Here is a 72,089-nt window from a genome sequence, read left to right as displayed (position 1 = left end):
AAAGAGAGAAAGAAGATGATTCTGATGAGCAGTTGAAAGTCAGTGTCTCCTTAAAGGAGAATATCTAGTCAAATCAGTTATATAAAAGGTCACCATAAAAACAGCATAACACCCAAGAAATGTATGAAGGTGTAACAGCTGGTACATTAAAAAATAGATAGATCAATCATATGAGCTCTTTTAGAAATGAGAATAAAAAGACTGTTATGTCGATAAGCCAGTTTGTATGAGAGATATATAGAAAGATTTAAGTTCACAAATATATAGAGAGATGCGGTGCAACCTAGAAAGTGATTAGAAAAGCAAGACCATAATCTACAACTAACCAACAATGCAATCTTTGCCTGACTGAGAAACATATCGTAAGTTTCAACAACTATGTTGACACCGTTAACCTCAGAAATGAGCTGATCAGTGCTTGCAGACACAATAAAAAAACATTTATTGTGTAATGAAACAAAATTTTTCGAAACATTTGGATTAACTTTTAGTCGCTGATATGTACAACTGGCAACAGTTGCATTGTTGCCATATGCATAAAACTTTAAAAACTTATATTATAAACTTTAAAAGTTATACAAAGTTTATAAATGCATTAATAAAATGTAAATCTATTTATATATGTATACATACATGTATATACATTTATATTTCTTAAAGTATGTAAATATAGAGAGTGAGGAATAACTGATACTTTTAATCTTACACGATAAGTTTTACAGTAAATCTTGCTTATAATCTTACAGGTAATCTTTCAGTAATCTTACAAATGTTTATTGTAAAATGTGAAATTAATTACAAATTACTAATTGGTCTGGTTTAGAAGGAAAGATGTGAAAGCTAATACACAAAACGAACACTAATAGAGACATTTGTGAAAAGCGTGTCTAACGAACTTCATCTCATTCGTCTGTAGAGGAAAGGAAATTGTGCTTGTTAATACACTATATCGCTGTTAAAATAAACGTTAAATAAAGCATTGAAAAATATTTATTCAAACAAAAATTTTTTTAATTTGAACTAAAAGAACTAACATAAAAATAATTTTTAAACAGAAAAATTTTTGTTGTTTCTTAATGATTGTGGAACACAAGGTACCAAATCAGAATCCAAAAAACATAATGTACCTAGAAAAAATAATTCTGGGTAGCTGGAATAAATTATTAGCGAACTAAATGTAAATGTAAAATAAATAGCAAGTAGGTAAACTACGAAGTGTCTATGCATTGTACATGTTTTGGTAACGTATATAATCAGTACAAAAATTGCCAAATTTTATGTTTGTAATAAATTATTAGCTTTAACGAAAAAGACCAAAGATCGTGTTGCATATACTTAGGTCTCCAAAAATTTCTGAACAGGGGCATTAAAACTCGAAGAAGCTAGGCAAAAATAATTTTGACAAATAATTTTAATTATTTTAGCACACGCGTGGTGTATTCGGTATATTAATACCTATCGTATTGTTATGTTGTTCTAGCTCAGTGGTAGAGCGTCCGGATGAGAAACTTGTCGATGCAAATTTGTCCAATTTGTCTTGAGTTCAAATTCACCAGAATTTTAATATCAAGATATTAATAGCTATGGCCAAAATGCAGACAGACGACATAGTTTGAGATCTATATATATACTAGCTGTGCTACCCGGCGTTACTCGGGTAATAAAAAGGTCTGGACAGAAAAATGATTTGTATTTAACATATCAATAACATTTACCATTCTAACTTTCAAACTACATATCATGAAAAAAGTGTTTTGTGTAGTTGAAATAAATTGAGAGAAAAATGAAAACTACTGTAAAGGTTTAAAAAGTTTGTCAAACAACTGTAACTTTCAAGCTATTAGCCTGGCACATTGCCAATGGAAACTGATAGGCTTCTAATGACGGTACTCTAAATACTTCTTCGTCGGTACATCTAAATGACTGCATTGTTGTTCAGCTGCAGTTATTCTAATAATAGCTATAGCCGGAATGCAGACAGACATGCGACATAAAAACATACTTTGAAAAATATATGTATAGATAGACCACGCATGTGCTAATTATTTTAGCCTTGCATCCACGAGTTACGATTCTTCTGGTCAAAAATATTTTGAGATTTAAGTATATGCAACACGATGCTTATTTGTCTTTTTCCATTTGGGCTAATTTATTCAGCCCTATGATATCGACAATGACGACAACGTCTATGATATATACAACAACTTATCTCTAAATTAAAATTTGGCAATTGGTGTAACTATTGTATATAGTGGAACTTCGATTTTTGAATGCTTTAGTTCTTGACCAATTCGGTTTTTGGCCAAAGATTTTGAGATTTGATTGTTTCGAAGGTCGAACATAACTTTGGTTCTTGACAAACCTGATCATGTGTATTACAATTAGAACAGCTCCGAAAACAGCATTGAAACATTCATTTCTTTGCTGACAAACACGGAAGCATTTTACAATTTATTTATCATAAATCATTTACAATATTTATCATAAGCATTTACAATCATAAATTATTTACAAAAAGGGAGGAACCAATTCAGAGGACATATCTTCTACCGAAAAAATTTGCTAGGAAGAAAACCCCTCCAGTCCAGTTACCCTAAACTGTTTTGGACGAGGATTCTCCTTTAAAGATGTAAAATAAATGTGCCATTGCTTTTTATATTTTATTTTTTCATGTAACTGATCTGTGACATTTGTTGCTGTTTCATTATAATTTTTTGCAATTTTTAGTATTGTATGTTAACATTAAACGTTTTTTGATGTTTTAGGAGCCGAACATGCAAAATGTTTACTTTTGTTTGCTTTTTTTCATTGTCATAAATATAAAACCTTTTATTACTAGAAATTTCCCTGTCATACAGCCCACAACCAAAGTGATAATGAAAAAAAGAATGGGTACTGCTGGTTTATCCTCCCACTGAGCTGTAATAATTGAGAGACACGCGGATGGCCACTGCGACGACGTAGTGTTCTGGGTGGTTGTATGTCCATGGTAGTTGTCAAGTTGTTTTGAAATGAAATTCAAAAAGTCAACTATGCAAGACAAAAGTTTGTATAAAAATCAGACCTAATCTACTATTATCTCAAACCTATATTTTACAACAATAAAATAAATATTAGTTAAAACTGTAGGCTTAACCTACAGCTGTACTGTATGTAATTTAAGTAACAACAGCAATAATGAAATATGTTTATTATGTCTCTGAAATGCAATATTAGAAGTAAAATGGCAAACCGTTGTGTAATATACACAGTTTGAAAGTTAGTTGTGTTGAATGTAGAATGGTTTTGATAGCGTCAATGGTTTTGACATATCTGTAACAGAAAGCAAGCATTAGCATTCGCGTGTCCAGAAGTTTTCTGCAAACTGGAGCAAAATAACGAAATGTTCTTGTCATAAAGGGGCATCGTAGTTTGGCCCTAGCTTGTAGATAGGGTGTAAAGAAGTTTGGCTAATGTTCTAAATAATTTAATGAAACCTTTGAACAAAAAAACACAGGCTGATAAACTGTGTACCACATTGTCGTATTTGTAAATCGGTCTACGTCTCAAACGATTGACGTTGAAAACAGAAATCAATGCAGAAACCTTCGGCAATTGGACAATGCCACAGACTGGTGAAATGTACACGTGGTTCTTGTGAAATGTGCACGGTTTTATGGTTCTACTATCTGTCATACGGCTTTATGGGGGTTTTGTTGGCGAGTCTTAATTTTGATTAAAAAGGCTTGTCAGGTTAAAATGGCGATTTTAGGCCAAATTAATGTTTCTAGTTATGTATAATCCAATCAGATGGGTAAGTTTTAGGATATTGTCTACATTTATCAAAGACTTGGTACCATATTTAAACTGGTGTATATGCGTTTGTATCATTATTATACTTAAACGACTCCACAGAAAAATGGTTAATTTTTTTATGAGACTTCAGTACAAGGGTTTTGGTATGGCCGTTGGTCGATACTTTTCGGAAGTTGTGTGCACATATGCATTTATCATAAAGGTCCAAAACACTCGCTTCACTCATGTTTGGTCAGGAGAAAATTGAACACGATCTATATCTACCCATTTTTATTTATAGTATGCAGTATACAGTACAGTTTATGATGCAAAATGTTGAACAAATGCTTTACCGAAGATGTTTTCTCGCCTTAGAACAAATTAAAATTTACATACATTATTCTAATGGGAAAATAGTTTCGGATCTTGAACAACTCAGTTTTTGAACAACCTTCTGGAATGGATTATGTTTGAGAACCGACATTCCACTGCATGCTATTAAATAATATATGTCCCTGAAAGATATGAAGACATAAATTCACAGTGGTTTGGCACAAAAGCTTTTCTTCATGATATAAATTTTAAAAGTTGCAGTTGTTTGAAAAAGTTTGAAAACCTTTACAGTTGTTTTTATTTACTCTTTTAATTTATTTTAACTAAACAAAACACTTTTCTCATGATATGTATGTTTAAAAGTTAGAATGGCAAATTTTGTTATATGTTAAATACAAATAAATTTTCTGACCAAAGACGGTTTTATTAATATATTATATTATATATTGTTTAAATATATAATATATTACATTTATTAATATATATACAGTGTATATATACATGCATATATATATAACTATATGTATGTATATATATTTATCTATATATATCCCTATATATACATATATGTACATGCACATTTATATGTATTCTATATATATATATATATTATTAATATATGTACTATATATAACTATACTAATATATACTATATATATTTTATATTAATACTAGCTTCACTACCCAGGTACAGCTAGTATCCTGGTAATAAAAGAGCTTTTGGACAGAAAAGTGACTTGTAGTTGACATTTGACAATATTTGCCATTCTAACTTTCAAAGTACATATCATAAGAAAACTGTTTTGTGTAGTTGAAGTAAATTAAGAGAGAATATAAAAAATGTAAAGGTTTCCAAACTTTGTCCAACAACTGTAATTGTCAACTTCATATCCAAGTTTTTTGTGCAAGTCAAATAAATTAAAAAAAATAAAACAACTATAAAAGGGTTTAAATGTAAATGTGAAATAATTAGCAAGTAGGCCTAATAGCTAAATTAAGTCTGTTTTGCTATGATTACAATAAAAGATAATTCTGTAATGATACAATGACTAACGGTTCAAAATCAGAATAAAAATATTTGGTATGCTGAATAAATAATAACAATTTTTGCATTGAAGTGTGCGGGCGTGTGTGTGTGAGTGTAAACAAGATTACTGTTTTAACAGAGGCTAGTTATCAAAACTTTGAAAATGACAATACCGGTACCTTTCGATATTGGTACAAATTTCAAATTAAAATATTGTACCATAATTGTCTGACCGAAAGAAGAGAGAATGGTTAGGCTTTTCATACGGTGATGATACAATCGGCCACATGGAAAGAGCTGGCCTTGACCGCAACATAGCAATTGAACCCTATGAAAAACCAACAATGGATAGTCAAGGAAACATGAAAAAGCATATTCACGAAGCTAATAGAATTCATAGAGTTTCATAAAATACTTCATTTAGCGTGTGGATACGATATTACAATGTCTTTAATCAGTGTGCTTTGTATAGCTCACTGGTAGAGCACGTCAATTTAAAACTTGTGGTGGCAATCTCCATGAGATCAAATAAATCCTAATGTGAAACTTTAAATTGTTGAGTGCGCCATTCTAAAATTGAGTTGTCTGCCAATTCCAGTAGTAATCAAGAGAAGACAATAAACATTTACATTTTTATTTCATAACTCAGATCTGTGTTCTGTGCATAACATAGACATGTGATACTTGCTGTTCTTTTGATTACACATTATAGTCTATGTTTTTTGTAACCGGATATTCTCTATATATTCTATATCTTTTTGTTACTAATAATAGAACCATGAGCAATGTTATCTGTTAATTTACATAATTAATCCAATAATTGACGATCGATTGAACAACAACATTTTTTATTTGTACACAAATGGCAAAGGATTACAAAAAGCCATTTTGCCAAAGGTGGATGAAATAGATGATGATGAAGATTTTGATGAGAAAAATACACATGCGAATGCTGAGTTAGTGCGGATACGGAATAAAAGATCATTACAGTTGATTATGAATGATGCATCAAATGACGGAAGAAATGCACTTGGGTTACTCAGAGATCACTCCATTTAAACTGAGAAACTATGTATGCTAACATTATATGAACATCTTACTACTATTAATCTCATGGACAATGAAGACATTGTTGATCATGTGATTATAGCTGAATAGGCCAGCACTGACTTCAGAGCTGCAGCAGAAAAAATCAACGATAACCTAGTCATAGCTATGCTGCTGAAAGGCCTGCCGGAATCCTACAAATCATTTGCTGTTGTTTACACTCAGCTTGGTAGATGCATGACATAGGCAGAACTCAAAGCAGCCCTTGTGAACTAGCAAACACAGAGGCTGTATGATTTGCACAATTAGCTGGTGCTATGGCTGCACAGGCCAAGACACAACCTAACTACAACAACCAACGGCAGTATAATAGTAACAATATACAACAACATCAAAAATGTACAGCCTGTGGAAAAGGGAATCATGCATCTCGTCAATGCTGTGGTAGGCATGAATATAGGTGTACATATTGTAACAACCAGGGACATATCAAATTGGTTCGCTTTAAGAAAATGAGGAATAACGCACAACACTTCATAAACCAAACTATCACTGCAAATGCCGCTAGAGTTAAAATACCAGAAGGCTAATCATATGTGTTCTTGCTAACTACAGAAGAACACAACATTCATGAAGAAAGTCTGATGGTTGATTGCGGAGCGACAAGTTACATAGTGAATGATAAGACACTCTTCATCAGTTTTGATTAATCAATCAGTTTTGACAAACATTACATTCAATTAGCGGATAGGGAAAAATACAGCAATATGATACAAGGTCGAGGAAGAGCATTTTATTCACTAAAAAAGACAGATGAGTCAGTAGAAGAAATAATCTTGAGTGATGCATTGTTTGCCCAAAAACTTTTTTTCTATTAGTTGGTTTTCAATGCGAGCTGCAGTCGACAAAGGAGCTACTGTTACATTTGAACAACAGACATCAAAGCTTGTAACCACTGACGGTACACAGTTCATACTACAGAAAGAAGTTCAGCTGTGCTATCTGCCTGCACTTTCCACTGATAATAAAATTCAGGCTAATGTAACACGTACCCTAACTGGCTGTCATATAACCCTAGGGCATATGAACCAGGAAGATGTATTACAGTTACGGTCAGTAACAAAAGTAATGACAATATCACAAACAAGCACCGGAGACTGCACAACCGGCAAATAGAACAAAATGACTAGATTACCAAAGAGCAACAATGATCAACCCATTAAAGCTACAAAGCCACTTTGAATCACGACGTATCAATCCTACATCACAAGATGGACACAGGCATGTGATTAAATTTATCGTTGAGAACTCAAGCATGATGTTCACCTATTGCCTACAATCTAAAAGTGATGCCATGGAAGGTTTAAAACTTTTTCTCGCAGATATAGCACCTATAGAAACAATAGGCGAGCTACACAGTGATGGTGGTGGGGAATACATTTCTAGCGCGTTTCAATCTATAATTCTAGACCATGGGTGCCCAAATGGAGGTCCACAGGCCTGATAAAGCCCTCTAGCTGTTATTATCAGGCCCCAGCTGTTGTAGTTTTTTTTAATGTTTTGCAAATTTTAAAGAGTTCATTTGGCAATGCATTATTGTTATTGTATCAGTAGTAATTATTAGTTACCTAGAATGACCTGACCAGCATTACTGACAATACTGAAGTTTAGTTTTGCATTAGTGGGTAGGATTTTTCAGCATAAAGTGTTTGATTAGGCAATATCCAACAGTCCCCTATTTGAGAATGAGGCGATTTTAGTTTTTTACCTATAGCGAATTTCCCAGCCTGCCTTTTTAAGACTTCTACTACGACTAATGACTTGAAAAAATAATTCATAATGAATCATGGCTCAAAAATTAGTAAACGGAAAAAAACCGAAGTTTTAATCCAGACTGGACTACACAGTTCTTTTTTCATGAACTAAAATGGAGACCCATATGTTTGATATGCAATAATTCAGTTGATGTAAACAAGGTAGCAACTCTGAAAAGGCATTACACTAAAAACCATCCTGACTATGACTAAAGATTTCCTTCAGTAAAGCTAGGAGGCAGGGTCAGCTTGATAGACTAACAAGCCAGGCTAATGGACAAATGGCTATGATGAAGGGAACTACAAGCTTGCAACAAAGAGCAGCTACTGCTAGGAATGAGGTTTGTTATAATATTACCAAAGCAATGGCTTCGTTCAGCCACAGTGAACTGTTCAAAGGATGCATGGTTTCAACCAGTCAAGTGTGCTACCCTGAAAAGCAAGATATTCAGCAAGCTGTTGAGTCTGTACCGCTATCTAGGAATGCATGTACACAACAGATGGAAGCTATTGCCAATCATTTGACTGAAGGGGTCATATATAAATTTAACAGGTGGGAATAATTTTAGTAGCAGTATATGAAAGTACTGACATAAAACATGTTGCTCAGCTGAGTGTGTTTGTTTGGTATTATCTCAACAACAAGTTTAGTGAGAACCTTGCATCAGTTATTCCACTGACAGAACGTATGACTGGAGAAGATATATATCAGGCATTCAAGGCTTAAATCGACTCCCATAAAGTGTTAATGCATAAGACAATATCTGCAGGAACCGATGGTACCCCAGCTATGGTGGGTGTAAATTTTGGTTTTGTTAATCGCCTGAAAGATAACAATCTTCAGATGATTGCATTTCATTGTATCATACATGAAAACATTCTCTGTGCACAACTGAAAGATGAATATAGAAGTCTTATGCTGAGCATAATGAAACTAATCAACTTTCTCAGATCAAAATCATCTCTACGACACTGCCAGCTTAGAAATTTTCTACAGGGGTCTGATACTCAGTATGATGAATTGTTAGTACACAACAACGTCAGGTTAGTACCATGTTGCTATCTTCAAATTATATTTGACATACTTATTTTCATTACATTAGAATGAGGTAAAAAAGCAATACAAAGTTGTGAACATTGTCGGTTTTTTTAATATACAATGTACAATAATGTACTTGTGCAGATGGTTGAGTAATGGTAAAGCTTTGCAAGCAGTATGGGCTGTAACACAGCATTTTGAGCAGTTTTTAGTGTAGATTGAAGGATATGCAGCAGAACGATTTTTAGAAATTTTCAGATTCGAGCATTCACTGAGAGACATGACTTTTTGAACAGACATTTTGGCTCATCTGAATGACCTAAATTTGAAGCTGCAGAGCAAAGATCGTGATGTGGTAGAACTTTGGCAGGCAGGAACATATTTTCAAGACAAACTCTACTGCTTTTATGAGGACAAAAACAGTGACATTAACCAATTTTCAATCATCAGGAAATTTGTGAATGGTCGTGATGATGTTGTGGACCTTACAGCAGCATGCGTTTTTCTCATTGATGTTTCTTCAGAAATAGAGCATCTCTTTGCTTCCTTTGATAGTATCATTGGCATTATTGACTTGGTTGTGTGTCCATTTCAGAGACATCAGCTCTGGAAAGCTCAAGTTAATCATTTTCCTCATGTTCAGACAGGGGTGGCAGAATTAGAGCGGTATGGTCTAAAGGCAGATATACTGGCTAGAGCTCAATTTGCTGGGCAAACTATTGTAGGGTTCTGAATGCAACCGGCTGTACAGGAGAAGTATCCTATGCTACGCAATATGGTAGTGCACATAGGCCTACTTTCTTTCTTTGATGCAACCTACTTGTGTGAATCAATGTTTTCAAAGTGGACATTTAGAAAAATTAGGTATCAGAGTGTACTGACAGAGGAACACACTCAACAACACTTAGCCATAGCAGTAACCAAAATAAACCAGATATTGCAGCGATAGCTGCAATATCTTTGTTAATCATTGCAGCGATAGCTGCAAAGCAAACTCACTTTCATGTGTCTCGATAACATTACAGATACTTTTTCTGCACAGTAGATTTTGTTGGGCCAAACAGGTAACCAGGCTCCTGATAAAGCCTGGTTACCTGTTTGGCCCTCCACCATACATGTAAGTATTTTGACACCCCTGTTCTAGCCCATAGCATCAAACATACCACAACCACTCATACTCTAGCTATCAAAATGGACAGGTTGAGAGAGAGTGGAGAAGCTTGCTAGATATAGCTAGATGTCTAATTTTAGAAACTAACCTGCCAAATAACCTATAGGCATTTGCAGTTAAACATTCTAATTACCTCAAGAATCAGAGTTACCAAAGTTAGTCTGACTCTACTGCATTTGAACTATTTACAGGTCATCAACCAGATATGAGACATCTGTATTATTTTGGTTCACTATGTACATATTTTGTAGAAAACAAGCAAACTAAGCTTAGCGAGCTTGGATGCAGCGGCACACACCTAGGTATTAACCCAGTAAGTAAAGGTTACTTGGTGTTGAACACCAAACATAACAGAGTAATCACAAGCAAGAATGTAACCGTGGGCCCACCAGATATACATGTAGATGATTATTCCATAATGCCAAAAAAACCAACGTCAGAAGCAAATTACAAATCACACACAGTTAGATTTTTAAATTGCAGATCTACATTAAGTCGAGTCTAATGAAACTCTACAACCTACCATAACAGGACCAAAGCGAGTATTTAACATTTCACCATATATTGAGAAAAACTATGACATCATAATTATACAACGACTAGACATTTTGTATATTCTGCCTCTACACACATACTGACTACATACAAAGAAGCAGGGAATTCACTTGAACCTGCAATGTGGAGAGTAGCAATGGACGCGAAATTATCTTCTTTCAATAAAAACAGAACATGGGAAATAGTACAACTCCCTTCTAGCCATTCTCAAACAAAGGGCAAGTGGGTTTACACCCTAAAACAAAAAGATGTAAACGATGTCAAATACAAGGCACGCTACGTTGCTTGCGGCTACTCACAAAAGCAAGGACTCGATTATCATGAAACATTCTCACCCACAACGAGATTCACAACAATTCAGGGTTTATTACAAAAAGCAGCGAATGAGCACATATATATTCACCAAATGGATGCTAAAGGTGCATATCTCAATGCCCCTATAGACAAGGATATATATGTTGAGCAACATCCAGGATATGAGGTGCCCAGCAACAATGACAATCTTTTCTCATGTTTATTAAAGAAGTCACTCTATGGGCTAAAACAAAGTGGATGCAGTTGGAACAACACTTTAATAGAATATCTTCTTACTGAAGGGTTTATTTTAAGTGTAATAGATCCATGTTCATACATTAAAACATTTGGAGATGATGACTACATTATACTACTATTCTGGATACATAATATACTCATTACAGGTAGAAAGCTCAAAAACATAGAGAATGTTAAACAGACACTAACTAAAACCTTCAGAATGGATGATTGTAGTGAACTCAGATGGTTCCTAGACATTGACTTAATGAGAGCCATTGACGGATTTGTAATGAGCTAGAAACGCTATGTAAAAAGTAGTATGTTTTTGACGCTATGTCAAAAACATACTTAGTAAGTTCAACATGCCAGATTGCAATCCAGTCAGCACACCCTCCGCTGTACCAGGGCTATCATTACTTAAACCTAATGAAGACAAAAATGCACCGTACCCATATAGGGAAGCAGTAGGAAGTCTTATATATCTGATGACAAGACTAGACCAGATATCAGCTGGAGCACTTCAAAGCTTTCACAATTATTCAGAAACTAGTCAAATGTGTTATTAGATATTTGAAATGAACACAATCATATAGCCTAAAATTTGTGAAAAGCGAATGCAGCGAGCCGATAGGATATGCCGATGTGGATTGGGCAAACGATTTTGATGACAGACGTTCTACTACTGGATACCTATTTAATGTCGGTAGTGGAGCAAGCCCAATAAGCTGAAACACTAAGAAGCGACCAACTGTAACTCTGTCCACCTGCTAAGCTGAGTACATGACTTTACCGGATGCAACAAAATAAATGCTTTACCTAAAGCAGTTTGTGATGTCTGTAGGAGTACCTCAGCACATACCTAACAATATATATATATTGACAATCAAGCCGCACTTACATAGCAGGCGAAAGCTCAACATAAACATTCAAAGCATACAGACATTAGATACCATTTTGTCAAGGAGCAGACCAAAGTAGGATACACATTTGTATGCTCTAATGAAAACCTAGCAGATATTTTGGCAAAGCCATCGAGTGCACAAAAACATTGTGAAAGTATACACCGACTTAGGATAGAGAGGGGGTGTTAAGCGTGCCATCCTAAATTCGAGTTGTCCGCCCTTCCCAGTAGTAATAAAGAGAAGACAACATATACTTGTATGTTTATTTTATAATTTAGATTTATGTTTTGTGCGTAGCATAGACATTTGATACTCACTGTTTTTTTATTACACATTATAGTCTATGTTTTTTTATAACCGGATATTCTGTATATATGCTCTTACTCAATCTCTTTGTTACGAATAATAGAACAATGAGCAATGGTATCTGTTAATTCACATTATTAATCCGATAATTGACAATCAATCGAACAACAAAATGGCATCATTGAATAATTACTCAACATAAATTCTCAGCTTATAATAGCCATAACTGGACAAACACACACTCAACCAAGTTTGAGAAATATATATGTAAAATATATATATTATATATAATGGATCTGGTTATATCATTGTTGTTAGCTTGTTTGATCAAGCTTGCAATGCTTTGAACATGGTAATAATTGGCAGATTAGGTGAGATTTTATTGAACTTCAATCTAACTGACAAAACTTTTAAATATTAATAAAGAACAAAAAAACAGTTTGTTATCTTCCAAAATCAGCTTGAAAGATTTGCAAAATTTGAAATGCACGCATCTACAAACAACACCCCAATGTGCTTTAAACAGCTAATCAATAAAATGAATACTCCTGGTAAAATTCTGTAAAAAGAAATCTTGGCAAACATAAGCATACTAGAAACTTTTCACAGTGTATATTGTGTGAGTAGTACAAGTTTAGTTCAGTTTAAAATGAGTCCAGGTTTGCTGCACTTGGATAGATGGATGGATGGATGGATCACTTCTGCCCATTGTAGCCAGGAAAGAGGTAAAGTCTTTTTTTTGGTGTTGGCCAAGATACTATTGTAGGAGTCTGCATCGGTACTCCAGGCCTTTGGCAGTTCTCCTTTATTTTTTTGTAAACCTTGAAATTAAAATTCAAAGTGACAGCACAACAGGTCTGATTAATAAAATACAAGTTTTAAATATCTAAATCCAGAAATCGACATTGACACTTAAGAAAGACTTTGCTTGCTAGTAGAACCATTTATCATCCTCACATGTTTCTGATTCTTGAGTCAGAGTGCCATCATTTCTTATTAGCATCTTTATATACAGATGAAGTACCATTACAAGGATTCCTATTTAAAAATTATGAAACAGTTGACTCGCTCAAATGGAATGGTTTTGAAGATACACGGTAGAAGCTATTTTATTAGTTGCTTTAAATTTTATTTAGATTTATTTCTTAAATAATTGTCTATGTAGTTTGGTTAAATATTTGGTTTTATCTTACCTATCTATGTTTAAAAATCAAGCTTTGTAATGAATTAAAAAATTCAGTCACAACAATTATAGAACGTAGTGCAAGCCATACTGGCTAGCCACATTAACATCAGCGGAACACACAGCTTGTGCAACCGAGTTGATAAACTGTGCAGGATGACCAGAGCAAGTAAATGTCACAATAGGATATGCAGTCGTCCAACTTGTGCTAGCGGTTAAAAGTTTGCTGAATGGATCAAACAGCTACAGGACTAAAGCAGTGCCTAGCAAAAGGAACAGAAAAGAGTTAGTAAGGATAATAGTAGTTTTCTGTTGTGGCTGTGAAAGCAATGGGCAGATGCAACGAAATTGTTTCCATCAGAAAAAGTTTGATTCAGGAAGCGTCAAAAGAACATCTGTAGATCCGTTGAATTTTTTGCATCAAGCCCTCAGCATGATCCAACCAGGAATGCCAAACCAAGACACCAATGGACTAAGTGGCTAAATAGAGTTGGAGCAACCCTTAAAAACTGAAAAGCCAAGGTCTCGAAGACAAGAGTCATATTTGGCCTACCAGAGACCATTACCAACTGTTACAAAAACTGAGATTTGACCTAACCCAAAAAGACGGATCGGTCGAATACGTTCGAACAGGGGAGCAGATGTCATGCAGGTAACAGGATGGCCCCGCGCTAAGGGGACAGAGCCCACTGCACAAGAAGCAATGTACAAGGCGATCAACTGTAAGAAAAATGCAGTTTAGCCAGTCTTGCAACATATGTTGTTTGCTTTTTTTGTAAAATATACTTAGGGTACAAATATATAATCAGACAATAATCACTTGCTTTTCCTGAAGCCTCAAAAGAGTTGGTGTCACTGATGAACCATTTGCATTCTAGCAGAATTGAATTGCTAGACTAGTCAAAATCTCGATTTCCTTTCCAACAAGCACAATATTTGTGATTGTTGTTTTCAGTTCTGGGTATCAAAAGCCCGTTTTACATATATACTACTTGATTTAATTTGCTACTAATAAAGCATAGAACTTAGTAGCTAGTGACTTCACATGTATTTTGATTTTTCATATTATAGTCATAATTGATCACAATCAAGTACAGTGCACTCTAAGAATACGATGTTGATCTATTTTAGAGCTGGCATCTTATAATGGCGGAAAATCTGTATGTAGTGGTATAGAGAACATAGTAATTATACATTGCATAAATTAATTACTTGGAAAAATCGGCAAAATGTTATAAAAATGTGTGCATATTAAAAATTAGTAACAAAATAGTATGTTAACTTTAGTAACTATAGTTGCCTACAGTAACTTTATTGTATTTATTGTATTTTAATGGGTATAATCTTCAATAAAATGCAACATTACAATGTGTACCAAATGCAGTACGTACGATAAGAAGTTCGTACCTTCAAGATATACATATGACATAAACTTGAAATCTCTTCAAAAAAGTTTAGCTTACTAAACTCCCACAAGCTTTAGTATACATACTAAAGCATACATACTTAAAATACCTGTATTTCAACAATTTTAATAAATTTCAAGTTTTTATCTCAAAAGTTTTATTTTTTATCAGCTTCTGTCTTCACTTTCACATTTAGCGCGTTTGGCTAAAACTTTTTTCAACGTAATTCAACAAGAAAGGTCGATTGATGTAGTTATCAAAATTGGCCTCTCGCACACTTGACCATTAAATGGCCATCAAAAAGAAAGATAAATTTCATTTTATATATAAAGGACGTACATACCTTTGGAGTAATGTGACTTGAGCTGGTACATGTAGCGAGTAGAGAAGAGAGGCAAAACGTACCGATGCTAATTATGCTACTGAACACTTGAAAATAAATTTAATACGTAATGAAATACATTGGTCTTGCAGGCTAAAAGAAGTTGTCTAATCCTTTCCACTTTTTTCGACTTTTTAGGAGAAAAAGTTTACCACATTTTAGTTTTGAAAAACAGAAAGGGCCAGTAAGACACAACTTTCCTGCTGGCGCAGAGAGTACTATAAGAAACAAGCTAACTTGGTGCAACGTAAAAGATAGCCAGTTTGATCACTTATTGATGATGATAATTGCTGGTGAGCTGTAAATGCTGGTGCAATGCAAAAATGGCTTTCTTTCCATTTATTGATGACCTCCAATTGTGTTGTCACGGAAATCATTTTGCCTTTGTCTTTTACCCCTTCTATCGGTCTCAGATTATACATGTATAGCTAGCAATTTAAGTATAGATACTTGTAGTTATAACGTATGCGGAATAAAAGTTTATAAAAATTTATGACGCTAAAAATAAACATCTGCTTTCGCTTGTCTACTTTTTACCAAATTTTCCAAGTAGAATGCTGATTTAAGAGATGTCAGTCATTGTGGCTTTTCCAACCTTTATGAAAGTGTTTTCAGCAAACTGCATTTCGGCGTCTTTGTTATTTCTTCGTACGTAATAAGCACACCGACTGCAGAATTTAAACTCAAGCAAAAGTTTTCTTGAATTTGTATGGTGAAATAAAATTTGCATGATGAGTTGAAAATCTTACCATGTTCAACTTTGTAAGGTGAAAAAATCATATATCATATAATCGTATCCTGAGGATGCACTGTAAGTTAAGACTGTTTAGAGTGTTTAAAACTCATACTTATGCCAGAAATAATTAAGTACCTGATCTTTAAATAGCGTTTCCACATCACGATGGCAGCTGTGTTTGTAAAACGTCTCTACAATTGCCCTTATAAAAGGTGATCCATAATTTTCATATCTGGAGGCACTGAAATCTGCAACATAATTTGTGAACTAATCATCACAGATTTAACATATTGGTATCAATAAATTATTTTTTGTTTCAAGGTGAGGGTCACAAGTATTCAAAGGCATCTCGCAAATATTAGGATATCAATTAGTACACTTTTCTTTCCTCAGAACAAACAATTTAAAAAATTTAGCCAATGAAGGAGTCATAGTTTGTACTTCCATATTTCTCACATAATATGCTAAAATATTTCTTACATCATTAGTTTTTCCAATTGCAGAAAAGCACAGACTTACCATCAGGGCTGGGCGTTAAAATGAAGAAATCATCTCGTAGACCGTACTTGCGCCCATCAGAAAGTGCATCAACTGCAGCCGGGTATGACGGCACATCGAGAAATGTTTTTTCTAAAGGTTCATCATGGCTTGGAAGTGAATCGGTAGCACCTGTAGCCAATACACTGTGACCTCATTTGATAATACTTAAATATAAAAAATACATAAGATAGTCAGTTATTCACTATGCTACCATTTAGTTCGACAAGAGGTTTATAAGGTTTGGTGCCATACACATTTTTTGACAAATAAAGTATGTAATGTTTTGAGTTTTATTCGTTAATGTTTATTGTTTATTGTTGTTAGGTTAAAAGTTTAAGAACGCCTCTTTTAGTGTTTTTGATGCTTCTATGTTACTAACGCTACTACAAAAATTATGTAGGCCTACTTTCTAAAGAAATGCCGGCTATTTTTGAAAATCTGTGCTTCCCTGATTTTTCAAATAGTGTCTCATTTTTTAAGGATTGAAAACTTTAAAAAACGTCTTTAAAAAATTTGTAAGTAGCATGAATTATAATTATTTCATTCACTAAATGTGATGGTTTGTTAGTGCTTGATTTTAATAAGAAAATGTTGAGAGATTTTAGAAGTATCCAAATACAAACTAAAAAAGCTCTGAAAGTATTAAAATAAAGTGGGAGACTATAAAGATGAACATTACTTCCAGCACAAGTTTGAAATATCACAAGTTTTGGTTTCCCTTTCATCTGAGGAAACTCTTTTGCCGACAGAAGATTCAACAATTCCGCTCTTTTTATTCTTTTGCCATCACTTCCTTGCAACTGTGTTTGGTTTCCGTGTGTCATAACAACAAGCGTGAACATGCCATACTGCTCATGTTCTTTTTTCTCCGTTTCTTCTTTTGTACGTTTCATCATGCTCTGGAAACAACAAAAATGTGCTTTGCCCTCAGATAGCCATATAATTTGCATAATACACCAGCACATCTTTGAAACAGCTAATATAACTTATTTTGCTGCAGGGTGAAGCAGTCATCTCTTTAGGTACCAGTATTTTTTAACCATTCTACATTGCTTCTGAGAATGTGGAGAATATAGAACATTTTACTTTCATTATTACATTCATCCTGTTTTAGGTGGTTCTATTTTGTGATAGATAGTTACAGATGTGATAGATAGATATATATAGATAGATATATAGACAGATAGATAAATAGTTTGATAGATGGATAGATAGATAGATATATATATAGGTATATAGACAGAGAGATATATAGATTGATAGATAGATAGGTAGATAGATGGAGATGTGGCAGATAGATTAGTTGAGCTCTGATTGTTAAAATTGCTTTATCTTTAAATGGCGGCAAAGAACATGACATTGAGAAGTTAGACAGTCTTTACTCGAGTAGTTTAATCTCTAAGCATTCTTTAGATCACTACATGTACATGTGACTAATGACTTTGTTGACAAGATTTTTTGCAAAAAATATGGATTTATTACATAGTTTTATCAATCAATCACTTTTAGCTTTTGCATTAAAAGTGTCATTCTTTCCACTGCCATTGAGCATTTTTGCAAAATGAGTCATTACCTGTTTTTACAGGTCAGGCATTCTAGAATGCTAAGTCATTAAACCAAAATACATTGCTAATAATTGTGAAGTAATGTTTATTATGAGCAGATTGACACCGTTTACAGGTTAACATATAATCAGCGGTTTGACAGAATCAACTAATTAGTAAGGTACTCGCTGACATTTTCTGTCTCTCCCCTCAACTTGACAAAAGAAATGCTGTACTTTACTTGGTATAACTATTAATTTAACTGTTTCCTTGCTATTAAAGTTAGTTGTTATGTACTTATAGAGGTTAAAGGAACTGTTTAACAATTTTCAGTTTAAACCCAATTATGAAAAAAATTACTCATATATAACAGAACGTGAAAAATATAAATCATACCTCTGCAGAAAGATCTTGATGGCAAATCACTTTAAAATGGAGATCTGTGAAGAGGCGTTGCATGTTCTCAGTATCGTGCTCTGAACCATGTCTGGTGTTGGATTCTTTACAGTCATGAATGTTTATAATCAGGCAATGCCCTCTTCTGGAAGGGGTCATTTTATAGACCTGTAACACAATATCTAAACCTCTGTATGCAAATTTGACTAAAATTGATTTTTGAAAGCAAGTTGCCGCATGTGCTAAGTACTGTATAAAAATATATATTGGCAAATGTTTTAACTCATGTAACATAAAATGTTATTAATAGAAATTGCCAATGAGGAGATGAAGTGATTTCTATGCAATGGTGTTCATGTGAAGGCTGTATGGCAGAAAAATCATGTCACTATCGGATTGCATGACAGCGTGATCATCTGTAACAAAAGAGAAAAAAAAGATTCAAGGTCAGAAGACCCTGTAAAAAGTACTAAACAACCAGATGATGCCAAAAAAGTCCAAATAAAAGCCAAAATCAGCAAAAGAACCATGCAATTTTTTTTCTTCAAAGTTTCAATTTTGGTTTTGGCCTATTTTATATATGTTTCTGGTTCATTTAAGTTATATTTGAATATATATTTATAAAGCATGATAGATTTTTATTATATCACTTATATTTTTGCCGATTTATAGCATGACATCTTTATTGTTATCCAAACTCGGCTTTTGATGGATCAAGCTCCTGGCTCGTTTTTTATCGCGTATAAAAAACTCCTTTAGCTGCAAATGTCAGCAAACATATCGATGAGAGCAATGAGCTATTTATTATACAGCATTGTTCAATGTATTTGTAGAATAAAAACATGCCTTAAAAGTTAGAAAAATAAAATTTGAAAATTGTTAACAAATTGTATCACAGGTTATAAAACATTTGTCGACTAATTGCAAACAATAGATATCAACTTGTAAAGAAATTTCCCATCATCACTTATATTCGTTTAGGAATGTAAAACAAAGTTCAGCAAAGTTAATGCCGTTTTCTTGCATTTATGATGAATTTTCACAACTACCTGGCTTAGTGCACTAAACGAATTGTTGCAGTGTAAGAGTTGAGATAGAAATAGCTAGCTGCTGACTTGCAATAGTGCTGGCAGAGTCTTTAAACAAATTTAATTGATCGCTACCATAATTATTTTAAGGCTTGCTACTTCTAAGGCGTGGCTTCGTTTCTGGTAACTTAGCTAATGTAAAACATAGCTTTGTGTAAATACCAGAGATGCAACACAGCCCGGGAACTGTAGCTTCTTCTTGCAGTACGGTGCAAACAGGATGTGTCGAGTCGGCATTGTATAGAAAATGTTAACCATCTTTTTTAAAATCTTCAGTTTCTTCACACTATAACTCATTTAGGCGCTACCTTTTCATTTTGTCCTTTGTTTGTTGGTTGTGTTTTAACATTCTCTAGCAGCTGTCTGCAGTTGTCTATCATTTTAGGTCCTGAATGATTCATTAATGCGCATAATGACTTTTTGGCTATGGCGTATATAGGTACGTGCGGCATACTCCAAGCTAGAGACATGAATGCCTTTATTCCAATATGTTGCGTTTCGGTTGTTGAATAGAATGCACGCTAGTATGATCTTATCAGCTGTTTGAGGATCCAGCTCCACTTATTCTGAGCAATAGGAAAATAACACTGCTATCTGAAAATTTCCTTTTTTTCCAAAATTATATTGGCCTACGGATAATGGGGTTGGTGTCCAACATACTCATTCTCCTCAGCTGAAAGAGCTTGGGAGGCAGTTGGCTCTAAAAATGTGCCCTTAATTCGATGTGGTTCGGCTCAGGTAGTCCAGGTAGCAGAACAGCATTTCATCGCCTTCAGGATAATAAGCGCGTCTTTCTATCTGGTAAAATGATTGGATGACTCTAACATCCAAATTTTACTAAACAATGTAGCAAGAAACTGGCCATTGTCTATGACTCCTTTTTCCTGAGGTTGAATGGCAGACAGATTTTGCTTACTGCCAGCTGTCTTAGTTCTACCATGCTTAGCAACTAGGCACACCTCATGACTCTTCATTAGCCTCTCAACAGTTGACATCAAGACAGCCCAGTACAATGAGTGGTGGAAGCAGCTTATTGTCCTTCCCACCACCGTTTGAGTCAGGGCATTTGTTTGCCACACGGCTAACTCTTTCACGGAAGGTAGGCCCACCTCGCACAAGCTCGGTTGACTCTAAGGATGAGCTTGGTTTACAAGACGCTGTCCAATTTAATTTTCAGTGAGTTCTTGCATCTTGTACAGAGTCCAGAGATCTTGGCTGCCCAGCTTCAGCTGCTCTGTGAGCATCTCCGTGTTGCTGCTGACTGCTTTGTGTATAACAGCCATGGTTCCTTGGCTGGCTACTTGCAGGGGTGCCTCGGGAACTTTCGCACCAATACAAAGAGCTCTTTATTTTTGCACCTCAATTGTCACTCAAGCAATGTAAAGGGACCCAAAAGGGCTTGGGCTGGCATTGTGCCAACCTTTCATCTGCAGTATGTAAAGCACAGGTTGAATCCAAATGGGTGGCTGCATGACATAAAATAGTAATGACTTTTTACAGGCCCTTTGTGTACTGCCTTAGTGTTTCTACTCCGTTCTGATTTTCTTAAATTTAAGCCTATTAGTATGTTTCTACATATTTGTAATGTCAGCAGTATCTTTTGCAACCTGTCGCAAACGTATCAATTGACGCAATGAGCTCATGCAACATCGGTAAACATATTTGTAAAAATAATAATGGGCTTCCAAACGTAGAATGGTAAAAAAATTGAAAGCTCCAAAAATTGCCTCATAAAACATTACAACTTGGTAGGTTAATTCTAAACAATAAATATTGACTTATAGAAAACAAATTTATGTTTCCTGTGCTATTAATTTAGAAATTTAAAAGGATTAAAGGTAAGGAATAGCATATGTTTGTTTCAATGTCGAAAGAGCAATTAATGCAACTTGCACGCTCGGTATGCTGCATAAATCTGAGCCTGATGAGCTCAATAGCAAATAGATTCAGTATTCTCAATGATGTAGCTCAATGTAACACATCTTTCATCCCAAGTTATTTTAATCGGCGAGGCTTCCAAATTACTTCATTAAAGAGCCATCAAACTTTGTCAACCAGCATTCCATGATGGTCATTTTATTTTAGTTGAACTTCCATTGTCTTGGGCATCTATCTAAAACCTGTTTGCTTAGCAGGTTATTAGTATACCCTGTGTTTGGCAGAAACTGGCTAGCACAGAGAATGACCCTCCAGCTTTATGAGAGGAACTTGTGGGGTAAAACTTGCTCAGAATCAGGCTCAACATTTTTCCTGATCGGACCTTCTTTCTCATGCTCTTGTGAGCCAGGCAGTTGAGCTGGCTTAGCTTTTACTTGTTTGTGTCTCTCTGGCCGGTATTATCAACGGGGATAGATTTCAGCATTTCTAAACCAAGATCTGAATTTGTTATTGATTTGAATCAGCTAGTTTGGATTTTGCCGGCATGAAGGGTTTGGCCGGTTTCATGCCTCTAATAAAGGCATCAAAAGCGTGATAAGTAATGCAAAGACGTATAATGTAAAATGAAACAAACCAGAGTTTAAGCCTTTAAAACAAAGAAAATAGATAGGTTTTGTCAGAATATGATTATTTACAGTAGAAATGTTCTAAAATGAATGATAATAATCGCTTCAGCAAAGAAAGTTAAAGGTTTTGAAGTTAAACTGTTACATTGATTTAAACTCAACTGACATTGTAACAATGCTAAGCAGAAAACATTGTACACAAGTGCATGTTTTGTTGACAGAAATGAAAGATTTTGGATTTTGGATTTTTCGTTCAGTTTGATTTATCATTTCAAAAAACATATTTCTATTTGTTAAATCAGCAATTACCAAAAAATATAACACTTTTCAAGATTTTATAGACATATAAAGTTTTACAGTTTGGTGGAACTTTAGTTAAGGAAAGTATTTCAATTATTTGAAAGTTGTTATAAATATCTATAAGAAAAATTGAAAAACGCCGTGAAAGGCATATTATTTTGTCAATGTTCATTTCTTCTACCACCATTAATTAAATGTTGTCTTAACTGGTTAAAATCACTTTGTAGAATCTAAATAAACTTCTCTTGTGATTATATCAGGTTCTTAGGCGTTTTGTAAACATACATACGTATTATGCTCATTTTCAAGTTGCTAAGTTTGATAGATTCTGAGACATATAGGTGTTGTGCAGAAATGTGAAAATAAAACTGAAGAGTTAATATTGGATATATTTATAGCATAAATATGATCAGATTACAATGCACAAATGGAAGACACAAACATAGCTACTCTAAAGGTTCTAAGCAAGCATTGCGTAATATAAGTTCTCTAAGTTACTATGTACCTATGTTACCCTGTGGATGTATGATATTTAGCTGGCGTCTTATTATAGAGGAGCGTTAATTGCTCTCCGCTTGGCTTGCTGGCCTAGGTATGTTATACCGTGGTATCATATTGCAGGGATTGTTCAGCTGCACCCATCACAATGTGCCACTATACCATACTATGGAAGGATGACAGTAGAACCATATTTCACTAAAGGTTATGTGTACATTTCCACATTTGCACATGATACAAGTGCTCACAAATAATATGTAGTTTTGTAGCAAACTTATGCCTGACTCCAAGTTATGTTTGAGAGTTATGTGACTGCACTCATTTTCTTACTTCACTCTACTTAACTGCTATCTGGATCTTATTACTCGTCCATTATATGTAAAAGTTGATTTGATGACCGAATAGCTCTGTTCTAATATTATCATTTACTAGGTTTCATGACACTTGACTAATTCTGAGAAATTTTAACGGTACACCGAGAGCAATTTTTTTCTATAGGAAGGCACGCTTTAAAGGCACCACAATCATTTTATAACAGTATAATTTTCAAAACACCATATAGTAAAAAGACCGCTTTTACATGTATACACAACTACAAAGTAGCCTGGAAATTTGAACAATATCGAATTAACAATACATAACTGTAAGATGTCCAAGGAATTTTTTGCAAATTCGTTGGTGATGTAACAATCGGTATAGCAAATTCAGATAAATACTAACCTTATCACTGTCGTAAAGGTTTATGATGGATTTTTTTGTGCAGGGTTTTAGTAACAGATTCATACTAGTGAGTTCAGTTTTTTTTTCATCCAAGTATTCCAGTGAATCTGACAGATCACTCTCATTGTCAGACTCTAAAAATTGAATAGTAAGAAATTGTTTAACTTTTTTGATTTAGAGATCAAAGTTTTATTTTGAGCAGAAGTTGATTTAATTCAGATAAAATTGGTAATATTAGATGCACATGTAAGCTATTTCTTAAGAGGCCAGATAGGCTATTTCTTAGGAAGTATTGGCTAGATTTTTAGTTGATTTCACTCTGATGGTGATGCTGCCAATTGGGTTTTTGAGATTTTCTGATGTCTGCAAACTGTTTTTATAACAATATGGGCTATTTGCTTGAAACAACTTTGTCAATAATATTTATGTTGTTAATACATATCTGGGTTTTTATCACTAAGCATAAAACTTCACAATATTTTCTGGTTCTCTTGGTAGTGAAATGTTCGCACTAAACCTTACAACTGAAATTGCTAGAAACAGCAAATAATTGTAACAGAACAAATGAAGCTATAAAAGAACTTTGTATTACATATAGTTGCAGGGTTTATATAAACTCCAAGTAAAATTGTGCTGACAATGTTGCAGCATGGATAAGCAAGTGTCAGCTATCTACAAAAATGTTTTGCTAAAAGCAGATACTATGGACACAATTATGAGTAAATATTAAACCTAAGTTTGAGTAAATAAAAGTTGAAAACATCTTAATTAAACAAATATTTCTTTGTCAAAAACATTTTTGCGAGTAGTAAAAATGGTTTTGTGACTCTTGCCACTTGCAAGTATTTGAGCTTTATTTTGGCTTTTATTTGAGATTAATCTTGATTACTATTATAACTTTCTATGCGAGCTCAACTTGTTTGGCCTTGAAGAAATAATGCGGACGTAGTTAATCTAGATAACTTAGTTACATTTTTACATGAAATATTCCACCTTGTGATAGTCTGCGGAGATTTTAACCATGACCTAGTCTACACTCCCATACAGCTGTTAATATCATAAAGTAAATTTATGTAATAATGACTGGCATGAAAAAGAAATATGCTGTTAATAAATAACATAAAGCAATAAAAAGTAATAATAAGCATTGTTAAATAACGTGCAGGTACATACCTTGATATGACACTCTAGAATGAGCTCATCTGTGAGTTGCTGTATAGCTTATATGTCATAGCACCGAGAAGCCAATAAAGCTGTGAATCCTATATTGTCAATCTGATAGCTTTAATACTCTGACGAAAGCATCACTTACCTCGACTTCTAGTACTAGCATCTCACCATTGCCTTAGACATTGTTAGGCTACATAAAACCTCAAAACACGATTACACACCACGCCCCCAACTCTCCTAGGAAAAGGCCACCTCAGAAAGTCCTAATTTCATACATTATCATTTCCAATCACGTCTAGATTCTTGTCTTTCACTAAACTTGTTGCGAGGACAATCCTTAGAAATGTTACTTTTCCTTGAGCAAACAAAGCACCTAGCACTCGAGCAATCTCCAACATGATGTCCTTCCCTGCTACAAGCAAAGCAAATAATACTTCTAGCAGGGGAATTATATCGTCTAGGTGATGAGCTCTTATAACTTTGCCTACCTCTTTACCCAGGTTTACCCAGGTGCCTACCCTCTTTACCCAGGCCTATCACTACCTGAACTATCTCTCCTAGACAGCCTAAAACTAGAACGCTCATCATGAGATTTTTCACTCTTTCTAGAAACTCGTCAAACAGGTGCAATAGAACTACTGTCACTAGACTCTACCTTGAAATCTCTCTTAGCACCACTGATAATAGATTCTGATTCTCTAGCTAAATGTCTAGCTTTCAGTCTGTTAGAGAATTGCTCCGAAGTTAAGTCAGCCTCCTGCATTAACTATTTCTTAGCACTGGAATCACACAAATCATTTACTGCTACAGCTACACAGAAGCACTGCCTCAAATCATCATTACCATCACAAAAATCCATATCTCTACTTAACTTTTCCACTTTCACTAAGTACTCTTTCTCTTCTTCCCCTAAAGCCTGTGAAATCATAACAAATTTCATCGTTCTCACAAAAACCCTTTCCTCTCTCTCATAAAGACCTCTCAAAAAATTTAAAGCAGTCTGATAAGCATCAGTTGCTTGGCTCGCAATATCAAACCCTAAGCTTATCGGTAACTCTATTCCTCTGCTACCGATAGCCCCCAACAAAAATAACAGCTTAGTCCTCCCCACAAAGAGTGGGACACCATTTACAGTACTATATATACGGAACGAAGTAAGCTCACACGCAACCTCAAACTCACTAAGCCAAGCCTTGAAAGAACTAAAGACGTTTCCACTACCTAGCCTCAACTTAGAGAAAACACTAACATCTAACTGTCTAGCAGCCATATTCGCAACAACTATAACAACAACCACTTTCGACACGCCTAATAATTACCATCTCAATCAATCGCTATAGCACTGTTACGATAATGCTACTCCGCTACCAGTACAACGTGGCAACACAAATCTATAAATAGCAATCACCTACCCAAACGATGCTACAACACGGAATAGCGTTACTACGGTAATTAATTTTACCAATCCTCAACGAAATTATAGAACAACACAGTATGATAACACCTTTCAATTAATAAGAAACATTATACGAAACATTAATATATCAGCTCATGTAGACTCAAGGAAGACAACTCTGACAGAGAGAATACTGTTCTACACAGGCAGGCTTGCAGCTATGCATGAGGTCAAGGGAAAGGATGGTGTTGACGCAAAAATGGACTCGATAGAGCTGGAAAGGGAACGAGGCATCACCATACAGTCAGCTGCAACATATACCTCCTGGAAGAACCACAATATTACCATCATAGACTCTCCTGGTCACATGGACTTCACTGTAGAGGTAGAGCGAGATCTGGGTGTATTGGATGGAGCAGTGCTTGTGCTCTGCAGCGTTGGAAGAGTGCAGAGTCAGACGCTCACAGTTAATCGCCAGATGAAACGCTACAATGTGCCATGTATCGCTTTCATCAATAAACTAGATAGGCAAAGGGCTGATTCGTACTGCGTAGTCAGGCAGCTCAGGTCAAAACTGGGGCGCAAGGCTGCTTTTATTCAGCTACCAATTGGCCTTGAGGGGAGTGCAAGAGTGTGATAGATATCGTTGCACAGAAAGCTCTCTATTTTGAAGGGCAACAAGGGTCAGAGGTGGTTGAGGGAGAGGTGCCAGAAGACATGGTCGAGGAGGTAGAGGAGAGGAGACATGAGCTGATAAAACATCTCTCAATCACCGATGATATTCTCAGTAAGATGTTTCTGGAGGAGAAAACTCCAACAATTGAAGACATACAGGCAGCAATAAGGCGAGCGACCATAGCCAAGTCAATCACTCCTGTGATGGTTGGAACAACACCGTATAATAACACCCTTCCATTAATTGATGTAACAACACAGTATCCTGCCTATGACGCCATGTTAAATAGCATGCAGGTACATACCTTGATACGACACTGTAGAATGAGCTCATCCGTGAGTTGTTGTATAGCTTATATGTCATAGCACCGAGAAGCCAATAAAGCTGTGAATCCTATATTGTTAATCTGATAGCTTTAATACCAAGGGGAAAGCATCACTTACCTCGACTTCTAGTAGTAGCATCTCACCATTGCCTTAGACATCATTAGGCTATATAAGACTTCAAAACATGATTACACACCGAGCATCACTAATGACAAACATCACTGAGTAATAATGTGCAGTAATAGATATTAAAGTAAAAGAACCATAAAAATATCATGAAATAATACTTTGTAATAATATAGTTAAATCGAAATACACAGTAATAAACGTTAAAGATTAATAATAGTAATAAGTTTTACAAAGCACTAACATGTAAAAATAGCTGTAATAAAGCATTATTTGTAGTAAAAAGCTACGTAAAACAACACTACGTAGATCATAAATCTAAGGAGGTTAAATCATAATGAATGTTATGCCGATCTAATATAGTGTAATAAATAAATATTATTACGGAGCACTTTGGTAATGCTAGACATTTGTCAACAGGGTAACTAGCATGATTTTAGTTTTTATAATAATTTAAACAAATGTTGGAATGTTTTGCCAACAAGGAACAAACAAACATATATATTTTTTGTTCTGCCATTACAAGATATGAAACTTGAAAACCTCAGCAAGTGCTCTTGGCGATAAAAATTTCACGTGGAAGTTCATCAATGATATTGTACTATCAACATTTATATGTAAAGGTAACCATTTTGTGTAATAATTTTAAATCATAAATTGTAGCTGTTTTCTAAAAAAATAATCGCCAGAGGCTGAGATAATCATTTAAATACTTTGTAAACATATGTCAAACAAAAAAAGCAAACAAATATAGCACAGCTATAAAAGTACTTTGTACAACCAAAAATTACAATTTCCCATTTAAATTTTAAAGAAATGTACGCAAGTTATGTGACATAGATCAACAAGTCTCATCAGCCTATATGTACGTTTTTTTTTACAGCTTTCACGATATGAATATTGTAATAGAATAAAACCGGCTGGTAGAGTGGCCAACTTGGATCAGGTCAACCTTTTTCTGGAATCGTAGGATGACTGATTCAAAAACAGGCAGAGTCCAAGCAAATGATGGATTATATAAAAAGCAAGGAACGACAAAAATGAAAACTTGAAGATTTGAAGTTTTAGGTCAAACCATGTATTGTATGACAGTCAAGTAGAGCAAAAACTTTTCTTTTGCTTCAGAAACATACTCTGTTGTTTGTCTACGTTTAAGCACATAGTCCATTAAGGTGGTACTGGCAATTTTTTCAAACTGTTAGTAGCAGTAGGACTAAAAATTCCACTGTCATGCAGCCCACGACCAAAGCGATATTGGAAAAAAGAAAGGGTACTGATAGTTGAGAAACGCAATATTAGCAGTAAAATAGCACTGCGGAGCAATATGATAACTGCAATGGTAGCCGTAATGTACTCGGTGTTATTATGTATAACAAACAGCAATAATGAAAGGAAAAGATTATATGTTTATATCTTTCCCTGCAATAGGAGAAATGCAATGTTAGAAGTAAAATGCACTGATGTTATTAGAATAACAAATATTATTAATATAGTAATACAGTAATAATAGAAAACCAATGCACAATTGTTTACATTTCAAAGTGTCATAACAACCAATATCAAGAATTTGTGATATTTATCTAGATTTTTAGAAAACAAAATTTAACAAAATTACTTAGAAAAAGTAATAATAGTAGCATATTGCCCAACATCGGTCATTATATACTTTGATCTTGTAAATTCGAACGACTATTCTTATAATTGAACCTTATCAAATCGAATAATTATTCTTATAATCAAACATCGTAATGATCTCATAAGATTTGTTGGAAAAATATCATCGTCATTCCCTTTACTTTCACTGCTCTAGACTTCAGTTGGAATACCAAAATACTCATTAGGCCTATAAGTGTCCAAAACGTCAGTTACTTTGAAAATGGCAAAAAAGAAACGATTATATTTCTGTACTTTTACGATAATTACAGAAACCTCCGGCAAGTAGACAATGCAATAGGCTGGTGAAATTTGCACGTTTTCTTAGGTGAAATGTGCACGACTTAATAGTTCTACTACTTGTTGCGCGGCCTTATTGGCGTTTCGTTGGCTGATCTTAATTTTGATTAGAGGAAGCTTGTCAAGTTTTTATCGCGATTTTTTGCCCAATTAATCTATCTATTTATGTATAATCCGATCAGATGGGTTAATTTCAGGAATTTGCGGTAACCTTTCAAAGACTTGGTAACATATTTCTCAGGAGTTGTGTGCACATGTGCATTTATCATAAATCTCCCAACCAATCGCTCCGCTCGTGTTTGGTTGTGGGATAAGTTGATCTTTTAATTAAACAATTAATCTTCTGTGTCAAAAATTCTAACTGAGTAAACTCACTGGATGAGTTCAGACAGAAATAACGTAAGTAGCAAAGCAACATATTAGGAATCTGCCTTCTGACAGAATCTCACTTAGGACATACTCTCATTCGCAAGAGCACTCTGACTAAATGGCCTATAGACAAACAAAGAGTGCCGACCCAGCCACAGACAAATTGGTTGAGGACTTTGAATGAGGGATTTGGATGCTTGACTCAGCACAGACTCCTCAGCATGCTGAGATTACAGCTATTGAATATTTCATCACTTGGTTCTCGAAGGTGGTCAAGGCTAACTGCTGGATGGGCAACAGAGGAACTACTATTTTTGAGGAAAGCCCGGAAAATTCTTTTAACAGACCGCAAATAGGCTAGAATCCTGGACATTTTTTTAGGGATAATAGGTCTGGTTTCGACTGTCTACCTATCAAGCCTAAAGCAAACTATTCTATCTGGAGCAATGTGAGAAGACAATGTGCCTGGTACCTGTAAGGGGGCTAAAAAGGCTGATTTGTATTGCTTATGAAGACCTATTTAATCTGGTCACAAGCACATGACAATAGAGGCCTTCTCTAATTTACATGAAAACCCTAAAAATATCCATCTTCTGGCTGCGCCTATACCAATGCTGATAGATTCCCTAAAAGCTGGCAGTGACTACTTCCAAATATGGGGAAGAGAATGCAGACCTACTAGTGCCTCTTTCAGAACGGTGAAAGAAAGATTGCACATTCATGTGAAAACAGCAATGAGCAAAGATTTGCAGCAGCTTCCACAGCTGATCCGACGATTTTTTTATAAGGTTTCAGGAGCAAGCCTATTCCAAATAAAGGAAGCACCCTCAGGCAACCGCTTGTTGAAAATGTGGCGGGGATGGTCAAATTTGCAAAACATTGCTTAAATACCAGAATTCCACCTTTAAGATATAGCCAGTACCACATAGCTAGCACTGGCTACTGGGGGTACCAAGGCCTCCATTATTTGAAAAAAAAAACACAAGATAGTTCAAGACGCAAAACAAATAAATGGTTGGCGTATCTTTGAAAAATACGTGGAAAAAGTTTTGTCTGCAGGATGTATCTGTAGACACACAACACTTTTGTCTTGTGTAAACCCAGTCTTTTGGGTAAAACCAACATTGATGAAACCTCACAAATTGACCTGATTAGCATTCGTGCACAAACGCGTCAGTGAGAAAGGCAGAGTCTAAAAACAGAATAGAAGGATAGTCAAATCCTCTTTTTCCAATTCCCAAACTTCAAAAGAGCCCAAACCTGCTTGAATTAAATGAAATAGTTTAAAGCCTGTTTTAAAAGCAGCTAGACTGACTCACCTGCCATCTACAAAGAACAGTAAAGCAGATCACTTAGTCAACCTTAAACCCACCGAACCTTATCATAAGGATTTTGCTTTTTTGGCAGGGCTGAGAAATCGTCAATTCTTTGGGCAACCCCAAAAAAACCAAACTATTGCTCAGATCCTAAACCACCTTCATTCTACCAGTTACTTTCTTCCTGGAAAAGTGAAACACAGTCCAATTTCTGTTAGACACAGGTTGTACTACAAACTTTTCAAGCAAACAATTGTTTGACCTGCTACCAGTAACTACTTGGTGAGACTGGCTCAAAGAAAGCAACATCTATTGGTTGTTGGCAGATAAGCCAGGGCTCGGTTGGTTTTGCAAACAAAATGATCAAACTTTCAATTCTGCGGAGAGGTGTAAAAACTGAAATGATCATTACAGTTAGTCACTTGAGTGAGTACGCTATTTTAGAGAGTTAATTTTTGGTGGGTCAAAAATGCTCTTTAGAATTTGAACAGCTTACGGTCAACCTGAAAGATCAACCATCGGCAAGGTTGTACCAAAGTGTTTAAACTTCGCTGATTGGTCCACCAGTAAAATTTAACCAAACTTAGTTGGTTAAACTGCTACAGGTAGTAGATAATACATAGATACTCATGCTATAGACAGTATTATATATATTTTACGGACAAAATATATATTTACATATACTATATATACATATATACGTATATAAGCCAATATGTAATATTGGCCAAATATATACAGAGCATATGCATAATGTAACAATATATACATATATGTATACATGCATATATGTATTGCACTACCTCAGACATGCAAAATTGCAAATTCATCAACTGCAAATGTAGATGGGTATGAACGGATGCATGAATCTAGACACATGAATCTAGAATATTTATTAGATTTTACACGCATCTACCTGTAAAACACATTGCAGATTTCAATTGTTTTTCACAAGATTATTAACATGTATATGTGTATGCATACTCTGATCAGGGCGAGAATTTTAGTAGACTGCATAATTGGAATTGTTTTACAGTAAGAAAGACAACACTAAATAAACCTTATGCTGTACGTAAATATGTTCCCGTAGACGGGTAGAAGTTATCATAAAACATAAATCTGAAATAACAAGTCTAATCGAGCAAATATTTTGATAACATAAATTATGGAGTACTAATCAGTAAAAAGGACTATTTGATAGTGCAAAATATGTTAGAATACTTACCAGAAAGTTGCAATAAGTTTCACAAAAACTCAATCTGATAACAACAGAAATCAATTATAAAAGACTAATATGAAATTTTGAACATGATTGGATGGTACTATTACAGTAAGTATCACAAAGTAAAATATGTGTAATAATGAGTATCATGAAATAATGACACCATGTAATGAATACTGTAGAACATTAAAAGGGACAAAGAACTATTTTTCAAACTTGTTTTACAAAAAATGTTCGAAACTAACACCACATAATAACTAATTTCACAAGAAAACAAAGTTTCACACAACATCAATGATATAGCTATTAATAATAATTAATATCAATAGTCATAACGTGCCACATCAAGTACATTGTTGTACTAATATGTAGTAAAAATATCATAGAAGACTAATTTGCAACAACAATTGCAACTAAATTAAAATGTAGAATAATAATTATCATAAAACAGTAATCTAAAGTATACAAGTTTATGAAGCATTGATTTTGATAGGAAAAAATTTTGTAGTACTTATCGATAAAAAAAACTACTGAACAGTGTAAAATTAGGTAGAATATTTATCGAAAGTTAGCGATATGTACCGATAAAACTTAATAAAAGTTCTTATGAAAGATATTATAAGAAACTATTATGATGGATTGAACATGGTTAGATGCTGCCATTACAGACAGGGAAACCTAATAATTGTCCAAAAGGAAATGATTTTACATGATAGTTGTAATATTTTAAATTGCATGCAGTTAGTCAAATTGTTTTGTAAACAAATGACCATTGAAAAAAATGTGAATATTTAAATACAACTGCTTTGTAAAGTATAAACCTTTGTTGTTCTTGAAAAGTTGTGGCAATTGTATGCTGGTCAATTTATGGTGAAGAATAGCAAATAACGTTAGATTATTTATATAGGTTTTAGCAGGTACCACATTTTGCTTTGCAATCAAATGTTTAAAATATATGTGAGTAATTAAATTTTGGTGTTATTAGACCTGAATATTTAATTCTTTCTAAAGAATTTTTTAAAGCAATAAGAAAGAACTTACCACTCAATGGCTCAACGCTGGTAGGGGTTTCAGTTGTGCCAGTTTCACTTCCTTGACCTTTGAACAAACGATATTAACATGTTTATTTCAAAAATTTTATTAAATTTTTACTTAAAATTTTTAAATTTATTATGTTTATTGCATAAAAAACAGTCAGCTAATATAAAGTATAATGCAATGGTTTATCATAAGGTAAACTATATGTAATAATGACTAACATGAGTTAGTGATAGCAAGTAATAAATATTGTAGCATGTTAAAAAAGACTTTTTAACACCTTTTTATGAAAAGTTTGTTTTAAACTAACACTATATAGTAAAAAATATTATAGGAAAGCAATGTTACAACTATAATAATGATGAAGCTATAATAAATGTTGAAGAGTCATATTGTGCAACAACAATCACAATATTGTAGAAGAAAAATCTTAGAGGAACAATTTCCTATATAAAATATCACTGAAAAAAATGGACAATAGAAAGTTTTTTTTGCTATAGGAAATGTAACTGTGTAAAGGTGGACAATAATCTACTATATAAACGGTAATCGTTGTCTGTCTATCTGTCTGTCCGCTTTATAGAGTACCATACTTTTCGGACTATTACCCGCTACTTGGTATCTAGGGCACGTTAACGCGAATCGACGGTTAATACACGCCTCAATACATAACCTATTCATCGGTTTTACACAAAAACACGTCATCTCCGGTTAGCGCGCGCCTCTTTACGGCGCCCAACGACACTGGTGCGGTTGAAACAGCAAATTTGATGTCGTGTTAAAAAGCACCGTCCTGAGTTCGGCGGCCTATACAGCTATAAAAATGTACTAATCATTAAATAAAATAAATTAATGAATAGTAATTTACATGCGATTAATTTTCACTGCCAACGTGTACCGAGAAGGTCACGCGAACTTTGGTTTCTTGTGGTCACTGGTAAACGCAGTTCTCTCCTACAAAATTTCTACATAAAAAATGTAAGCATTTCTTAATCAATGTTGTATTGTCTATGAATTGCAACACTTTCACTACATAACCCTTTCACTTGCGTCCGTGTACAAATTTAGCTATTAGCCTACTGCCAGCCATTTTGCTGATATTGCATACTATGTATACATAATTTTTTCAATTTCAAACTTGATCTACAACGTTTGTTTCGGTTATATATTTCATTTTGCCAACATGTTAGCAAGCACTGCTATACAAAAAACTCATTGTGTCTATACTTTGTGCGTTTTAATTATCTGTGTAATCACAAAAATCCGAATCGTCTATAATTTCATCAACATAAGTAGTTACTTGGTTTTTTGAACTCGGACGCATTTAATGAACTCGCGCAAAAAATCTTCATTTTTAAGTTCGAATTCTCAAACGAAGATTTAAAGTTAAATTTTAGGCTAATTTTATAGAGAAATCTTTGGACAACACTGTCACTACTATAAAAGTCTTAAAGATCGTTGGTTATGTTATCAACGAATAATAAAATTCAGTTGCTAGCAATTGCTGGGAAAGTCGCAAATATGCGTCTACGGCGGTCGACTATAGAAAGCGCATAAATGAGTCTACTTCGGTGAAAGGGTTAAAAACATTGGATTTGCCACTGTTTGTGATAGCAAACATATTCATTTCCTTCCGCAGCTGAGTTACTTTTACTTATTTTCCAGCTACGAGTACTACAGCTACTACAGAACTTGCACGGCCACTCCGAGCGTTGCAATAGGCAACGGTGAAAAGAAAGCGAGCAGTGTATATTACGAAAAAAGCACACCATCTCATTCAATTTTAGAAATGCTTGAAGCAGTGCAATGCCTTCCAAAAATCCTACTGCCCAAATGCAAAAACAGATTGATTCCCGCAGAAACTGTAGAGCAAACACGGCTACGCCCACAACAAAACGGAACTGCTACTGCAGCTGCTAGAAGTGCAGGAGCTTCAGAGCAGACCCAGCTACGCCTACAACAAAACAGAATAGCTACTGCATCTGCTAGAAGAGCAGAAACCGCTGAACAAACACAGTTACATCGATAGCCGGCCAGAATAGGTGCTGCAGCCGCTGGAAGTGCCAAGATTACTGAACCGACCCAGCAGCGACTCAAATGGCTCAGAGCAGCCGCTACTTCGGCCAGACGTGCAAAAACCTCCGAGCAGATGCAGCGGCGACAAGAACATGATGCACTAGCTACAACAGCTGCTCAGCGAGCAGCATTTTGTGAGCAGATGAAACAGCGACAACAGCGAGATGCACTAACTACAGCAGCTGCTACCAGGTGCCGTGTATGGGCAGAAAACTTCGCATTTGACTACAGTCCTGCAACATACTGTACTGTATGGCCGAATTTTTCTATGGAACGAATGTCCAAAAATGCTCCAGATGTAATGCCTCACGTTGGAAAGGCGAGAGGCCATATATGTAGTTTGTATAGTAGATTTTATTGATGATAATTTTTATCAACACGACCACATTACTGCTGCACAGTTTGTATATTCCATGTCAAAACACAGGCTATAGACGAAGAACTGGTGAGTCATGGTTAGTGTTTCAAGCATGTAGAAGTCTCAATTCAATAAATGCTGGTGATAGCTAAGCAGTGCAACAGCAAAATATTTTCTAGAATTTCTTAAAATATGTAATACTTTTCAATACTGCCAGTTTGAATAGCTTCAGTTTGCCTAGCAATGTCAATTTCATTATCAGTTCTGTGTACAAAATTGGGACAATTCTGATTTGATTGGTTCCGAGACTGATGCATCGTAGACTAGCTGTAAAACCCATTGCATATATTTATTGGTCTTTCCAACATTATTGACATGTACAACTGCATATGTGTATGCAGTCAGATCAGCACAAAAATTTCAGTAGATTGCTTATTTGGAGTTGTTTTACAGTATGAAAGACAACTCTCAATAAAATTATTGCTTTACGTAAATATGTTCCCCAACACGGGTAATGCAGCTAGTAATTATAATAAAACAGAAATCTAAAGTACAAGATTTATAGAGCAATGATTTTGATTTTCAAAATTTTACAGTACTTTTTTCAAAGTTCTTTATTGAAAGAAAGTGTTCTAAACCGAAATTATATAATAACTAATCTTATAAGAAAGCAATGTGTCACACTATAATAATTATGTAACTTCAGTAAATGGTAAAAAGTCATAAGGCGCAGAAACAATCACAATATTGTAACTAATAGGTAGACAAACTTTCTTAGAATATTTTGCTAAAAGAAATGTAACTGAGTGAAGATGCAATAACACTTACCATAAAACAGAAATTTAAATTAACAAAGTTATTTGAGCAATAATTTTGATCATCAAAATTTTGGAGTACTCAGCGGTAAAAATAACTACTGGCCAGTGTAATATTAGGTAGAATATTTATCGGAAATTAGCGATACGTATCGATAAAATTAAACAAAAGTACCACAGAAGTATTGTATATATGTGAGCTCTCATGTGAAAATTAGTGGTATGTACCAATAAAACTTAATAAAAGTACTATAGAAGTATATTTAAAGAAACTAATGCCAAAGTTTTAACATAGTTAGAAGGTACTATTACGGCTGAAGACAAATAGGTTTTGCGCAAAAAGAGATGGTTTTACATGATTGTTAAAATTTCTTACATGTCTTTATTGAAATTGTATTGCAAAGAGTTTATACTTGCAAAAACGTGAATATTTAAACTACGGCAATACAACTGCTTTGTAAAATGTAACCCTTCATTGTTCTTGAAAAGTTATAGAAAATGTATGCTGTTTTTTTGTAGTGAAGAAAAGCAAGTAACGTTAGATTGTACATATATAGAGGTTTTAGCAGGTACCACGGTCTGCTTTGCATTTAAATGTTCAAAGTAAATGTGGGTAAATAAGTTTTGGTGTTATTAGATCTGAATATTTAATATTTTTCAAACAAATCTTTTGAGCAATGAAACAGATTTTACCTTTTGATGGTTCAATGCTGGTAGGATTTTCTGCTGTGCCATTTTCACTTCCTTCACCTTTGAACAAATGATATTAAGGTGTTTAGTTTGGCAAATATAGTTAAAATTTAATAATAAATATTTAAAATTATGATTTTCAGTACAGGCTTTAGCAGTCAGCTAATAATAACTTTGTTACAATGGCTGGTATCATAAAGTGAACTATATGTAATAATGACTAACAAGGAATAGTGAAAACAAGTTATAGATGTTGAAAAATATTAAAATGTGACGAAAATTGCTTCCAAAATTGTTTTGACTAAATAAATGATTTGAAATAATAATATACATGTATATTAACTGATATTATCTAGAAGCAATTTGTCACCTTATAATAATGATGTAAATCAATCTATGAAAAATGTTGTAGAGTCATAAATGATCAGCAATTACGGTTATTTCTTAAAAAGTAAAAAAAAATATCGTAAAGGATTGAATTTCAATAAGAAATGTCACTAAGTTAAAGTGTGCATTAATAATTATCATAAAACATAAATCTGAAGTAACAAATCTAATCGAGCAAATAATTATGTAACACAAGTTATGGATTACTAATCAGTAAAAAGAACTACTGAATAGTCTAAACTGTGTTAGAATACTTATCGGAAAGTTGCAATACCTACCACAAAAACTCAATCTCATAACAAGAGAAGAATATTATAATAAACTAATACAAAATATTGTACACGGTTAGATGGTACTATTATGGCTATAAAAACATAATATTGTGCAAAAAGAGACGATTTTACATGACATTCATAAGGTTTTAAATTACATGTAGTTACTCAAATTGTTTTGCAAGCATGTGACACTTGCAGAAACTTGAATATCTAAACCGCGGCAATACAACTGTTTTGTAAAGTATACCCCTTCATTGTTTTTGAAAAGTTTTAGCCAAAGTATGCCGGTCAATTTGTGTTGGAGTATAGCAAGTAACATTAAGTTAGCTATAGGGTTTTAGCAGGTACCGCAGTCTTATTTGCATTCAACTGTTCAAGTAAATGTGAGTAGGTAAATGTTGGTGTTATTAGACCTGAATATTTTATTATTTCCCAAGAAATATTTAGAGCATTGATAAAGATCTTACCTCTTGATGGTTCAACGCTGGTAGGATTTTCTGCTGTGCCATTTTCACTTCCTTCACCTTTGAACCAATGATATTAAGGAGTTTAAATTAGCAAATATAGTTAAAAATTAACAATAGATATTCAAATTATGTTTTCTATTGCAGGCTTTAGCAGTCAGCTATTATAAAGTTTGTTACAATTGTTTATCATAAAGTAAACTATATGTACTAATGACTAACATAGAATAGTGATAACAAGTAATAAATGTTGTATAATATTAAAATGTGGTAATGAAAATTTTGAAAAGTTCTTTATTGAAAAAAAATGTTCTTAACCGAAATTATATAATAACTAATCTTATAAGAAAGCAATGTGTCACACTATAATAATTATGTAACTTCAGTTAATGGTAAAAAGTCATAAGGCGCAGAAACAATCACAATATTGTAACTAATAGGTAGAAAAACTTTCTTAGAATATTTTGCTAAAAGAAATGTAACTGAGTGAAGATGCAATAACAATTACCATAAAACAGAAATTTAAATTTACAAAGCTTATTGAGCAATGATTTTGATCATCAAAATTTTGGAGTACTCAGCGGTAAAAATAGCTACAGGACAGTGTAAAATTAAGTAAAATATTTATCGGAAAATATCAATACATACCGATAAACGAAACAAAAGTACTACAGAAGTATTGTATATATAGGTTTTAGCAAGTACCACAGTCTTTTTTGCAAATAAATGTTCAAAGTAAACGTGAGTAAATAATTGTTGGTGTTATTAGACCTGAATATTTTATTTGTTTCAAACAAATCTTTTGAGCAATAAATAGGATATTACCTCTTAATGGTTCAACGCTGGTAGAGTTTTCAGCTGTGCCAGTTTCACTTTCTTCACCTTTGAACAAATGATATTAAGGTGTTTAGTTTGAGAAATTTAGTTAAAAATTTACAATTAATTTTTAAAGTTATGCTTCTTAGTGCAGGCTTTAGCAGTCTGCTAATATTAAGTCTGTTACAATGGCTGGTATCATAAAGTGAACTATATGTAATAATGAATAACAAGGAATAGTGAAAACAAGTAATAGATGTTGAAGAATATTAAAATGTGACAAAAATTGATTCTAAACTTGTTTTGATCAAATAAATGATTTGAAATAATAATATACATGTATGTTAACTGATATTATCTAGAAGCAATTTGTCACCTTATAATAATGATGTACATCAATCTATGAAAAATGTTGTAGAGTCATAAATGATCAGCAATTACGGTTATTTCTTAAAAAGTAAAAAAAATATCGTAAAGGATTGAATTTCAATAAGAAATGTCACTAAGTTAAAGACTGTGCATTAATAATTATCATAAAACATAAATCTGAAGTAACAAATCTAATCGAGCAAATAATTATGTAACACAAATTATGGATTACTAATCAGTAAAAAGAACTACTGAATAGTCTAAACTGTGTTAGAATACTTATCGGAAAGTAGCAATACCTATCACAAAAACTCAATCTAATAACAAGAGAAGAATATTATAATAAACTAATACAAAATATTGTACACGGTTAGATGGTACTATTATGGCTATAAAAACATAATATTGTGCAAAAAGAGACGATTTTACATGACATTCATAAGGTTTTAAATTACATGTAGTTACTCAAATTGTTTTGCAAACATGTGACACTTGCAGAAACTTGAATATCTAAACCGCGGCAATACAACTGTTTTGTAAAGTATACCCCTTCATTGTTTTTGAAAAGTTTTAGCCAAAGAATGCCGGTCAGTTTGTAGTGGAGTATAGCAAGTAACATTAAGTTAGCTATAGGGTTTGAGCAGGTACCGCAGTCTTATTTGCATTCAACTGTTCAAGTAAATGTGAGTAAGTAAATGTTGGTCTTATTAGACCTGAATATTTTATTATTTCCCAAAAAATATTTTGAACATTGATAAAAATCTTACCTCTTGATGGTTCAACACTGGTAGCATTTTCTGCTGTGCCATTTTCACTTCCTTCACCTTTGAACAAATGATATTAAGGAGTTAAAATTTGCGAATATACATGTAGTTAAAAATTAACAATAGATGTTCAAATTATGATTTTTAATGCAGGCTTTAGCAGTCAGCTATTATTAAGTTTGTTACAATGGTTTATCATAAATGAAATATATGTAATAATGATTAACATGCAATAGTTATAACAAGTAATAAATGTTGTAGAATATCAAAATATTGTGAGGAAATTTTTTAAAAGTTGTTTTATGAAAGAAAATGTTCTAAACCGACATTATATAATAACTAATCTTATATGAAAGCAATGTGTCACACTATAATAATGATGTAACAGCAGTAAATGGTAAAACATCACAATGCTCTGCAACAATCACAAAATTGTAACTAAAATGTAGAAAAAATATATTAGCATATCTTTTGCTATAGAAAATGTAACTGAGTAAAGATGGACAATGATAATTATCATAAAAAAGAAATCTAAAGTAACAAGGTTTATGGAGCGATCATTTTGATCAACAAAATTTTAGAGTACGCAGTAGTAAAAACCACTATGAAACAGTGTAATATTAGGTAGAATATTTATCGAAAATTAGTGGTATGTACCAATAAAACTTAATAGAAATACTATAGAAGTATATTTAAAGAAACTAATACCAAAGCTTTAACATAGTTAGATGGTACTTCTACGGCTGAAGACACATAATTATTCTGTAAAAAGATATGGTTTTACATGATTGTTACATTTTCTTACCTGTATTTACTCAAATTTTATTACAAACATTTTACACTTGCAAAAACGTGAATATTTAAACAATGGCAGTACAACTGCCTTTTAAAATATAACCTTTCATTGTTCTTGAAAAGTTTTAGCAATTGTATGCTGGTCATGTGAAGTATAGCAAGTAACATTAGATTGTATATATAGGTTACTCAAATTGTTTTGCAAACATGTGACACTTGCAGAAACTTGAATATCTAAACCGCGGCAATACAACTGTTTTGTAAAGTATAACCCTTCATTGTTTTTGAAAAGTATTAGCCAAAGTATGCCGGTCAATTTGTGGCGGAGTATAGCAAGTAACATTAAGTTATCTATAGGGTTTGAGCAGGTACCGCAGTCTTATTTGCATTCAACTGTTCAAGTAAATGTGAGTAAGTAAATGTTGGTGTTATTAGACCTGAATATTTTATTATTTCCCAAAAAATATTTTGAACATTGATAAAGATCTTACCTCTTGATGGTTCAACGCTGGTAGGATTTTCTGCTGTGCCATTTTCACTTTCTTCACCTTTGAACAAATGATATTAAGGAGTTTAAATTAGCAAATATAGTTAAAAATTAACAATAGATATTCAAATTATGATTTTTATTGCAGGCTTTAGCAGTCAGCTATTATTAAGTTTGTTACAATTGTTTATCATAAAGTAAACTATATGTACTAATGACTAACATAGAATAGTGATAATAAGTAATAAATGTTGTATAATATTAAAATGTGGTAATGAAAATTTTGAAAAGTTCTTTATTGAAAGAAAATGTTCTAAACCGAAATTATATAATAACTAATCTTATAAGAAAGCAAGGTGTCACACTATAATAATTATGTAACTTCAGTAAATGGTAAAAAGTCATAAGGCGCAGAAACAATCACAATATTGTAACTAATAGGTAGAAAAACTTTCTTAGAATATTTTGCTAACAGAAATGTAACTGAGTGAAGATGCAATAACACTTACCATAAAACAGAAATTTAAATTAACAAAGTTAATTGAGCAATAATTTTGATCATCAAAATTTTGGAGTACTCAGCGGTAAAAATAACTACGGGACAGTGTAAACTTGAGTAAAATATTTATCAGAAAAAAGCAATTCATACCGATAAAATTAAACAAAAGTACTACAGAAGTATTGTATATATAGGTTTTAGCAGGTACCACAGTGTTCTTTGCAAATAAATGTTCAAGTAAATGTGAGTAAGTAAATGTTGGTGTTATTAGACCTGAATATTTTATTATTTTCCAAGAAATATTTTGAGCATTGATAAAGATCTTACCTCTTGACGGTTCAAAGCTGGTAGGATTTTCAGCTGTGCCATTTTCACTTTCTTCACCTTTGAACAAATGATATTAAGGTATTTAGTTTGGCAAATATAGTTAAAAATTAACAATAGATGTTCAAATTATGATTTTTAATGCAGGCTTTAGCAGTCAGCTATTATTAAGTTTGTTACAATGGTTTATCATAAATGAACTATATGTAATAATGATTAACATGCAATAGTTATAACAAGTAATAAATGTTGTAGAATATTAAAATATTGTGAGGAAAATTTTTAAAAGTTGTTTTATGAAAGAAAATGTTCTAAACCGACATTATATAATAACTAATCTTATATGAAAGCAATGTGTCACACTATAATAACGATGTAACTTCAGTAAATGGTAAAAAGTAACAACGCTCTGCAACAATCACAATATTGTAACTAATATGCAGAAAAAAATACATTAAAATATTTTTTGCAATAGAAAATGTAACTGAGTAAAGATGCAATAATAATTATCATAAAACAGAAACTTAAATTAAGAAGGCTTATGGAGCAATTATTTTGATCATTAAACTTTAAGAGTACTCATCAATAAAAACCACTATGGGGCAGTGTAATATTAGGTAAAATATTTATCGGGAATTAGCGATATGTACCAATTAGCGATACGTACTGATAAAATTAAACAAAAGTACTATAGAAGTATATTTAAAGTAACTAATACCAAATCTTTAACATACAGTAGTTAGATGGTACTATTACCGCTGAAGACACATAATTATTCCGCAAAAAGATAAGGTTTTACATGATTGTTACATTATCTTACCTGTATTCACTCAAATTGTAGTGCAATCAATTTACACTTGAAACAATGAGAATATTTAAACAACAGCAGGACAATTGCTTTGTAAAGTGTAACCTTTCATTGTTCTTAAAAGGTTTTAGCCAAAGTATGCTGGTCAATTTGTAATGGAGTATAGCAAGTAACATTAAGTTATCTATAGGGTTTTAGCAGGTACCGCAGTCTTATTTGCATTCAACTGTTCAAGTAAATGTGAGTAAGTAAATGTTGGTGTTATTAGACCTGAATATTTTATTATTTCCCAAAAAATATTTTGAGCATTGATAAAAATCTTACCTCTTGATGGTTCAACGCTGGTAGAGTTTTCAGCTGTGCCATTTTCACTTTCTTCACCTTTGAACAAATGATATTAAGGTGTTTAGTTTGGCAAATAAAGTTAAAAATTTACAACTAATTTTTAAAATTATGATTTTCAGTACAGGCTTTAGCAGTCAGCTAATATTAAGTCTGTTACAATGGCTGGTATCATAAAGTGAACTATATGTAATAATGAATAACAAGGAATAGTGAAAACAAGTAATAGATGTTGAAGAATATTAAAATGTGACGAAAATTGATTCTAAACTTGTTTTGACCAAATAAATGATTTGAAATAATAATATACATGTATGTTACCTGATATTATCTAGAAGCAATTTGTCACCTTATAATAATGATGTACATCAATCTATGAAAAATGTTGTAGAGTCATAAATGATCAGCAATTACGGTTATTTCTTAAAAAGTAAAAAAAAATATCGTAAAGGATTGAATTTCAATAAGAAATGTCACTAAGTTAAAGACTGTGCATTAATAATTATCATAAAACATAAATCTGAAGTAACAAATCTAATCAAGCAAATAATTATGTAACACAAGTTATGGATTACTAATCAGTAAAAAAAACTACTGAACAGTTTAAACTGTGTTAGAATACTTATCGGAAAGTTGCAATACCTATCACAAAAACTCAATCTAATAAGAATAGAAGAATATTATAACAAACTAATACGAAATATTTAACACGGTTAGATGGTACTATTATGGCTAGAAAAACTTAATTATTGTGCATGAGAGATGATTTTACATGATTTTCATTATGTTTAAAATTACATGTAGTTAATCAAAGTATTTTGCAAACAAGTGACACTTGCAAAAACTTGAATATCTAAACCGCGGCATGCAACTGTTTTGTAAAGTATAACCCTTCATTGTTTTTGAAAAGTTTTAGCCAAAGTATGCTGGTCAATTTGTAATGGAGTATAGCAAGTAACATTAAGTTATCTATAGGGTTTGAGCAGGTACCGCAGTCTTATTTGCATTCAACTGTTCAAGTAAATGTGAGTAAGTAAATGTTGGTGTTATTAGACCTGAATATTTTATTATTTCCCAAAAAATATTTTGAGCATTGATAAAAATCTTACCTCTTGATGGTTCAACGCTGGTAGAGTTTTCAGCTGTGCCATTTTCACTTTCTTCACCTTTGAAGAAATGATATTGAGGAGTTTAAATTGGCAAATATACATGTAGTTAAAAATTAACAATAGATGTTCAAATTATGATTTTTAATGCAGGCTTTAGCAGTCAGCTATTATTAAGTTTGTTACAATGGTTTATCATGAATTAAATATATGTAATAATGATTAACATGCAATAGTTATAACAAGTAATAAATGTTGTAGAATATTAAAATATTGTGAGGAAAATTTTTAAAAGTTGTTTTATGAAAGAAAATGTTCTAAACCGACATTATATAATAACTAATCTTATATGAAAGCAATGTGTCACACTAGAATAATGATGTAACAGCAGTAAATGGTAAAACGTCACAATGCTCTGCAACAATCACAAAATTGTAACTAAAATGTAGAAAAAATATATTAGAATATCTTTTGCTATAGAAAATGTAACTGAGTAAAGATGAACAATGATAATTATCATAAAATAGAAATCTAAAGTAACAAGGTTTATGGGGCGATCATTTTGATCAACAAAATTTTAGAATACGCAGTAGTAAAAACCACGATGAAACAGTGTAATATTAGGTAGAGTATTTATCGAAAATTAGTGGTATGTACCAATAAAACTTAATAAAAGTACTATAGAAGTATATTTAAAGAAACTAATACCAAATCTTTAACATACAGTAGTTAGATGGTACTATTACCGCTGAAGACACATAATTATTCCGCAAAAAGATATGGTTTAACATGATTGTTAGATTTTCTTACCTGTATTTTGTAAACTGACATTGTATAATAACTAATCTTAAAAGAAAGCAATGTGTCATCCTATAATAATGATGTAACTTCAGTAAATGGTAAAAAGTCATAACGCGCAGCAACAATCACAATATTGTAACTAATAGGTAAAAAAACTTTGTTAGAATATTTTGCTAAAAGAAATTTTACTGAGTGAAGATGCAATAACAATTACCATAAAACAGAAATTTAAATTAACAAAGTTAATGGAGCAATAATTTTGATCATCAAAATTTTGGAGTACTCAGCGGTAAAAATAACTACGGGACAGTGTAAACTTGAGTAAAATATTTATCAGAAAAAAGCAATTCATACCGATAAACGAAACAAAAGTACTACAGAAGTATTGTATATATAGGTTTTAGCAGGTACCACAGTGTTCTTTGCAAATAAATGTTCAAAGTAAACGTGAGTAAATAATTGTTGGTGTTATTAGACCTAAATATTTTATTTTTTTCAAACAAATCTTTTGAGCAATAAATAGGATCTTACCTCTTAATGGTTCAACGCTGGTAGAGTTTTCAGCTGTGCCAGTTTCACTTTCTTCACCTTTGAAGAAATGATATTAAGGTATTTAGTTTGGCAAATATAGTTAAAATTTAACAATAGATGTTTAAATTATGATTTTTAGTGCAGGCTTTAGCAGTCAGCTAATAATAACTTTGTTACAATGGCTGGTATCATAAAGTGAACTATATGTAATAATGACTAACAAGGAATAGTGAAAACAAGTTATAGATGTTGAAGAATATTAAATTGTCGTAATGAAAATTTTTAAAAGTTATTTTTAAGTCATTAAGTTATTTAAAAGTCTAAACTGACATTGTATAATAACTAATCTTATAAGAACGCTATGTTTCACCCTATAATAACGATGTAACTTCAGTAAATGGTAAAAAGTAACAACGCTCTGCAACAATCACAATATTGTAACTAATATGTAGAAAAAAATACATTAAAATATTTTTTGCAATAGAAAATGTAACTGAGTAAAGATGCAATAATAATTATCATAAAACAGAAACTTAAATTAACAAGGCTTATGGAGCAATTATTTTGATCATTAAACTTTAAGAGTACTCATCAATAAAAACCACTATGGGACAGTGTAAAATTAGGTAGAATATTTATCGGGAATTAGCGATACGTACCGATATAACTTAATAAAAGTACTATAGAAGTATATTTAAAGAAACTAATACCAAAGCTTTGACATAGTTAGATGGTACTATTACGGCTGAAGACACATAATTATTCTGCAAAAAGATATGGTTTTACATGATTGTTACAATTTATTACTTGTATTTACTCAAATTGTAATGCAAACAATTCACACGTAATTCACACGGGTTTTAGCAAGTACCACAGTCTTTTTTGCAAATAAATGTTCAAAGTAAACGTGAGTAAATAATTGTTGGTGTTATTAGACCTGAATATTTTATTTGTTTCAAACAAATCTTTTGAGCAATAAATAGGATATTACCTCTTAATGGTTCAACGCTGGTAGAGTTTTCAGCTGTGCCAGTTTCACTTTCTTCACCTTTGAACAAATGATATTAAGGTGTTTAGTTTGAGAAATTTAGTTAAAAATTTACAATTAATTTTTAAAGTTATGCTTCTTAGTGCAGGCTTTAGCAGTCTGCTAATATTAAGTCTGTTACAATGGCTGGTATCATAAAGTGAACTATATGTAATAATGAATAACAAGGAATAGTGAAAACAAGTAATAGATGTTGAAGAATATTAAAATGTGACAAAAATTGATTCTAAACTTGTTTTGATCAAATAAATGATTTGAAATAATAATATACATGTATGTTAACTGATATTATCTAGAAGCAATTTGTCACCTTATAATAATGATGTACATCAATCTATGAAAAATGTTGTAGAGTCATAAATGATCAGCAATTACGGTTATTTCTTAAAAAGTAAAAAAAATATCGTAAAGGATTGAATTTCAATAAGAAATGTCACTAAGTTAAAGACTGTGCATTAATAATTATCATAAAACATAAATCTGAAGTAACAAATCTAATCGAGCAAATAATTATGTAACACAAATTATGGATTACTAATCAGTAAAAAGAACTACTGAATAGTCTAAACTGTGTTAGAATACTTATCGGAAAGTAGCAATACCTATCACAAAAACTCAATCTAATAACAAGAGAAGAATATTATAATAAACTAATACAAAATATTGTACACGGTTAGATGGTACTATTATGGCTATAAAAACATAATATTGTGCAAAAAGAGACGATTTTACATGACATTCATAAGGTTTTAAATTACATGTAGTTACTCAAATTGTTTTGCAAACATGTGACACTTGCAGAAACTTGAATATCTAAACCGCGGCAATACAACTGTTTTGTAAAGTATACCCCTTCATTGTTTTTGAAAAGTTTTAGCCAAAGAATGCCGGTCAGTTTGTAGTGGAGTATAGCAAGTAACATTAAGTTAGCTATAGGGTTTTAGCAGGTACCGCAGTCTTATTTGCATTCAACTGTTCAAGTAAATGTGAGTAAGTAAATGTTGGTGTTATTAGACCTGAATATTTTATTATTTCCCAAAAAATATTTTGAACATTGATAAAGATCTTACCTCTTGATGGTTCAACGCTGGTAGGATTTTCTGCTGTGCCATTTTCACTTTCTTCACCTTTGAACAAATGATATTAAGGAGTTTAAATTAGCAAATATAGTTAAAAATTAACAATAGATATTCAAATTATGATTTTTAATGCAGGCTTTAGCAGTCAGCTATTATTAAGTTTGTTACAATGGTTTATCATAAATGAAATATATGTAATAATGATTAACATGCAATAGTTATAACAAGTAATAAATGTTGTAGAATATCAAAATATTGTGAGGAAATTTTTTAAAAGTTGTTTTATGAAAGAAAATGTTCTAAACCGACATTATATAATAACTAATCTTATATGAAAGCAATGTGTCACACTATAATAATGATGTAACAGCAGTAAATGGTAAAACATCACAATGCTCTGCAACAATCACAAAATTGTAACTAAAATGTAGAAAAAATATATTAGCATATCTTTTGCTATAGAAAATGTAACTGAGTAAAGATGGACAATGATAATTATCATAAAAAAGAAATCTAAAGTAACAAGGTTTATGGAGCGATCATTTTGATCAACAAAATTTTAGAGTACGCAGTAGTAAAAACCACTATGAAACAGTGTAATATTAGGTAGAATATTTATCGAAAATTAGTGGTATGTACCAATAAAACTTAATAGAAATACTATAGAAGTATATTTAAAGAAACTAATACCAAAGCTTTAACATAGTTAGATGGTACTTCTACGGCTGAAGACACATAATTATTCTGTAAAAAGATATGGTTTTACATGATTGTTACATTTTCTTACCTGTATTTACTCAAATTTTATTACAAACATTTTACACTTGCAAAAACGTGAATATTTAAACAATGGCAGTACAACTGCCTTTTAAAATATAACCTTTCATTGTTCTTGAAAAGTTTTAGCAATTGTATGCTGGTCATGTGAAGTATAGCAAGTAACATTAGATTGTATATATAGGTTACTCAAATTGTTTTGCAAACATGTGACACTTGCAGAAACTTGAATATCTAAACCGCGGCAATACAACTGTTTTGTAAAGTATAACCCTTCATTGTTTTTGAAAAGTATTAGCCAAAGTATGCCGGTCAATTTGTGGCGGAGTATAGCAAGTAACATTAAGTTATCTATAGGGTTTGAGCAGGTACCGCAGTCTTATTTGCATTCAACTGTTCAAGTAAATGTGAGTAAGTAAATGTTGGTGTTATTAGACCTGAATATTTTATTATTTCCCAAAAAATATTTTGAACATTGATAAAGATCTTACCTCTTGATGGTTCAACGCTGGTAGGATTTTCTGCTGTGCCATTTTCACTTTCTTCACCTTTGAACAAATGATATTAAGGAGTTTAAATTAGCAAATATAGTTAAAAATTAACAATAGATATTCAAATTATGATTTTTATTGCAGGCTTTAGCAGTCAGCTATTATTAAGTTTGTTACAATTGTTTATCATAAAGTAAACTATATGTACTAATGACTAACATAGAATAGTGATAATAAGTAATAAATGTTGTATAATATTAAAATGTGGTAATGAAAATTTTGAAAAGTTCTTTATTGAAAGAAAATGTTCTAAACCGAAATTATATAATAACTAATCTTATAAGAAAGCAAGGTGTCACACTATAATAATTATGTAACTTCAGTAAATGGTAAAAAGTCATAAGGCGCAGAAACAATCACAATATTGTAACTAATAGGTAGAAAAACTTTCTTAGAATATTTTGCTAACAGAAATGTAACTGAGTGAAGATGCAATAACACTTACCATAAAACAGAAATTTAAATTAACAAAGTTAATTGAGCAATAATTTTGATCATCAAAATTTTGGAGTACTCAGCGGTAAAAATAACTACGGGACAGTGTAAACTTGAGTAAAATATTTATCAGAAAAAAGCAATTCATACCGATAAAATTAAACAAAAGTACTACAGAAGTATTGTATATATAGGTTTTAGCAGGTACCACAGTGTTCTTTGCAAATAAATGTTCAAGTAAATGTGAGTAAGTAAATGTTGGTGTTATTAGACCTGAATATTTTATTATTTTCCAAGAAATATTTTGAGCATTGATAAAGATCTTACCTCTTGACGGTTCAAAGCTGGTAGGATTTTCAGCTGTGCCATTTTCACTTTCTTCACCTTTGAACAAATGATATTGAGGTATTTAGTTTGGCAAATATAGTTAAAAATTAACAATAGATGTTCAAATTATGATTTTTAATGCAGGCTTTAGCAGTCAGCTATTATTAAGTTTGTTACAATGGTTTATCATAAATGAACTATATGTAATAATGATTAACATGCAATAGTTATAACAAGTAATAAATGTTGTAGAATATTAAAATATTGTGAGGAAAATTTTTAAAAGTTGTTTTATGAAAGAAAATGTTCTAAACCGACATTATATAATAACTAATCTTATATGAAAGCAATGTGTCACACTATAATAACGATGTAACTTCAGTAAATGGTAAAAAGTAACAACGCTCTGCAACAATCACAATATTGTAACTAATATGCAGAAAAAAATACATTAAAATATTTTTTGCAATAGAAAATGTAACTGAGTAAAGATGCAATAATAATTATCATAAAACAGAAACTTAAATTAAGAAGGCTTATGGAGCAATTATTTTGATCATTAAACTTTAAGAGTACTCATCAATAAAAACCACTATGGGGCAGTGTAATATTAGGTAAAATATTTATCGGGAATTAGCGATATGTACCAATTAGCGATACGTACTGATAAAATTAAACAAAAGTACTATAGAAGTATATTTAAAGTAACTAATACCAAATCTTTAACATACAGTAGTTAGATGGTACTATTACCGCTGAAGACACATAATTATTCCGCAAAAAGATAAGGTTTTACATGATTGTTACATTATCTTACCTGTATTCACTCAAATTGTAGTGCAATCAATTTACACTTGAAACAATGAGAATATTTAAACAACAGCAGGACAATTGCTTTGTAAAGTGTAACCTTTCATTGTTCTTAAAAGGTTTTAGCCAAAGTATGCTGGTCAATTTGTAATGGAGTATAGCAAGTAACATTAAGTTATCTATAGGGTTTTAGCAGGTACCACAGTCTTATTTGCATTCAACTGTTCAAGTAAATGTGAGTAAGTAAATGTTGGTGTTATTAGACCTGAATATTTTATTATTTCCCAAAAAATATTTTGAGCATTGATAAAAATCTTACCTCTTGATGGTTCAACGCTGGTAGAGTTTTCAGCTGTGCCATTTTCACTTTCTTCACCTTTGAACAAATGATATTAAGGTGTTTAGTTTGGCAAATAAAGTTAAAAATTTACAACTAATTTTTAAAATTATGATTTTCAGTACAGGCTTTAGCAGTCAGCTAATATTAAGTCTGTTACAATGGCTGGTATCATAAAGTGAACTATATGTAATAATGAATAACAAGGAATAGTGAAAACAAGTAATAGATGTTGAAGAATATTAAAATGTGACGAAAATTGATTCTAAACTTGTTTTGACCAAATAAATGATTTGAAATAATAATATACATGTATGTTACCTGATATTATCTAGAAGCAATTTGTCACCTTATAATAATGATGTACATCAATCTATGAAAAATGTTGTAGAGTCATAAATGATCAGCAATTACGGTTATTTCTTAAAAAGTAAAAAAAAATATCGTAAAGGATTGAATTTCAATAAGAAATGTCACTAAGTTAAAGACTGTGCATTAATAATTATCATAAAACATAAATCTGAAGTAACAAATCTAATCGAGCAAATAATTATGTAACACAAGTTATGGATTACTAATCAGTAAAAAGAACTACTGAACAGTTTAAACTGTGTTAGAATACTTATCGGAAAGTTGCAATACCTATCACAAAAACTCAATCTAATAAGAATAGAAGAATATTATAACAAACTAATACGAAATATTTAACACGGTTAGATGGTACTATTATGGCTAGAAAAACTTAATTATTGTGCATGAGAGATGATTTTACATGATTTTCATTATGTTTAAAATTACATGTAGTTAATCAAAGTATTTTGCAAACAAGTGACACTTGCAAAAACTTGAATATCTAAACCGCGGCATGCAACTGTTTTGTAAAGTATAACCCTTCATTGTTTTTGAAAAGTTTTAGCCAAAGTATGCCGGTCAATTTGTGGCGGAGTATAGCAAGCAACATTAAGTTATCTATAGGGTTTGAGCAGGTACCGCAGTCTTATTTGCATTCAACTGTTCAAGTAAATGTGAGTAAGTAAATGTTGGTGTTATTAGACCTGAATATTTTATTATTTCCCAAAAAATATTTTGAGCATTGATAAAAATCTTACCTCTTGATGGTTCAACGCTGGTAGAGTTTTCAGCTGTGCCATTTTCACTTTCTTCACCTTTGAACAAATGATATTGAGGAGTTTAAATTGGCAAATATACATGTAGTTAAAAATTAACAATAGATGTTCAAATTATGATTTTTAATGCAGGCTTTAGCAGTCAGCTATTATTAAGTTTGTTACAATGGTTTATCATGAATTAAATATATGTAATAATGATTAACATGCAATAGTTATAACAAGTAATAAATGTTGTAGAATATTAAAATATTGTGAGGAAAATTTTTAAAAGTTGTTTTATGAAAGAAAATGTTCTAAACCGACATTATATAATAACTAATCTTATATGAAAGCAATGTGTCACACTAGAATAATGATGTAACAGCAGTAAATGGTAAAACGTCACAATGCTCTGCAACAATCACAAAATTGTAACTAAAATGTAGAAAAAATATATTAGAATATCTTTTGCTATAGAAAATGTAACTGAGTAAAGATGAACAATGATAATTATCATAAAATAGAAATCTAAAGTAACAAGGTTTATGGGGCGATCATTTTGATCAACAAAATTTTAGAATACGCAGTAGTAAAAACCACGATGAAACAGTGTAATATTAGGTAGAGTATTTATCGAAAATTAGTGGTATGTACCAATAAAACTTAATAAAAGTACTATAGAAGTATATTTAAAGAAACTAATACCAAATCTTTAACATACAGTAGTTAGATGGTACTATTACCGCTGAAGACACATAATTATTCCGCAAAAAGATATGGTTTAACATGATTGTTAGATTTTCTTACCTGTATTTTGTAAACTGACATTGTATAATAACTAATCTTAAAAGAAAGCAATGTGTCATCCTATAATAATGATGTAACTTCAGTAAATGGTAAAAAGTCATAACGCGCAGCAACAATCACAATATTGTAACTAATAGGTAAAAAAACTTTGTTAGAATATTTTGCTAAAAGAAATTTTACTGAGTGAAGATGCAATAACAATTACCATAAAACAGAAATTTAAATTAACAAAGTTAATGGAGCAATAATTTTGATCATCAAAATTTTGGAGTACTCAGCGGTAAAAATAACTACGGGACAGTGTAAACTTGAGTAAAATATTTATCAGAAAAAAGCAATTCATACCGATAAACGAAACAAAAGTACTACAGAAGTATTGTATATATAGGTTTTAGCAGGTACCACAGTGTTCTTTGCAAATAAATGTTCAAAGTAAACGTGAGTAAATAATTGTTGGTGTTATTAGACCTAAATATTTTATTTTTTTCAAACAAATCTTTTGAGCAATAAATAGGATCTTACCTCTTAATGGTTCAACGCTGGTAGAGTTTTCAGCTGTGCCAGTTTCACTTTCTTCACCTTTGAAGAAATGATATTAAGGTATTTAGTTTGGCAAATATAGTTAAAATTTAACAATAGATGTTTAAATTATGATTTTTAGTGCAGGCTTTAGCAGTCAGCTAATAATAACTTTGTTACAATGGCTGGTATCATAAAGTGAACTATATGTAATAATGACTAACAAGGAATAGTGAAAACAAGTTATAGATGTTGAAGAATATTAAATTGTCGTAATGAAAATTTTTAAAAGTTATTTTTAAGTCATTAAGTTATTTAAAAGTCTAAACTGACATTGTATAATAACTAATCTTATAAGAACGCTATGTTTCACCCTATAATAACGATGTAACTTCAGTAAATGGTAAAAAGTAACAACGCTCTGCAACAATCACAATATTGTAACTAATATGTAGAAAAAAATACATTAAAATATTTTTTGCAATAGAAAATGTAACTGAGTAAAGATGCAATAATAATTATCATAAAACAGAAACTTAAATTAACAAGGCTTATGGAGCAATTATTTTGATCATTAAACTTTAAAAGTACTCATCAATAAAAACCACTATGGGACAGTGTAAAATTAGGTAGAATATTTATCGGGAATTAGCGATACGTACCGATAAAACTTAATAAAAGTACTATAGAAGTATATTTAAAGAAACTAATACCAAAGCTTTGACATAGTTAGATGGTACTATTACCGCTGAAGACACATAATTATTTCACGAAAAGATATGGTTTTACATGCTTCTTACAATTTATTACTTGTATTTACTCAAATTGTAATGCAAACAATTCACACGTAATTCACACGGGTTTTAGCAAGTACCACAGTCTTTTTTGCAAATAAATGTTCAAAGTAAACGTGAGTAAATAATTGTTGGTGTTATTAGACCAGAATATTTTATTTGTTTCAAACAAATCTTTTGAGCAATAAATAGGATATTACCTCTTAATGGTTCAACGCTGGTAGAGTTTTCAGCTGTGCCAGTTTCACTTTCTTCACCTTTGAAGAAATGATATTAAGGTATTTAGTTTGGCAAATATAGTTAAAATTTAACAATAGATGTTTAAATTATGATTTTTAGTGCAGGCTTTAGCAGTCAGCTAATAATAACTTTGTTACAATGGCTGGTATCATAAAGTGAACTATATGTAATAATGACTAACAAGGAATAGTGAAAACAAGTTATAGATGTTGAAGAATATTAAATTGTCGTAATGAAAATTTTTAAAAGTTATTTTTAAGTCATTAAGTTATTTAAAAGTCTAAACTGACATTGTATAATAACTAATCTTATAAGAACGCTATGTTTCACCCTATAATAACGATGTAACTTCAGTAAATGGTAAAAAGTAACAACGCTCTGCAACAATCACAATATTGTAACTAATATGTAGAAAAAAATACATTAAAATATTTTTTGCAATAGAAAATGTAACTGAGTAAAGATGCAATAATAATTATCATAAAACAGAAACTTAAATTAACAAGGCTTATGGAGCAATTATTTTGATCATTAAACTTTAAGAGTACTCATCAATAAAAACCACTATGGGACAGTGTAAAATTAGGTAGAATATTTATCGGGAATTAGCGATACGTACCGATAAAACTTAATAAAAGTACTATAGAAGTATATTTAAAGAAACTAATACCAAAGCTTTGACATAGTTAGATGGTACTATTACCGCTGAAGACACATAATTATTTCACGAAAAGATATGGTTTTACATGCTTCTTACAATTTATTACTTGTATTTACTCAAATTGTAATGCAAACAATTCACACGTAATTCACACGGGTTTTAGCAAGTACCACAGTCTTTTTTGCAAATAAATGTTCAAAGTAAACGTGAGTAAATAATTGTTGGTGTTATTAGACCAGAATATTTTATTTGTTTCAAACAAATCTTTTGAGCAATAAATAGGATATTACCTCTTAATGGTTCAACGCTGGTAGAGTTTTCAGCTGTGCCAGTTTCACTTTCTTCACCTTTGAACAAATGATATTAAGGTGTTTAGTTTGAGAAATTTAGTTAAAAATTTACAATTAATTTTTAAAGTTATGCTTCTTAGTGCAGGCTTTAGCAGTCTGCTAATATTAAGTCTGTTACAATGGCTGGTATCATAAAGTGAACTATATGTAATAATGAATAACAAGGAATAGTGAAAACAAGTAATAGATGTTGAAGAATATTAAAATGTGACAAAAATTGATTCTAAACTTGTTTTGATCAAATAAATGATTTGAAATAATAATATACATGTATGTTAACTGATATTATCTAGAAGCAATTTGTCACCTTATAATAATGATGTACATCAATCTATGAAAAATGTTGTAGAGTCATAAATGATCAGCAATTACGGTTATTTCTTAAAAAGTAAAAAAAATATCGTAAAGGATTGAATTTCAATAAGAAATGTCACTAAGTTAAAGACTGTGCATTAATAATTATCATAAAACATAAATCTGAAGTAACAAATCTAATCGAGCAAATAATTATGTAACACAAATTATGGATTACTAATCAGTAAAAAGAACTACTGAATAGTCTAAACTGTGTTAGAATACTTATCGGAAAGTAGCAATACCTATCACAAAAACTCAATCTAATAACAAGAGAAGAATATTATAATAAACTAATACAAAATATTGTACACGGTTAGATTGTACTATTATGGCTATAAAAACATAATATTGTGCAAAAAGAGACGATTTTACATGACATTCATAAGGTTTTAAATTACATGTAGTTACTCAAATTGTTTTGCAAACATGTGACACTTGCAGAAACTTGAATATCTAAACCGCGGCAATACAACTGTTTTGTAAAGTATACCCCTTCATTGTTGTTGAAAAGTTTTAGCCAAAGAATGCCGGTCAGTTTGTAGTGGAGTATAGCAAGCAACATTAAGTTAGCTATAGGGTTTTAGCAGGTACCGCAGTCTTATTTGCATTCAACTGTTCAAGTAAATGTGAGTAGGTAAATGTTGGTGTTATTAGACCTGAATATTTTATTATTTCCCAAAAAATATTTTGAACATTGATAAAAATCTTACCTCTTGATGGTTCAACACTGGTAGCATTTTCTGCTGTGCCATTTTCACTTTCTTCACCTTTGAACAAATGATATTAAGGAGTTTAAATTAGCAAATATAGTTAAAAATTAACAATAGATATTCAAATTATGATTTTTAATGCAGGCTTTAGCAGTCAGCTATTATTAAGTTTGTTACAATGGTTTATCATAAATGAAATATATGTAATAATGATTAACATGCAATAGTTATAACAAGTAATAAATGTTGTAGAATATCAAAATATTGTGAGGAAATTTTTTAAAAGTTGTTTTATGAAAGAAAATGTTCTAAACCGACATTATATAATAACTAATCTTATATGAAAGCAATGTGTCACACTATAATAATGATGTAACAGCAGTAAATGGTAAAACATCACAATGCTCTGCAACAATCACAAAATTGTAACTAAAATGTAGAAAAAATATATTAGCATATCTTTTGCTATAGAAAATGTAACTGAGTAAAGATGGACAATGATAATTATCATAAAAAAGAAATCTAAAGTAACAAGGTTTATGGAGCGATCATTTTGATCAACAAAATTTTAGAGTACGCAGTAGTAAAAACCACTATGAAACAGTGTAATATTAGGTAGAATATTTATCGAAAATTAGTGGTATGTACCAATAAAACTTAATAGAAATACTATAGAAGTATATTTAAAGAAACTAATACCAAAGCTTTAACATAGTTAGATGGTACTTCTACGGCTGAAGACACATAATTATTCTGCAAAAAGATATGGTTTTACATGATTGTTACATTTTCTTACCTGTATTTACTCAAATTTTATTACAAACATTTTACACTTGCAAAAACGTGAATATTTAAACAATGGCAGTACAACTGCCTTTTAAAATATAACCTTTCATTGTTCTTGAAAAGTTTTAGCAATTGTATGCTGGTCATGTGAAGTATAGCAAGTAACATTAGATTGTATATATAGGTTACTCAAATTGTTTTGCAAACATGTGACACTTGCAGAAACTTGAATATCTAAACCGCGGCAATACAACTGTTTTGTAAAGTATAACCCTTCATTGTTTTTGAAAAGTATTAGCCAAAGTATGCCGGTCAATTTGTGGCGGAGTATAGCAAGTAACATTAAGTTATCTATAGGGTTTGAGCAGGTACCGCAGTCTTATTTGCATTCAACTGTTCAAGTAAATGTGAGTAAGTAAATGTTGGTGTTATTAGACCTGAATATTTTATTATTTCCCAAAAAATATTTTGAGCATTGATAAAGATCTTACCTCTTGATGGTTCAACGCTGGTAGCATTTTCTGCTGTGCCATTTTCACTTTCTTCACCTTTGAACAAATGATATTAAGGAGTTTAAATTAGCAAATATAGTTAAAAATTAACAATAGATATTCAAATTATGATTTTTATTGCAGGCTTTAGCAGTCAGCTATTATTAAGTTTGTTACAATTGTTTATCATAAAGTAAACTATATGTAATAATGAATAACATAGAATAGTGATAACAAGTAATAAATGTTGTATAATATTAAAATGTGGTAATGAAAATTTTGAAAAGTTCTTTATTGAAAGAAAATGTTCTAAACCGAAATTATATAATAACTAATCTTATAAGAAAGCAATGTGTCACACTATAATAATTATGTAACTTCAGTAAATGGTAAAAAGTCATAAGGCGCAGAAACAATCACAATATTGTAACTAATAGGTAGAAAAACTTTCTTAGAATATTTTGCTAAAAGAAATGTAACTGAGTGAAGATGCAATAACACTTACCATAAAACAGAAATTTAAATTAACAAAGTTAATTGAGCAATAATTTTGATCATCAAAATTTTGGAGTACTCAGCGGTAAAAATAACTACGGGACAGTGTAAACTTGAGTAAAATATTTATCAGAAAAAAGCAATTCATACCGATAAAATTAAACAAAAGTACTACAGAAGTATTGTATATATAGGTTTTAGCAGGTACCACAGTGTTCTTTGCAAATAAATGTTCAAGTAAATGTGAGTAAGTAAATGTTGGTGTTATTAGACCTGAATATTTTATTATTTTCCAAGAAATATTTTGAGCATTGATAAAGATCTTACCTCTTGACGGTTCAAAGCTGGTAGGATTTTCAGCTGTGCCATTTTCACTTTCTTCACCTTTGAACAAATGATATTAAGGTATTTAGTTTGGCAAATATAGTTAAAAATTAACAATATATGTTTAAATTATGAATTTAGTGCAGGATTTAGCAGTCAGCTAATATTAAGTCTGTTACAATGGCTGGTATCATAAAGTGAACTATATGTAATAATGACAAACAAGGAATAGTGAAAACAAGTAATAGATGTTGAAGAATATTAACAAAAACTAATGGCTTTTTTAAAAACCTTTTTATGAAAAGCTTGTTTTAAACTAACACTATATAGCACAAAATATTATAGGAAAGCAATGTTACAACTATTATAATGATGAAGCTATAATAAATGTTGAATGGTGCATAAATAAATTCACCGTATTGTAAAAAATATTATTAGAGGAATAACTTGCTACATAAAATATCAATGAATAAAAATGTACAATAAAAATTATCATAAAACATAAATGTGAAATAACGACTCTAATGGAGCAGTTATTTTGGTAAGATAACATGTTTGGTTTATGTACGTTGATTAACTTTTAACATGAAATATTTAAAATTGTGATTTTCAGTGCAGACTTTACCAGTCTGCTAATATTAAGTCTATTAAAATGGTTTATCATAAAGTAAACTATATGTACTAATGATGTTGTATAATCGAGCTGGTGGGCCGCGGGCTACGCTAATGCCTGAGGTCATGGTAGTTACAGGTAGTTACGAGAGGTTACGGGAAGGTACGAGAGGTTACCGGAAAGTACGAGAAGTCAAGGCGAGTATAAAGGCATCGGGGGATTCGGAGGGACTTCTTCTTTGCTTCAACCACATGTGGGTACGCACATTTATACAACATGGCGCAGTTGACTAAATTCTGATTTTTTTTCTTTGTGTGTTAACGTTAGCGATAATTTTTCTGGTTACGGGGTTAAGTTTAAACGGTTGATTAGACCCTTTCACGGGTGTGCAGGTGAGGTAACGTGAGGTAGGGTGGTGTTGTGAGGTGTTGTAGCGGTGAAGTAGCGGTGTTGGTGAGGTGTAAATATTTATTACATATTCGGAGGTGGGAATTACACTAATTTCACACGAGTGGGGTAGAGTGAATTTGTGGCGAGAGAGATATCGTGTTGGGTAGAGATGGAGAGTGGGTTTCCAAAGCTGGTGTTTGGAGAGCACGGTGATTGGTCGTGGGAGAGATTTATAGAGGAGATCAATTTATGTATTGAGAGTGCTGTTGAGAAAAGAGGTTACGAAAGTGAAGGTGACAATAGACACCCTATTATGAGAGGTAGAGGTAGGTTAGTGCCACTATTGAGAGCTATTGGGCACAGTGGTAGAGAGGTTTTGAGGAGTGCAGGGTTTAACGTAGATGGCGTAAATTTTACTTATGAAGGGGCAGTGGAGGTTTTGCAGGATTATTATGGTAGACAAGAGAGTATGTTCGTAAAGGGGCATAAGTTCCTTACGGCTAGGCAGGCACTTGGGGAAAATGATAGAGAATATTTACAACGGGTAGAGAGTTTGAGCAGATATGCAGAGGTGACTAACGATAATGATAGGGTAAGGTTTGCCCTTATTGTGGCGGTTAACAGGTTGAGAGAAAGAAAAGTAAGCAGAGAGTTAATGAAGAATGCCAATCTTACTTGGGCGTTATGGCAGGAGGCATTGAGGGCTCGTGAAATGGCCAACAACTCTGATAGATTTTTTAGAAATGAGGGTAGAAGTACCAATTTAAAAAGCGAGGTTAAGAGAGAAGTATCAAAGGTATCAGAGTTTGATAGTTGAGCGCAGTACAGGAGTAATGATAGAGATAGAAGTTATGATTCAGCAAGTAGATTTTCCCCTAGGGGTAGCCCTAGGAGTAGTAGAGAGTATTATGGTAGTGAAGAGCACGATACTAGTAGATATGGGACAAGAGGCCGGGAGTATAACAAGGACAGTGACAGTAGAAAGTATAGAGATAATAGCAGGGAGAGGCATGTCTCTAGATATAGAGCAAGCAGTAGAGAAGGCAGTGAAGGTAGAGTATGCTACAATTGCAAACGTAGTGGGCATGAGATGAGGAGTTGTCCATCCATTAAATGTTTTTGTTGTGGACAGCGAGGACATGTATCCCGTTATTGTAGGGATAGGAGAGAAGTAGGTTATGACAGGCGAGGTAGTAGCAGGAGGTCAGGAGGTAGCCGAGATAACAGCTATGAGCGATATGGCAGCAGGGACAGTAGTAGGGAGAGGTACAGGGGCCGAGAAAGCCCCCGCGAGATTAGAGACAAATTTAGCAGGCACAAGGACAACAGTATGGACAGGTTTGAGGGGGAGAAGTATAAGGAGAGGCGCGCGACGAGCCAGTATGAAGGGTACCAAGATAGTAGTAAGGGCAGAAGTGTTAGGTTCTCTGGTTCTGGGGATAAGTATGAGGATGACAGTTGACTAGAAAGGAGAATTGTACAGGTTTTGAAGATCAATGGGAAGAACGTTGAACTTACGTTTGATACTGGGGCAGAGGTGTCGACTGTAACCGAGGGGACGGCCGAAAGGCTGAACTTGCGGCTAGAGGAGCCATATACTGTCTCGGCGAGAATAGATGGTCGTAAGCTAAGAATAGTCAGTAAAGCAGGTGTTCAGTTGAAAAGTAAATATAGATTTATGGAGACAGAGGTATACGGGATGAAGGGATCTAGGACAAACTTGTTGGGTATAACCGAGTTGAGGCAGCTGAATTTGTTGGCTGTAGTCAACGCGGTGAGCAACAGCGAGTTTGACCCAGTAAAGGAGTTCGGGGAAGTTTTTAAAGGTCTAGGCACTATGCCAGGTATCTTTAAGATTAAGTTGAAGGAAGGTATAGAGCCAGTGAGGCTGTACTCGCCTCGGCCTATAGCAGCAGGTTTAAGAGAGCAGGCTAAGCAGGAGTTAGATAACATGTTGGAAAATAAAGGGATTGAGCAGGTTGGAGAACCTACTGAGTGGTGCTCAGGGCTAACTATAGCGCCTAAGGCTGAGGGGAAGATAAGGATGTGTGTTGATTTAACTGGACTGAACAGATCTGTCAAGCGAGAGGTTTACCCTTTGCCTAAGATTTCAGATCTGCTCAGTGAATTGTCTAAGGGAATGATGTTTTCGAAGTTAGATGCGAATTCAGGGTTTTGGCAAGTTCAGGTAGAGGAGGGGTCAAAGTCATTGACGACCTTTATCACCCCTTTGGGTAAATATAGGTTCAATCGGATGCCGTTTGGTATCTCCTCAGCTCCTGAATTTTTCCAGAGAGCAATGGAAAAAGTTATTGGAAGCATGAAGGGAGTAGTATGCTTAATGGACGATGTCCTAGTATATGGATAGGATGCAGATGAACATTGGTCCAGGTTGAGGGAGGTGCTAGGAAAAATCAGGCGTTCAGGCATGACGTTAAGGAAGGATAAGTGCGAGTTTGGAAAAAGTGAAATTAAGTTTCTGGGCCATTTGGTTAGTGTGGCTGGCATTAAGCCAGACCCATGTAAAGTAGAGGCAGTTCTAGGCTTGAAGTCGCCGGTTAATAAAACTGAGGCTAGGAGGTTTACAGGGATGGTAAATTATTTGAGCAAGTTCAGTAGCGAGTTGGCAGAGTTATGCACGCCTATATATAAGGTGTCAGGGAGTAGATCACAGTGGTATTGGGGTCCAGATCAGGAACAGGCTTTCGAGAAGGTTAAGATAGCTTTGTCTAAAGCACCCGTTTTGTGTGTCTTTGATTTGAGTAGGAGGCATAGGGTGTCTGCAGATGCCAGTAGAAACGCAGTAGGGGCAGTATTGCTACAATTGACGGAGGGTAATGTGTGGCAGCCAGTGGAATTTGCGTCGAGAAAAATGTCTGAGGCAGAGGAAAGGTATGCGATGATAGAGAAGGAGGCATTGGCAATTACATGGGCATGTGAGAAGTTTGACTACTATCTAGTAGGCAGAAAGTTTGAGGTTGAGACTGACCATAAGCCACTTATTTCACTGTTAGGTGAGAAGGACTTGTCAGCCTTACCAGTCAGGGTTCAGAGGTTTAAAATGAGATTAATGAGGTATGACTACACAATATTTCATACACCCGGAGAGCAAATGTATTTGGCCGACTCTTTGAGCCGACCTAATGGCAAGTTGGACAGCGAAAATAAAATGGGTAGGGGTGAGGATGTAAATACTGCTGTAGTTAGCAGTGTGACTATTGACAATTTTACCGACATTTTAACGATAGAATTAAGGTCGGAAACGTTGAAAGATGATGAGGCTGCTGAATGTTTGAAATTTGTTAGGGAAGGTTGGCCGAGAGGTGGCAAAAGGTTGGACAGTGAGCTTCTAAAGCCTTATAGTGCAAAGGAATGGCTTACTGTACGGGATGGTTTACTTTTCTTTAGAGACAAGGTATACATACCTAGGTCTATGAGAAAGTTGTATCTAGAGAAGTGTCATGTTGGGCACCAGGGAATTGATAAATGTGGTCGGAGAGCTAGGTGCCCCTTCTGGTGGCCAGGAGTTAGCATAGATATCTATGAGTTTATAGGGCAATGTGATACCTGTGTCATCCATGAGACAGTCAAGCACCAACCCATGGTTGAATATGAGTTGCCAACAAAGCCTTGGGAAGTACTCGGTAGTGATGTGTTTGTATTAGATGACAAGTTATATTTGTTGATAGTTGATTACTATTCCAGGTGGATTGAGGCACTGCACATCAACGCTCAAACATCTAGGGAGGTAATAGCGGTTATGAAGAAAGTGTTTGCTAGATTCGGTATCCCTAGCATTCTGCGGTCAGATAACGAGCATTGTTATGATAGTCTAGAGTTTAGAAAGTTTGCAGATTTGTACGGTATCAGGGTAATTACTAGTAGCCCTCAATATCCGCAGAGTAATGGTTTGGCAGAAAGTGCAGTTAAAACAGTGAAAAGTTTGTGGAAAAAAGAGCGGGATAAGGATATGGCATTGTTAGTGTATAGAACAACCCCTTTATCAACTGGGTACTCACCCGGGGAACTAATGTTTGGCAGAGCGGTTAAATCGAATTTGGGTGTGAGCAGTAAAGGGGAAGTAAATTACGAGGAGTTCGGAGGTAGAGAAAGAGAAAGGAAGTTGAAATTGAAAAGTAGTTGGGATATCCAGCATAGGGTATCAAAATTGCCGGAATTAGAGCCAGGACAGGTCGTCTACGTGAAAGCGCCTACTGACACAGGAGCAGCAGGTACGGTGGTAAGGAGAGACAGTACACCAGAGAGTTATTGGATACGGGTTGGTTCGGGTGAGATCAGGAGAAATAGGAAACATCTTTTTCCTCTTAATAACAATCTCTCCTGGGGTTCCTCAAACGATACTAACACCGGTAGTCAGGGTGCTAACCATAACATCCCTAATGATTTCTGTGAGTTGTTTAAGGACAGTGAGGAAGGTGAAACGCAGTACTGGGTAGACAACTAGCCTAGGCCTGGTGGAGGCGGGGAGAGAATAGGTGGTTTAATTGATGAATCGGAGGAACCACCCGGTGCCACGGTTAGAAGTGGCTTAGCCAGTGGGGATCCCGATGTGAGTAGTTGAGATACCCAAACCTCACAGAGTACTAGAGAAGGGGCAATAGCCAAAGGCACAGTTACAAGGAGTGGTCGGGTCAGTAAACCCCGGCTAGATAAAGATAGTTTTTACTATTAACCGTTGTTAAAAGATGGTTGCCATGTTGCAGATTGTTGTAAAGAAATTTCATCAAAACTACAATCTCAATGGAAAGCAGTTCAGGTGGCAAGGCTAGTAGTGACGGACGACCGGAGAAGAGCAGTGAGGAGAGAGTGGGGGAGAGGAAGGACGGTAGTGAGGCTAAGAAGCCTGTGGTATATGGCAGTAGCGGTAAGATTTGGTGCATGATCTGTAGAGTTAAGCGAGATCACTTGGCGGTGAATTGCCCTGGTAATGCTTGCAGGAGGTGCGGAAGAAGTGGACACTGGCAGAATGACTGCAAGGTACCCATCTGCCAGTGGTGTGGCGAGACCGGGCACGCAGTTAGTGGGTGCCTCCGCCGAGGTGCAGGTGGTCCAGTGAGCACGGAGGCAGGGAAAAGGAAGGACAGTGATATAGTACCAGCGCCTCAGAGAAAGGTGAGGAGTTATGCTGAGGTGAGTGGCGGTGCTAGGCAAGCTGCTGCACCGATACCCATTATGGGGAAGGTGAGCTCTTTTTTAGCAGATGTGACCAGTGATGGGATGATGGACATGGAAGGTTGCCGGAAGAGGATCGCTAGTATTGAGCGAGAGGAGGTGGAGGTACAGAGGAAGTTCGAGACAGAGTTGGTCAGACTGGCTGCCGAGCGCAGGGCAGCGGTCAGTGAGTTTGAGAATACAGAGGCATTCAGGGCGGCCATTGAGCAGTTGGCCGAAGTTCAGAGGAGGATTGCGGGTAGTAGGCTTGCACCGAAGGAGGGTCAGGCCGAGGTAAATAGGTCTGGGCCTATACCAATTCCCAGCTCTGTGGCGCCACCCCCTGAGCAGCCGATTACGACCCAAGGGGAGACTTCCCACAGGATGCCTGTTAGGCCCGTCTCCACTGGGGAGAGCGTGGTCGAGACGGAAGGGGCGGAATCTGAGGTTGAGGAGTCGTTACCGGCCCAACTACCAGTTTCTGAGCCAGTTGAGAGTAGTGGTGGTATTGGTGGAGGCAGTGTTGTTGGTGACAGAGGTCACGGTGGTGGTGACGGAAGTCACGGTGGTGGTGACGGAGGTCACAGTGGTGGTGACGGAGGTCACGGTGGTGGTGACGGAGATCATGGAGGTGGTGAAGGAGGTGGAGGAGATCAGGAGAGTAGTGCGGCCGAGTACGACAGCAGCTCCGGGTTGCTCGAGAGCGATGGTACGCAGGATGAGTTGATGGACCAAGACCTGGGTTAAAGCGTAAGGTAAACTTCACCAGCAAGGTGAGTCGCTGAATGAGTTCCAATGTATTTCTGGAAGGTTAGTGGCCCATACAAAAAAAGAAAAGAAAAAGGGCATGTTGTATAATCGAGCTGGTGGGCCGCGGGCTACGCTAATGCCCGAGGTCATGGTAGTTACAGGTAGTTACGAGAGGTTACGGGAAGGTACGAGAGGTTACGGGAAGGTACGAGAAGTCAAGGCGAGTATAAAAGCGTCGGGGGATTTGGAGGGAGTTCTTCTTTGCTTCAACCACATGTGAGTACGCACATTTATACAACAAATGACTAACATAGAATAGTGAAAACAAGTAATAGATGTTGAAGAATATTAAATTGTGGTAATGAAAATTTTTAAAAGTTATTTTATGAAAAAACAACGTTCTAAACTGACATTGTATAATAACTAATCTTATAAGAAAGCAATGTGTCACCTAATAATAATGATGTAACTTCAGTAAAGGGTAAAAAGTCATAACGCGCAGCAACAATCACAATATTGTAACTAATAGGTAAAAAAACTTTCTTAGAATATTCTGCTAAAAGAAATGTCACTGAGTGAAGATGCAAAAATAATTACCATAAAACAGAAATTTAAATTTACAAAGCTTATTGAGCAATGATTTTGATCATCAAAATTTTGGAGTACTCAGCGGTAAAAATAGGTACGGGACAGTGTAAACTTGAGTAAAATATTTATCAGAAAAAAGCAATTCATACTGATAAAATTAAACAAAAGTACCACAGAAGTATTGTATATATAGGTTTTAGCAGGTACCACAGTCTTCTTTGCAAATAAATGTTCAAAGTAAATGTGAGTAAATAAATTTTGATGTTATTTATAACCTGAATATTTTATTATTTTCCAAAAAGCATTCTTAGCAATGAAAAGGATCTTACCTCTTGATGGTTCAATGCTGGTAGGATTTTCAGCTGTGCCCTTTTCCCTTCCTTCAACTTTGAACAAATGATATTAAGGGGTTTAGTTAGGCAAATATAGTTAAAATTTAACAATAAATATTTAAAATTATGATTTTCAGTACAGGCTTTAGCAGTCAGCTAATATTAAATCTGTTACAATGGCTGGTATCATAAAGTGAACTATATGTAATAATGACTAACAAGGAATAGTGAAAACAAGTTATAGATGTTGAAGAATATTAAATTGTCGTAATGAAAATTTTTAAAAGTTATTTTTAAGTCATTAAGTTATTTAAAAGTCTAAACTGACATTGTATAATAACTAATCTTATAAGAACGCTATGTTTCACCCTATAATAACGATGTAACTTCAGTAAATGGTAAAAAGTAACAACGCTCTGCAACAATCACAATATTGTAACTAATATGTAGAAAAAAATACATTAAAATATTTTTTGCAATAGAAAATGTAACTGAGTAAAGATGCAATAATAATTATCATAAAACAGAAACTTAAATTAAGAAGGCTTATGGAGCAATCATTTTGATCATTAAACTTTAAGAGTACTCATCAATAAAAACCACTATGGGGCAGTGTAATATTAGGTAGAATATTTATCGGAAATTAGCGATACGTATCGATAAAATTAAACAAAAGTACTATAGAAGTATATTTAAAGAAACTAATTCCAAAGCTTTAACATAGTTAGATGGTACTATTACGGCTGAAGACACATAATTATTGTGCAAAAAGAGATGGTTTTACATGATTGTTGGAATTTCTTACTTGTATTTACTCAAATAGTATTTGAGTGGGGCCCAATGTGTCAAATTTGACACACGAACTTTGACCCACCATAAAGCTACAAGTATGCATTGACTGAGTAAAATTCATTAATGCTGTGACCCAATGAGTCATAAATAACACATGTGATCTTTCAAATTGATTGGTCATTAGCATTGCATCACTTTCCACCATTTTGAAATTGTTGGCTTCAGTAGGAATGTGACTGTCTCTCATCTACCTAAAGATTTTGTCTCACTGGAAGAGTTCTAAGGTAAGTTTTATATTTTATTTTGAGTAGTATAGGAGAAAAAGATTCATTTTTTCAGATGACCATGTTTATGCTCTTGAAAACCATTGTTTGATCATTTTATTACTCTATAAAAAGTTATGTGTCAAATTTGACACATTGGGCATTGGGCATTGTTGATCATAATGATGCACTGAAAATCATAATTTACATAAGCAATGTTTCAGAACAAACTATTTGCTAGTGTTGTCAGCAAATTATGATAAACTACTATAACTTGAAAAAACACTGCTTGGTAAGTATTTAGCTCTAAAAGATGTGTCATACAAGTATAACACAATGTGCATTGTTGATCAATATTAAGCACTGAAAATAATGATGTTCATAAGCAATATTTATTAGCAAACTAGTTGCTAGTTGCAATTGTCAGAAAATGGTAAACGTTACTACCGTAATTTTGTGATTTTCTCCGCAAAATTATATGCTTTTTTTATAGTAACAGTTATTTGTGCCAAATATTGAAAATGGATAGAAGTAGGAGAAAAAGAATCCCTGTTCATAACATACTGGATTTGATAGATGGGGATTTCAGCGATTATGAAGACATAGAAGACAGCGATGATGATGAAGACTTTGATCCACAGCAACAGGTAAATTTGGCAGCTATTAGAATGTGGAAATATGTGGTAGTTGCAATTATCTATGGCAAACAATTTATAATCTTTGGTCACTGATTGCACTGCTTCAATCCTCCATCAAGCCCCATATATTCATCGTTTGTTGTGTTCCATTTTCAGGATGGTCTTGCTGATGATTCAAATAGCTCTGATGAAGATGAGGATGAAGTTCCACTCAACAAGCTCAGACCAGCAGCTAGTAATCAGACAACTCGCCAAACTACACCACAATATCGTTGGAGAAAGAAAGACTTTGTTACAACTGATGCTGCATATTCTGGTGACCCAATTGAGCCCCCTACTGATATTGCTTCACCTCTGCTGTATTTCAAGCGTTTTGTGACAACTGCAATGCTGAACAATGTTGTTGTCAACACCAATCTTTATAGTGTACAGAAGAATGGCAAATCAGTCAACACGAGTTTGAAAGAAGTTGAGCAGTTCATCGGCATGTTTTTTCACATGGGTCTCATCAGAATGAACAGCGTGAGACAGTATTGGGGGAATGAGTCTGCTTACGAGCCCGTCTGTCAAATTATGAGTCGTAACAGATTTCAAAGTTTGGTTTACTCACTTCACTTTGTTGACAACATGAGCGTGAGTGAAGATGAGAAGCGTCAGAACAAGGTGTGGAAATTGCGCCCATGGCTAGATGCAATGCGAGAGAACTGTCTAGCAGTCACGCCATGTCAACACTGCGCTGTCGATGAGATGATGGTGCCATATCAAGGAAAGCGCAGCCCAATCAGACAATATATAAAAGGCAAGCCCCACCCTTGGGGCTTCAAAATTTGGGGTAGATGTGGTGTGGATGGTCTCCTTTTCGATTTTGATGTTTACCAAGGTGGTGATGGACAGCGAAGTGAACTTGGACAAGGAGCAGATGTTGTATTAAAACTCACATCCACTTTGCCATCTGGTAAAAGCTACAAGGTCTTTGCTGACAACCTTTTCACCAGTGTACCACTATTAATAAAGTTACAGGAGCATGGCATTTATTACACAGGAACGGTTCGTCAAAATCGCCTCGCTGGGTGCACACTAACCGATGAAAAGTCTCTGAAGAAAAGAGGACGAGGTGCATATGATTGGAAAGTTGAGGAGAACAGCAATATTGCAGCTGTCAGGTGGTACGATAATAGGGGGGTCACGTTACTATCAACTGAGACAGCAGTGCAGTGCATCCTCTAGGAGAAGCAAGAAGGTGAGACAAAAAACTGAAGCAGTATGTCACCATACCAATGCCTGCCATCATAAACAACTACAATAGTTATATGGGTGGTGTCGACCTCCTAGATTCATACCTGGCTAAGTATATCTTCCTCATGAGATCAAGAAGGTGGTACATGTACATATTTTGGCATAGCATAATGATCGCCATGGTGAATGCTTGGCTAGTATATCGACGGGATAGCCGTGCTTTGGGTGCATTGGATAAAGAAATTTTAAATCGCAGAAAGTTCCAAGCCATCATTGCAAACAGCCTGACACAGACAAATGCTGTGAGACGTCGTGGCAGGCCCTCAGCAGCAGGAGACACAGTTGAGTGTGGACAAATTCTTCACAAACGGGCCAAGACTGCACCATGCGATGATGTCCGCAAAGACACTTATGGGCATTGGCCCATACCTGTTGACAAGAGAGGTCGGTGCAAGCTCTGCATAGAAGGGCAGAGCAGCATACAGTGTGAGAAGTGTGATGTACGCCTCTGCCTGAACAAGGGGCGTAACTGCTTCAAACAGTTCCATATGTGACTTCAAGCATATTTAGTGAATATTTAGTTATATTATTTACTCAGTAATGAAAATGCCATAGAATTTCAGTTTTTCTGAAAATTTTTGATTTCCAAAGGATTGCATTCGAAAAGCGAGCCCATTCAACCCGTAGCAATATTTTTTCACTGTTCAACAATTAGTTTGATATTTAGTCTTTTATTATGTAGAAAATAATATGTTTGCCTTAAATAGCAACATAATAAACTAAATAGTAATGGACTGTATGATCTTATGATTTTGCATGCTTTAACGTTTTAGAGTACATGTAATGCCCAATGTCGCAAATTTGACACATCTAAAAAAATCACCACAAAACATACATATCAACATATGATCACTCACTATTGCTAAAACAGGTCATAAAAATAAGTTATCCAAAACAAAAAAAATTTTATGGCATTGAAAATGTGGTTGGGTCCCACAGTGTTAGATGGTACTATTACGGCTGAAGACACATAATTATTGTGCAAAAAGAGATGGTTTTACATGATTGTTGGAATTTCTTACTTGTATTCACTCAAATTGTATTGCAAACAATTTACACTTGCAAAAACGTAAATCGCACTCCCGCATATCGAAAATATTTTACAGAATACACACAAGAAACCCTATCTGAGAGCAGTTTTAATTGTATTATTGCAACTTATACAAGCAAGCATAATACATGTACTAGAAAAAATTTTCAAAAAGCATCAAGAATGCTGTGTATCACCTTCCGTACGAATTATTGAATACATGTCATGTGGTATGTAAACTTGTGCCAGGGGTAAGAAAACAAAGTATTATGATTATTGATTAAGATTTGATAATAAACTCTAAACAGCAAATCTATAAATAAAAGACTAAAGATTATTCAAAATTGAATATTAGAAGGTTTGCAATTCTGCTGAAAAAAAATAATGGTAGAACAATGAAACTAGTTTGAGCTATTTAGATCTATAACAAGAGCACCAGTCACTGAGTGACTCAAAGTTCAACGTGATGTCAGAGTTCTTTCCTGAAGAATATTTAATTTTGAAGTTAGTTCATTTTGAATTTAACAAAGTTAGAGATTCTTCTCACTCCTTGGGTGATCAGGTTTTGTGCTAATGATACTACTCTTACCCATGGATAAACAGGTTCAACGAGTGAGCATAAAATGAAAACTATACAAAAAATATTTCTATGCAAATATAGATAATAATAATATAGCTCACTTAACAAACAAATTATAGACATATAGTACGTGACTAGAGCTTGTCAAGCAGATATTAAAAAAGAAAAACACAAAATTATGAAAAGTTTAAATCGTCTGTTACATGTATGCAACCTCAGAAAATCCTGAGTTGAATTCCATGCAATGAAGTAGATGTTTTCACGTAAAGAGAGTGTGGAAGAATTAGCAAGCATACTCGATATATGAGCAGTAAGAAGAAAACTCGCAACAACTTTCTTTTTTCCTTCAAAGTTTCAAGATAGTTCTAAACATGTCTGCTTTATGCAGCGTCGATATAACAAATATAATAATAAAGAAAACATTTTAAATATTATTTGCAAATTGTAATCAGTCAAGTGAATATCGTCAAAATATTTCGTGAAACTGCAATAAGGCTGGTAAAGCCAACCAAGAATTATTCTACATGACCCGATCCCGTA

At 33.5% G+C, this 72,089-nt stretch overlaps 3 protein-coding genes across 3 annotated transcripts; 2 read left to right on the top strand and 1 right to left on the bottom strand.

The window, feature by feature from the left end:
* Positions 1–35,408: 35,408 nt before the first annotated feature.
* Positions 35,409–59,845, bottom strand: LOC137398402 (uncharacterized). The gene is made up of 19 exons (XM_068084511.1): positions 59,788–59,845; positions 59,109–59,165; positions 58,287–58,343; positions 57,010–57,066; positions 53,901–53,957; positions 52,572–52,628; positions 51,445–51,501; positions 50,316–50,372; positions 49,494–49,550; positions 48,217–48,273; positions 46,099–46,155; positions 44,770–44,826; positions 43,643–43,699; positions 42,514–42,570; positions 41,692–41,748; positions 40,409–40,465; positions 38,460–38,516; positions 37,334–37,390; positions 35,409–35,530 (listed from the first exon to the last, which is right to left on the bottom strand). Exons 1-19 carry the CDS (start codon positions 59,843–59,845, stop codon positions 35,409–35,411), a joined length of 1,149 nt encoding a protein of 382 aa, XP_067940612.1.
* A 6,333-nt stretch (positions 59,846–66,178) lies between these two features.
* Positions 66,179–69,870, top strand: LOC137398401 (piggyBac transposable element-derived protein 3-like). The gene is made up of 3 exons (XM_068084510.1): positions 66,179–66,306; positions 68,499–68,652; positions 68,800–69,870. The coding sequence occupies exons 1-3, from the start codon at positions 66,179–66,181 to the stop codon at positions 69,868–69,870; spliced, it is 1,353 nt and encodes a 450-aa protein (XP_067940611.1).
* Positions 69,871–69,920: 50 nt separating this feature from the next.
* LOC137398400 (piggyBac transposable element-derived protein 2-like) lies at positions 69,921–70,433 on the top strand. The gene has a single exon (XM_068084509.1). It carries the CDS (start codon positions 69,921–69,923, stop codon positions 70,431–70,433), a length of 513 nt encoding a protein of 170 aa, XP_067940610.1.
* The last annotated feature ends 1,656 nt before the right edge of the window (positions 70,434–72,089 follow it).

This window comes from Watersipora subatra, chromosome 6, assembly GCF_963576615.1.
Source record: "Watersipora subatra chromosome 6, tzWatSuba1.1, whole genome shotgun sequence".
NCBI lineage: Eukaryota > Metazoa > Bryozoa > Gymnolaemata > Cheilostomatida > Watersiporidae > Watersipora > Watersipora subatra.
Note: the sequence above shows the minus strand (reverse complement) of the source record. Positions and strands in the feature narration are given on the sequence as shown.

Bases quoted from the DNA above. Each gene is read 5' to 3' on its own strand.
- LOC137398400 (XM_068084509.1), top strand. From the start codon at position 69,921: ATGCCTGCCATCATAAACAACTACAATAGTTATATGGGTGGTGTCGAC.
- LOC137398402 (XM_068084511.1), bottom strand. From the start codon at position 59,845: ATGACCTCAGGCATTAGCGTAGCCCGCGGCCCACCAGCTCGATTATAC. The intron at 49,551-50,315 runs GTAAGATCTTTA...ATTTGTTCAAAG, and splicing joins CAGCTTTGAACCGTCAAGAG to GTGAAGAAAGTGAAAATGGC. The intron at 35,531-37,333 runs GTAAAATCTGTT...ATCTGCTCGGAG, and splicing joins CAGCATTGAACCATCAAAAG to GTTTTTGCACGTCTGGCCGA.
- LOC137398401 (XM_068084510.1), top strand. From the start codon at position 66,179: ATGGTAGTTACAGGTAGTTACGAGAGGTTACGGGAAGGTACGAGAGGT. The intron at 66,307-68,498 runs GTGAGTACGCAC...CTTTTTTTATAG, and splicing joins CTTCTTTGCTTCAACCACAT to TAACAGTTATTTGTGCCAAA. The intron at 68,653-68,799 runs GTAAATTTGGCA...TTCCATTTTCAG, and splicing joins ACTTTGATCCACAGCAACAG to GATGGTCTTGCTGATGATTC.